The sequence below is a fragment of the Columba livia genome, chromosome 2 (assembly GCF_036013475.1).
Source record: "Columba livia isolate bColLiv1 breed racing homer chromosome 2, bColLiv1.pat.W.v2, whole genome shotgun sequence".
NCBI lineage: Eukaryota > Metazoa > Chordata > Aves > Columbiformes > Columbidae > Columba > Columba livia.
Window position 1 is genome coordinate 83,965,950 of NC_088603.1, and position 63,074 is coordinate 84,029,023.

Below are 63,074 nucleotides of genomic sequence, written 5' to 3' on the forward strand. Positions count from 1 at the left end.
TATTTAGTTGACCCTAACCTAAGTTCTTTTTGAGGATTTCTGAGCTATGTATATAATGTAGTTCACATACATACCTAAAAGGAAAGAGAGAGAGGAGGTTAAAATATCTGATTTAAGATGGCCTAAAGGAAGGCCGTTGTGCTACCTATAGATGAGTTGATACAATGCCTGTATAAATATATAAATATTTAGTGTTTTACTCTGTGACCCCAAGGCTCAGACCCTTATCGACAGACTCTTTATCAACTTCCTTCAGCAAGCAGGTTTTGCTTTAGTTTACTCAAAATCTGAAAACAGCATCAGGGGTTAGAGAAATCTGAAATTCATCATCTACAGCTCCTCAAGTGTGAATTTAATATCAGGGTAAAGCTGACAGTATTATTGCTGCCAGGGTGCATGGCTCCAAAACCATTCAGCAGGGCCAGAATGAATTAGGTTTCTATCTGAAAAGGACATCTATTGACAAAAATGCTTCAGCCTATTTCTCAAGGGAAAATCAAAGCCATTCTTTTCCAGGATTCACACACAGAGCTTTGGAAAGCATTTATTTTACAAACAAAACCAGACATATTGCTTCCTCTTTGTGCTGCACTCATCATCTCAATATTCTAATAGATTTAACAAGAGGTACTAATAAAAACCATGGTTTGAGCTGGGAAAATGGGTTATAATGAATAACTTACAAACTAGATTAATTTAATCTCATCCCGCTTAAATCAACTACTTTTTGTATGGTGGTCTTTCTCCATACTTTGTAAGCAGTTTCATTGCTAACAACAAAAACTCTACTTTTCAGGGTGTCTGAGTGACCAGCTCCATCAGGGCTGCATTCAGATGGAGTTATTCATCACACTGCTTCCTGCTTCTTCCTATTGCTGTTGGAGTACTTAAAGTACTTGAGATTTTATTATCTGAACTATGGGATCACTTATAATTCATCTGAAATGGTTTGTTTCCTGGCAGGATGATGCCACGTCTGGGGATGTGGGTAAACTGATTGTGATGACTGTGTTTCTCCCTTTGGATGAAGAAAAGTTGGAAGAAAAGCTGAGGAAGCCACATATGCTTTTATTTTCTCAGTAAATTGTGGCAATTTAAAGCCAGATAGCAGAGAAATGTACAGAACTTAAACTAATAATATTGATTTTCATTTCTGGAACACAGAGCCCCTCTCCAAAGCTTTGTTCTGAGAAAAATATTAGGCATCTCTCCCTATAGCTGGACTTAGCAGAAGGATGTGTGTTCCTCCCAGACTGAATTAAGCAGGGTAACATATAGCAAATACATAGCAATAATTGTATGGTTTACTAATTTTCACCATCACTACGGCTATTCTTGTAATCTTACAAATACTGAAATTGCAGAGATTTAGCAGAGGCCCTAATATTGTCTTTTAAGCTTTTAGAAACTACTCCTGCTTGTCTCAGAGAGCACTTTTACATAGTTATATGTATGAGTTCCTGTCCATATTTTTGTAACTACAAGTCTTTGTATGCATTTTAAAGAAACTGGATGGAAAAAAAAAAAAGAGCATAGTAAAAAAGAATACAATTTCTTTCTCCATTTGGGGGAACATGGTCAGGATTTACTGAGTTGTAATACAGGGAAGGATAACTATTGATCGAAGCAGCTGAAAAATTGCGTGAAAGCCAGGGATCACAGTTTCAAGGACTCTGATATTCCCCTGGATAAGCTGAGGAGTACCCAGGAGAGCATACTCTCAGACTGTACCCTCAGCAGTTTTGCTGATTACACAAACTGGGGGGAGCAGCTGACACACCAGAGGGTCACACTGCCATCCAGAGGGAAATGGGCAGGCTGGAGAAATGGGCAGATAGATAGCAACATCATGAGGTTCAACGAGGAGAACTGCAAAGTCTTGCACCTGGGAGGAACAACCCCATGCACCAGTATATGCTGGGGGCCACCCAGCTAGAAAGCAGCTTTGCAGAAAAAGGACTTGGAGGTGCTGGTGGGCATCAGGTTGAGCACCAGCCAGCAATGTGACCTTGCCAAAAAAGCAGCTAATAGTATCCCGGGCTACATTAGGCAAAGCATTGCCAGCAGGTCAAGGGAACTGATCCTTCCCCTCTACTCAGCACTGGTGAGGTGGTACCTGGAGCGCTGCGTCCATCTCTGCATTACTCAGTACAAGGGGTACGTAGACATACTGGAGGGAATCCAATGAAGGGCCATGAAAATGATGAAGGGACTGTGCCATCACTCCTGTACAGAGAAGTTGAGAGAGCTGGGACTGTTCAGTCTGGAAAAGAGAAGGCTCAGGGAGGGATTCGGGCTGAGGCTGATTGTACAAGCTTTAACAAAGCCAAGTGCTGGGCCCTGCACTTGTGTCACAACAACCCCAGGCAGTGCTACAGGCTTGGGGAAGAGTGGCTGGAAAGCTGCCTGGCAGAGAGGGCTGAACATGAGCCAGCAGTGTGCCCAGATGGCCAAAAAGGCCAACAGCATCCTGGCTTGTATCAGGAATAGTGTGGCCAGCAGGACTAGAGAAGTGATTGTGCCACTGTACTCGCAGCTGGTGAGGCCCCACCTTGAATACTGTGTTCAGTTTTGGGCCCCTCATCATAAGAAGGACGTTGAGGTACTAGAGAGAGTGCAGAGGAGGCGACAAAGCTGGTGAGGGGCCTGGAGGACAAGTCTGATGAGGACTGGCTGAGGGAACTGGGGCTGTTTAGCCTGGAGAAAAGGAGGCTGAGGGGAGACCTTATTGCTCTCCGCAACTACCTGAAAGGAGGTTGTAGCATGGAGGGTGTTGGTCTCTTCTCCCAAGTAGCAAGTGATAGGACAAGAGGATACGGCCTCAAGTTGCGCCAGGGGAGGTTTAGATTGGGTATTAAGAAAAAATTCTTCACAGAGAGGGTGGTGAAGCAGTGGAACAGGCTGCCCAGGGAAGTGGCAGAGTCACCATCTGGAGGTGTTTAAAAGGCGTTTAGACGAGGTTCTTAGGGACATGGTTTAGTGCTAGAGTTAGATTATGGTTGGACTCGATGATCCTGATGGCCTCTTCCAACCAAAATGATTCTATGATTCCATGATGATTTTATTAATGTATATAAGTACTTGAAGGGAGGGTGCAAAGAGGATGGAACCAGGCTCTCTCTTCAGTGGTGCCCAGTGACAGGCCCAGAGGCAACAGGAACATGATGAAACATGGGAGGTCCCTTCTGAACGTCAGGAAATGCTTTGTTACCGTGAGGGCGCCTGAGTGCTGGCACAGGCTGCCCAGAGAAGTCGTGGCATCTCCATCCTTGGGGATATTAAAAAGCTGTCTGGATACAATCTTGGGCAGCTGGCTGTAGGTGGCCCTGCTTGAGCAGGAGGAAATGGACCAAATGACCTCCAGAGGTCATTTCACCCCTCAGCCATTCTGTGGTTCTTTGAGGATCACAGGCCAGACTGACCTATTTAGCCCCTTGGCTACCGTCTCATTTGAGCAGCTTACTTCTGCTTGAGGGACCATGGATGGAGGCAGAATGGGAGGGAGGAGGAGATCTAGCACTGCATGAATGTCTGTGTGTTTGAGACACTAAGTGGTCTGGCTCTAGGAGTGAGAATGAAAGAGAAGGATTCTGGAAGAGATCATGATAACTGCCGGTAGCTACAAAGAGCAGATACAAAGAACTGGGTAGATCCTGCCCACCAAGCCTATTGCTAAACCATATTCTTTCATGCGGGTGGTTCAATGAGACCAGACACCACTTCTCTGTACCTTCCCAAACAGCACTATCTTGATGCTTGAGTGATCTCCTGCAGCTCGCTGCCTTTATACTTGCCATTTCCTCACTATTTTAATTATGGGAGTGTAATAAAAGGAGCAGCAAGTGCCAGAGAAAGGAAAGACTTGTGGGTCATGCTATGGAAGCATTACTTGAAGGAGAAGGTGACAGCAGCTTGTAGACCTTGAAGACAGGATGAGGGAGATATAAGATTTTCTTTTCATTAAAAAAAAAAAACAGTGTTGTGCTAGTTGTACTGAGGATAAAAAAGAAAACCAGTCTCAGAAGCCTTCAAGGCAGCTGTTTCATGCTGAGCTGAAAACATACTTAACAATACTAGATTTCAAAGGGTCAATGATATAAAGGTTTCATTAAAAGGTTTTACAAAGATGTGAGAAGACCTGTTTCAATGATGTGATTAAGAGAAGTAAAAGGAGAGGAAAAAATGAATTTTTAAAAATTTTGTTAGGAATATAAAAAGAAATTTTGCTGCAGACTTTCACTACTTTGCACCTTATTCTGCTCAGTTTAGGCCTAGATGTTTGGTAAAAGCATTTGATTTTCCATACTGATTTCCAGTATGGCTGGAACTTGGTGAAAGAGTTATGAGTACAGGGTGCAGACCAAGTTTACCTTAGTTATTACTGCCTGTGTAAAACTCTCTGGTCAGAATGGCAGCTTTAAATCCAATTCTCTTTATATAAACGTGCCAAATGGGAAGAACCCATCCTTGAACTTTAGTATACCAAGATCTGTATTTCAATTAGGATGTAATTTCACAGTACATTCTTCTAGCATTAATAAATGTTGTACCTTTGGTGTAACGTGAGATGATACTGCTAGTCACAACATGAAGTTTCTGAAAGTCTTTCACTAACTGGCAGAACAGAAAACATGCCAGTGAAGGTTTTGCAGCCCATGAATTTTGGAGAGAAGTGAATTGGAGAGGGCCCATGAGATGCCTTTAGCAATTATAAGATTAAATGAAGACACATGTCTTAGTTCTATATAGATTTTATCAGTGTACAGAATAGTCCAGCGGATTGTATTTTCCACATTTTCACCAATCTTACACATCTTTTTGCAATTAACACATGGTTCAAAGACTGGAATAAAAAATTACTGATACTTTATGTCAGCTGGCGTTTATCCATCATTTCTCACTGAATTATTCCATGTTGTCTGTGAACAGCTTTTGACAACAGTGGTCTTCAAAAGGTTAGTGCTGCAGGAGCTGCATAAAGCAGGTTCTGCAAACTCTTACATGGGTAGTCCTGGTTTAGTCAGATCATAATTAACAAGAAGGGCTGATCCAAAACAATTAATGTAATGTCTTTTCAATGATTTCAAGCCACTAGGCTGAAATACATGATGTTGTGAAACTCAGTGGTGTAATGCCCAAGAACTGGGTGTTTATCCAACAAAGCAGGATCCACAGCACTCCAAGCAGCCATGTAATGTGTGCAGGAAAAACACTGCTGCCTATAAGGGACCTTCCACAAAACCACAGTGCCTAAGGGTGTGGGAAAAATGCAAACTTCAGTTTTTCTTAATGTCAGTCACATTCAGATTTTCAGTGTATGCGAGAATTAGAGAAATTCTATCTTGATACAAAATCTTGATTTTTTTTTTTTTTTTTCTAATGAGCTTGGGTTTCTTATTGATTATAGCAGTCCAGGTTCTGATATTCCTATGCCTGTTGAGTCATTTTTTTTCTGTCAGTATTACCATACAAAAATATGGAAATGAAACCAAAGAGGACCATTGTTATAGAAGGAGCTACTCAATGAAATAGTGGCAAAATTTGGCTCCTTAAAAAGAAATAAAGATTATTTATGTATTATTAAATGTTGTTATGATTATTATAACATATTCTTGCAAACAAGAAGGAGTTTCTGGAACATAGAAGTTTGATATTACAATGTTGGTTTGTTAGTACTTTAGCTAAAAGCTATAACAAATATAAACGGGGTCACATATAGCCCTAATTCAAAGTTTATGGAAGTGCACTGATTGATTTCAGCCTCTGGCAGAGCATTACTGATGTGAATAGCTACCTCACACAGATTAGGCACAGGAGCAAAACACTGGGCTAAGGCTTGTCTCAAAGTCCATTGTACAACTCTGCTGAAATCACTTTGCAAGAAATTATAATATACAGTAGGATATTCTATCTTTTGTACACCAGCTTTACACTGCAGTACAATATATTCCCAGGGGATGTACAGAAGTGTTTGTGCAATTGCACAATACATTGATTATGTTTAATCTAGACATACAATGAAGCCAAGATAGAATAAATGTAAAGAGAAATATTAACATGCTCATAGGCGTGGCAAGGCTATTTGTGGCAAGTAAAAAACTATGGATCCATCTACACTGTGTATTGGGTTTGCCTGGCAAGGTTCTGGCAGTTGGAGGGCTACAGGGGTGACCTCCACGAGAAGCTGCCAGAAGCTTCCCCCATGTCTCACAGAGCCAATGTCAGCGGCTCCAAAACAGACCCACCACTGGTCAAGGCTGAGCCCATCAGTGATGGTCCCAGCAACTCTGGGATAACATATTTAAGAAGTGGTGAAAGAAACCAACCAACCGGAAAAAAAAACTGAAAATGCAGCCAGAGAAAGAAGTGAGAATAAGTGAGAGAAACTGCTCTGCAGACACCAAGGCCAGTGAAGAAGGAGGGGCAGGAGATGTTTCAGGCACCAGAGAAGAGGTTCCCCTGCAGCCTGTGGTGCAGACCATGGATAGGCCGGCTGTTGCCAGCAGCCCATGGAGGTCCATGCTGGAGCAGATCTACACCTGCAGCCCAGGGAGGACCTCACACTGGAGTAGGTGGATGCCTGAAGAAGGAGGCCGTGACCCTGTGAGAAGCCCACGTTGGAGCAAGTTTCCTGGCAGGACCTGTGACCCTGTTGGGACTCAGTCTGGAGCAGTCTGTTCCTGAAGGGCTGCACCCCATGGAAGGGACCCATGCTGGAGTAGTTCATGAAGAACTGCAGCCTGTGGGAAGGACCCATGTTGGAGAAGTTTGTGAAGGACTGTTTCCCATGGGAGACTCCCCCACACCGGAGCAGGGGAAGACTGTGAGGAGTCACCCCCTGAGGAGGAAGGAGCAGCAGAGACAGTGTGTGATGAACTGACTGCAACTCCCATTCCCCATCCCCCTGTGCTGCTGCGGGGAGGAGGTAGAGAAAAGTGGGAGTGAAGTGGAGCCTAGGAAGAAGAGAGGGGAAGGTGGTTGTTTCTGTGCCTGTGGGACTAAATGCACTCCACAGCATGCCTCACGGTCTTGGTCTAGTGCTCATTCAGATTGAGGTTTTTGCTGGTCTGTGCTGCATCTGCCTTCCTGCTTGCATTCTTGGGTCTTTGCAAAGGAAAGGTACGACCCATGGCTCATCCTGATACAGAATCAGGTTGTTCCTGAGGAGTTCACCTGGTGTATCCTTCCCACATTGTCAGCACCAGTCTGTGAAGTTTTTGACTGACAGCATGCAGGTACACAAAGGATGTTCTCTCCTTGCCAGTATGGGTAAGTAGCGGTAAAGCCAGCACTTCTGCCTGAGGTAAGTCACACCTGTATTACTCACTGCGCATGATAAGGTTTAAATTACTGCAGTGGAAGGAGCAGGCAACAGGCTTAAAATTAAACAAAAAGAAATACTTTTTCACACATGACTAACCTGCAATAATTCTGCATGCTGTCAGTCAAAAACTGCAAGCAGGTTGATTAGACACTTGGAAAATCCATTAATGCATTAGGAGCTATTAGCTCTAGATGTAACCTCCAGTCTGAAAAACCCTTAAACAGGCCTTAAACAACTAACAGAAACTGGGAAACTGCAAAAAAAGGCATGTACAGAGACTGTACGTTAGTTTATATTTGTCTTGTTTCTCATGGTTAGAGTCAGAGCATTAAGCTAAATGAACCTTTAAGAGGGTCTGAGATGTGTTTGCCCAGGTCCCTGAGTACCAGAACAACCAGTTAAAATGGTGATATTTAGCTTCTTACTTGTGTGTTTTGTTTTTTTTTTCCAACATACTTATTTTCTAGTTTGCTACTTAAAAACTCTGTAATGACAGTGCCACTGTCTTGAGAGGCGTTTACTATCTTTATCCTTACCAGGAAAGATTTCCCAAGGAAATAATCCATGGTATCTTGCTGCAGAATATCACTTGAATATCACTGGACCATTACGGAACCCATGCAAAACAAACTTTCACATTGATTGTGCCCTTCAGTAGCCTCTTTGTCTTTGAAAATGGCTTTTCCAATGTGGGTTGTGTCTGTTTTCTTGCAGACTCATCTACATGTTTTCTAATTTGCTAAGGAGAAAGTAATGAACAACAGCATCAAAAGCCTTTCTGAAGTCAAGAAATATGATTGCAATTGCTTTTCCTTTGTCTGCATCATCTGTTAACCATCATAGAAGGAAAGTGGATTATTCTGATAAAATCTATTCTCACAACAAAGTGACATTATTTTTTTACTCTCTCCTTGTTATCCTCCAAGAAGTCCATCTAGCTACTTGTTCCAGTACTTCTGTTTCCAGAAACAGAAGCTTTGCTGACTGTCCGCATTTACTTTTTCTTTTTAAAGCTTGCAACATTTACTCTTTTTGTTACCTGAAATGCCACCCATTCTCCATAAATTGTAAAAGGTGATTTTTAACAGTGCTGAAACTTTATCAGCCAGTTGGGTATGTGTCCTAGAACACAAAGGTGCCGTACTTCCCTTGGCACTGACCACTCAGCTAGTGAAGCTAATTAGCAGCTGTCTGATGGTGGTGTAGGTCTGTGGAGCTACAATGAGGTTCATTTACTCACAGACTGGCGCACATCAAACATGCTGGTAACAGCTGCCATTGAGAGAACAGGTTTTTCAAAGTCCGCTGGGAACATGACAGGACATTTACACCCGCTTGAATGGGACTGAGAATAAACTGCTGAGACCTTGTAGGGGCAGGTTCATCAGTGTTCATATAAGACTCACTGGTAAAGAGAATATCACCAAGATGGTGAAGAGATGAGGCATGTATGTGCTTGAATGAACTGTGACGCTTTCCATCTTGTTGTAACAGGATGTAGGTTTTGTCACTATTTTGTAGGATAAAAGTTATGAAATAAAACATATTGTGTTTCTATTTTCTATCAGAGATTTCAAAGTCTTATTGTAATACTGTATGACTCACAGAAAATTTAATTACATTCTTGGTAGCTGCACAGTGATACTAGAGCATGTATTTTAAAGGTTAAATATGGTGATGTTTCCAAAGTACCTGGTATGTAAATGTTACAAACACCATTTTTCTGTGTGTGGCCATCTGTGCTCTGTGCAACATCTGTAAAGTTATAAGTGACTCTTACCATATGGTGAAAGCTCTGGAAATCGACAGAGTAATTTGTACAACCAGAAGTACTATTATAGATAATATTGCACTAGGATCTGAGGGGCAGGGGGAATTTGCAATGCCATATGTGTTCGTTCCTCTGCCAGGTAGAATGATTTTAATTAATAATCCACTGCAATTGTATGTGCTTAGCCCAGGAAAATTATACTCTTGATATCTTATTCTTTCTGCTGCATTTCTGAACTTCTCAGACATGGAGAATGCTAATCTCTACTTGAGAAATTTCTCATATGTTAGTCTCTATCCTTGCTTACTTGCTTGCATAGCATGCTACATAGCCAGCTCTTGTAGAATTTGCTCTTTTCCAATATTTGCCAAAGAGGATAATGCCAATTTAATAAGTTTTGGGAAATTTTTGGTATAATTGTTGGGGGAAAGCATTCATAGTTTTGTGTGCCTTTAATAATTTCTGGAAGGAAAGGAAAAGAATAAGGCAGACAAATCAGCTGGCTGCAAACTGTAATGAGTTGTGCTTTTTACATAACAAAATGCAACCTGTAAAACATACCAAAACCAGAAGACAAGGAAAATCAGTGATGCTCTGCCCCTCTTATTTTCAGTTCATATTTATTTCTCCTGCTGTGGAGTGGGAGTGTAGGGGTGTCAAACTAATTTTCAGTGGGGGCCACATCAGCCTTGTGGTTGCCTTCAAAGGGCCCAATATAATTTTAAGACTGGATAAATGTAGGAGTAGTTGGTGTAGTGGGTAAGCTCTGTGTCTGCCCACCAGCTGCTAGTGGAGTTGTCTCTCCTACAGCCTCTGGCCAGGCTACACAGGTGGTAGCTGAGCAGGGCTGTCGGGAAGCAAAGACCTGCAAAATTTGTCAGTCTCAGCTATAGACTTGCAGAAAGGCTTGTAGTAAAAAGACTCGCGCACTTGCACAGGGATCATCATCAAAGCTGACATCCAGAATTGTAGGGCATATAAGTGTCAGTCAGGACTCATTTAGGACCATTGTTAGGAGGTATGAAGAATATCCCACACCCTTTCCATAGCAAACATAGCTTCCATTCTTCTTTTTTTTTTTTTTTTTTTTTTACATTCTTATCTAATTCCTTTTTAATTCAGTGCCATTATCTGGCACTTTTCCAACAATTCTGTTTTCAGCTCAGTAACTTTCTCTGGATGCACCACTAGGTAGAATGGCTGACATTCTGGGCTGCAAGATGGCTGCATAAACAAATAAATGGTGGCAGTTCTTCCTCAGAAGACAGTAAAATATGCAAACCAAAAATCCTATAACTCTTCTAGCTAAAAACAAACAAAACCAAACAGAAAGAAAAATCAAAAACCAAAGCACCTTAAAGAGTAACTCTAATGGGAGTAGTTTTAATTTGAAATTTCCAGTCAGTTTCTTGCACTTTCCTACATCCATTTCTCACATATGACATGTAAATGCAAGAGACATTTAGAAGCTTTATCATCTCTATTCGTGTGGCCATGCTGTACAGTTTGTACAACAAAGACCCCATTTGTTTGTACGATAATGAATCATAAAGGCACAAGCAAAGGACTGTGAGCACTAATTTAACTAAGCAAGAAAGGCATGTTAGATATAGGAGGATAATTCTTTTAATCCATGAAGTTCTCACTGTAAGCCCTCTCCTGATAGCTGAGCAGATATATACAGATATTTGGCTATTAGGTTTGACAAGAGTAGAAATGCAGAGTAACTATGCTGTACTCTACATGTTCTGAGTATAGCATAAATTTGGACACTGTCAGTGCCTCTGTTAAAAGTTTGAAAGTATTATTGAAGTCAAAGTGGGAGTTGTGATTTATTTTCCTTTGAATAGACAGACAGATGAAGACATCTTCACAAAGTCTGTTTTTACAGTGAGTGTAAAAGTATCTAAAATAAAGACTCTTGAGATGGCTGAGACCACCTGTATTTCCCTGGTTTGGACACTTTTCTCTCCAGCTGGGCACCTTCAAGAATTCCTCAGCTTGAAATAATTATTTGACCAACATGCCATTTCCAGGCCTGTTTTGTTTTTCAATGTAGGTGGAAATACAATCAACTCAAGTAGAGTGAAATGAATTGGCACTTGATATTAATGTCAACATCTGTGTGCAAATACTCACCATCGCTGGATACCACTATTAGCTCTGTCTCAGTTATTTAGATAGCAGTGTTTAGTACTGCAGATTTCTCTACATTGCAGCTGCAGGCTATTAACCTAGAACATGACCTCTTTGAGTTATTGGTTAAGACAGTAATAGTAGTGATACAAGTTACAATGAAGAAGCCCTGAGAAAAAGAACAGTAATTAAACTCTCTGTCACTAAAATTTTTTCTGTCCTATAATGAAGCTAGTGTATTAATGGAAAATAAATAAATAAATAGAGGGAAACCATGTGGAAACACTTAGCTAAAGGAATCTCATTTTCTGGATCGACTTTTCTCCTGAGTATCAAAGATTAGATTAAAGGAATGTGGGAGAGAGCAATAAGAAGAGCAAACTCATATTAGAATGACTTAGGAAAGCAAACCTAGTGCTTTAGGGCACAAGCAGATCACCTATATGACTAGCATTTGAACATACTTTTTTAACCAGATAGGCTTGACCCAGTGTGGAAATATGCCACGCAAACTTTCTTTGAAAGATAATTAAAGACCATTGCCAGAGGCAGGACATTTCAGCATTTCAACTCTTGATCTTTTCTGGTTTGTTGAAACCTACGTTCCTATGAATATTTTAAGTTACTGTAGGCTTCTGTTCACGTACTTGCCCTGGAATCCCCTAGGGTTTTTTATGCTGCAGTTTCATGTTTATTCAGAATGCAGTATCAAATTTGATAAAAAGTCAAAGATGGTGTGCAATTGGATAAGAAAGAACTCACAGTGTTTTTTGTTTGATATCTAAGTTACTAGTGAATGTATATGGGCATGTGAAGATAAGGTCCATAAATAGGCAGAAAGATCAGTTAATTGTCTACTGAACTTTGTTACCAGGATCTACAATAATTAAGGTGAGCTGGTACCTTTTCCTATCTGTATCAGCTGTTGCAACTGCCAATCGTTGCAAATTGGGTATACTTCCCAAGGGGCTGTTTTTTATTAAAGAAGTAAAAACTTATTTCCCCTGTGATTCAGGTGAACATGACCCACACATAAAAAGACAAAAATCACTGGGTATTATGATTTGCTCTGGACCAAATAATCCAACTTTCTCCACTCTATGAATGATTCGTTGCAATATTATCAAGAGAGAGCTGGGAATGCTTATTACAAATGAACGGTAACAGACCAATTTCGAAAGAGACGATGCTGTCAGGAAAAGCATCTGTGAGAAGGAAATAGATACAGGGCTGAAATTTAAAGCAACATACTCAAACATTTTTCTTCAGGTTTTAATTAATCACCTAGGCTTACCTTTCAAGTAGTGCTGTGCTTCAAACACTTGGCTGAAAAGATACAGGAGGCTCTGGGACATGCGGAATTTGAAAAGCTCACAGCTGGTCCTGTAAGCTTTAAAAAGGCTGCCCTGTTTCACCTGAAGACAGACACAGCCATCCATGAATATTCATGCATTCTAATTCAATAAGGGCTAGAAACTAGTTCGTTGCATGCACAGTTTCAGGATGCTTCCCTTCCTCTCATGAGTGCACAAGGTTCTTCAGTTAAACAAATGCCACATATCCATCCTTATTGTAAATGATTAAAAAAGCCTTTTAGTTAATCCTAAGGCATCCTACAGATTGATTGCTTTGTAAGTATTCTTCATATAGGTAAAAAACTAAACAGAAATATATGGTGTAATACTTCCGTACTATGTCATGCCTCCATACATATATAATGCAGATAGAGCAGGCTATGGCTGCCTTTCAAACTAGCAAGAAAGGGTACCAGTCTGCTTTGTGTATGTTGGCCAAAAGCCACTTTCTTTCTTGCAATGGGAAAAGTTGGAAAAATAACACTTTTCTAGTTAATTCTGCACCTTTCTCATCACAACATGATTTGCCACTTTCCAAGCAGTTAGGATGGCCCCCTCAGAGGAGCTGCCCTGCAGGGTCCTTTTACCCTTGGCAGCACACATCTCAAAGACGCTGTGCTGCTATTTGTGGCTTGCTACCACAGCTGCACATCAAATATACAAAGCAGAAGCCAGGCACGCTTTGGCAGTAGAAATGAAATTACGAGGACTGGAAGAGAAATTTCTTGGACTTTTTTTGTTGTTCTGGTAAGAAATTAGTAGTCAAATGTACAGAAGAAGGTAATTGCTTGCTGTTGGAAGCAATTATTCCAGAGAGAAGTGTTTTTTACCAGGAGAACAATGATCAAGTTCACTAATTGTACATTCATGATTAGCAATAGGCTTAATCTAGGAACAATTTAAAGTTGTACCCAGGATCTATTAATCCAGTTTAGCATTACCCATGTATCTCTTTCTCGACCATCACCACCCCAAATGACAGAGAGGAAAGAAACTGTGCCAAAGCAGAAGTGGGAGTGGTTGCTTCAGTTGACAAGAAATCTAGAGAAATTCTGAGATGCACTTGAGTGCAGTCTGACTTTGCCCCACTCCTGTTTCACTAGAGGTGACTGATTCAGGTTTTAATTAGCTGCAGGCATATAGGTATTGATATTTGGTGCCATTTTGAATGCTGTTAAGTATCCTGTGTGATCTCCATGCTGCCAGATGTTGTCCCAGAAGGGCATGGATTTCTTATGGGTCCTATGGCGTGTCTGCAAGCTCTGTGTGAATGTCGTGGAAGAATGCAATGACAGCTTGTGTTCAGAGGACACAGATTTCAGATGAGCACACTTAAAGTTTGTGCTGAAGTGTCTGCCACTGGATCTGAAGCCACTCCTGTCCCAGTGTCTCCACAATGTCCAGTATCGCTCAGGCATGTTTCATTTTGCAGTTTCGGCAGTCAGAGAATGTTCCAACTGTTTGCAGGATGAACCTGCAGTCTATCCTTTTCCTGCAGCTGTGGCTCAAAAGGGTCATACATGTGGTTAACACATGTCTTCATCACTGCAGATTTTATTCTATTCAGTGTTCAGGTTCAGTTTGGACAATGCACAGTTCACCAGAGAGAGACAGTTAATGAACCACTGGTTCTGCAGCTCTTTAGCATATTTTGGACAATTTATCCTTGTGGCAACCTCAGTAGCCTTGCAGACTCTGAGTATGAAGCTATATCTGCTAGTGAGAACACTTGTCCCTAGCATACCTTCCTGTAGGGAAAGCAAAAAGCATGAAGTGAAGGAAACAGGCATCCAACAGATTTGTGCTCTACCCTTTGTATACTTCGTGTGTTGGGAGTATATGCATGAAAAAAGTTCAGTGAAGGATGGTAACTCTTGCCACACACCAGCTCCAGGTGTTACTGGTAGGTAGGTATGTCCATGGTTCCCTTTTCTGTCCTTGCCCTGTCCTACCTTGCTTGCAACATATTACAAAGCTATAAATAAAGAAACCTTCCTAAAAACAACCCTTCACTTCTCTGCACAAACCTCTGCTCAACACTCAACTCTAGGGCCGATCACCAATGCACAGGAAATCCTGCATTTCCCTTACTATAGATTTCAGGCCACAGACCTTGATTAAACGCTCATAAGCTTCCACCAAAACCAACCATTTCCTTTTTCTTTCCCACACTGGATGGCATGCTCCTGCATGTTTTTTCTGCAAGTGTCTTCAGGGAAAAAAAATGAAGACAAAAACCCCAAAATAACAGATTTAGCTAACATCTCAGTTTGATAAGGTAGTCATCTGGCAGGAATGTGGGATCTGTGAGAATGGAGCATTTACTGTTTCCCCTTTAAGAAGCATAAAAGTTGTCACTTATTTTGGTTTATATAACTGTCTTTCTGAAACAAGATTATTTAACTGGCAAATACAGTAGATTTTTTAAGAACCAGAAGACCCTCTTCAGTGATGTAACACCTCCATAATCTAATCCAGCGTGGCCTAGTGTGACTATTATATATTTTCTTACAAATTTATCAGAAGAAGCAGAATTTTGGCTCCTGATACACAGGGGTAATCTTGTGACACAGTGCTGTGGGTTGTTTTGTTTGTGGTTTTGTTGTTGTTTTTTGAGAAGGCCGGTTGGTAGCAAGAAAAAGAGAACAAGAAATTATTTCACAGAAAAGTACACTCAGGCTTCAACCTTGAGATTATAAATGCTGTCTCCAGCTCTTCTATCAGCTGACATTAATGTTTTGGCACCCCTTAGGAGGCAAAGTTTCACATCTGCAGGAGCTGGTCTCTTTTTTTAGCAGATGTGTAACAGATAACTGATAGAGCTGCAAAACAATCAGTCCAGCCAGGGGCAAACCTGGCAGTTTTTGGTTTTGCCATACAGTTTCTCAGAAAACACTTACTAGGTTGGGTAATTCTGTAAATTGCACTGATACATCATAGTCATGACACCTTCTTTGGCTTAGACCACACAGAAATGTTTACAACCGCTTGTGCACCAAGGGTGGAAGACCTGGTCTTTAGTTCAAATAACAGGGACTCATATTTTTTCTTCCTGAATGAGAGTAAGTCCTAGGAGACAAAACAGCCAAGAACTGTCTATGATGTGAGAAACAATCAAACCAATGCTTCCTCAGCCAGGAGTGAACATCTTGAATCTGGATGCATGCCCTTTTCCTTTCACCACTTAAACAGCAGTAAAATATTTCACCAAAATACATATTTTGTTGCCTTTTGTGGTTTGGCTTATAAAGAAAAACATCCATTCTCATTTAATTGGTATCTGATGTGAGTTTTGACACCATGATGTAAGCATGACAAGCTCCAGCTCCCACCCTCGCAAACTTGTTGTGTTTCCTTCTCGCCTGCAACTGCTCAGGAGTTCTCTCTCCTGCCTTGTGTGTGCTGAAGTGCTGACCACACTGGGGTCCAGATCATGGTAGAACCCCCTAGAAGGCGTTTCAGTAGTAGAAATCATGTTTCACTGCCTTGCTAAAAACACTGGACAGCTTGCAGCTTTTTAAGTTGTCAGACATACATTGGAGGTGTACAGAATGGACTAAAAGCTGGTGCATAAGGATTTGAGATGATTCGTTATTCTATATGTCTCATCACTGCTTTTCAAGGTTTGAGGTTGCCTGAACTGCATATTACAGTCATTCTGGTGTTTATGAACATGGAAATCCAAGGAAAAAGCTTTTTTTTTTTAAAGGTTCATTTTTCTTTTATTCATAAACAAATAAAAAGGCATCCGTACAGCTGATACTAAAATAAATTCACTTTGGCCTTGCACAGTGGTTTTCATTCATATAACATGTAATGGAAAAGCTAATTGACATTCTGTCATTTCTGTTTCAATAAACTGCACTCAGTGATGCCGCCCTCTAGAATCCATGACAGCTGATCTATTTCTAAAATAAACTAAGGAGCTAAATTTATTTGCAAACAAGGATTACCTCATTCTGGAAGCCATGCTAAGCCTTTCCCCCCCCCTCAACAACTGGTACCTGTAAAAAAAATACTTCCAAACAGTTAAAGATCCAAAGGGGGACTATATTTCACAGGAAGCATTATTTCATGGTGGAGAAAAATTAATCATAGGTAGTTTCAGATGTTTTAAAAATAAATTAGCAGGCCTGAAGAAAAACAGCATACTGGAAAACAAAATGGGAATTCAGTAGGTAAAACACTGTAATTATGAATCATATGGTAATATTCCAAGATGAAAAAATACATTAAAATTAAAAAAAACCCCATTTTTATATCATCATCCATGTAAGCATCTGAAAGCACATGAAAATAATTAGTGGATGAATGTTTTTGTAAGTCACCTTTAAAAGGAAAAGGATGCCAATCACCATTTCTTGGACAATATATAAGAAAAGGAACTACAGGGAACTGTCAGGGCACCGTGGCTTCCTGTGCCAGGGGTGCCGTGGGCTCCCCAGGTGAGTGATGCCCAGGCCCGGCAGCCAGGGCCTGTCCTACTCCACAGCCAGGAGCAGGGCAGCCAGGGGCACCAGGGCAGCCCCAGCCCCAGGCATTGGGTGGGGAAGGAAGGGGAAAAAAAGCCAGCCTGGGTGGGAAGGGAAGGGAAGGGAAGGGAAGGGAAGGGAAGGGAAGGGAAGGGAAGGGAAGGGAAGGGAAGGGAAGGGAAGGGAAGGGAAGGGAAGGGAAGGGAAGGGAAGGGAAGGGGAAAGGGAAGGGGAAAGGGAAGGGGAAGGGGAAAGAGAAGGGGAAGGGGAAGGGGAAGGGGAAGGGGAAGGGGAAGGGGAAGGGGAAAGAAACAGCCTTCAGCTGCCCTGTCCCTGAGCCACTCCTGAGCCCTGGGAGCCAACCATCCAGGTAGAGGTCCCAATGTGGACGGGAAATCCCTGTAAAGGTTTGATGTACAAATGCCAATAGCTGCTAAGACTCAATGCTTTTGCAATGCAGAGATCTATCAGTGTTGGACAGTGCTGGGTTGGATAGGAACCTGGGTACGCGTTTCCAAAGAAAGCAAGAGAGCAATGTGAAAATGAAGATTTTTGTTAGACAATAGGTTTCTGTCTGCCTGGACTTTTAATTGGTTGACATAACTGTAAAAGTTTCGACTGCAGGATGAGTGTGTGCTCATAGCAAAAATCAGGCATGTTCAGTGGACTGGCAAATAATACACAGTCACTAGCATGGCTATTAACCATCTGCGCAGATCTTTCAGTGTGATAAAGTTGAACACGGAAATTTAACTGATGAGGATATTACTCAGAAGCACATTTTATATTGCATTAAACATGTAATGTGTATTTCAAATTAAACTGAAGCAGTTGCTTACAGCGAAAATGCCTTATTTTTGTTCACAGGTGATCTCCATCAGTTTTGTTCTGAAAGAGTCATATATATGCTATTCAGTAAATACAATAATAAAGTTCCTGTGTTATTATTTAAGTAGATTTCACTTTCTACCATCTCATTAGTGTTTTGGTTTGAATGTAATATACTGGCAATTACTCTCCTTACTTCTTTATTAATATTTTAAACCTGTATCATCTTGTTTTCCTCAGAGATGCAGGAAGCAGCAAAATGGAATGAAGATATCACTGAGCTGTTCTGTTACTGTATTTATGGTACAGGCTGTACATTACGGAAACTTTTGAGAGAATACCAGGAGTTGGTTTCTTAAATGTGCAGTAACATAATACTTCCATTCTTATAGTATCCTCTCAAGTAGTTTGTTACCTGCATATGTTATTCCTGTGCAATATCTTCTGCACATAAAACTTTACTTAGCGTGGTTTATCTTAATAACTAATAGTTTTTTAAAAAGCCTGTTCTGTCCATTCCTCAAACATTTCCCTTCAAATGCTTTCTTCTGGTTTTTTCTTCCTGGTTGTTCTACCAACAGCTGATAGTCCTCAGGTAAAAAACTTGGGCTTAAGTTTCCATTAGTTTATTTGAAGGAAAGAATTACACAGTGCTGAGCAGGCATAGTGGGAAAAAGAATGTACCTGGAGCAGAACTGAGAAGAAAACAGAGGAAACACAACTTCCATTCCTTCAGAGGTTTTACTTCTTCTGCCTCTTCTATTTCCTGCTGAAAATGCAAATAATTTCACTGTCCCGCGGTCTAATTACCTTGGTGTCATTTTTATCTGTATCACTGTTCCTTATTATTTGTTTTGTAATAATGCCTAGATAGCTCAGCCAAGATCAAGACTGTACAAATATGGCCTGAATCTGCCAGTAAAATACCATAAATTCTAACAGAAGAAGCAGGAATAAGAACAGAGAAAGCAAACACAGTTACAGTTTCACGTAGAGAACAAGACAGAGACAGACTAAGGGAAGTGTGCCTACATCTGGGAGTCCAGTGTCAGTTTGGATGTCCCACTGTTGCCAAAAGAGATGGCAGATGTGACAACCACAGTCCTGGGGAGGCTGCTGGTTGCCCGGCTGGGAGAACGTCTGGCTGCCTGCGTTTGGGTAACCAGATGTCCATGTTCAGCCCGCTCGAAGTCACTTGCTCAAGGTTGTTCCAGAAGTGTGACGCAAAGCTGTGTTTGAACATAAAGCCCATGAGGTCCAGTTCACTGTCTTAACAATAAATTAATTCTTCCCCTTTTCAGTTTCTTTTATTTCTCTCAGCCACTTACACTTCTGCTGTTATGAAGCAGAATATCCTTTCCTGCATTATTTTTTTTTCTTTTTTTTCTGTTTCAATCTTTAGTTTTGGCTCCTGTCCTCCTCTTTCACCCAGCAGGAGTCTGAACACTGCTTCTATTGGGGACCTTGTGATATAATGTTCTCCACCCCTTCTGGTCTTTTGCTGGCATCTCCTTCCCATCTCCAGCATGCCAAACAACACCGATGTGCTCCAAAACACAGAGATCAATTGCATTTGCAGTTTTATCTTAGCTAATGTGCCAGTAGCTGCTGATAGACATGCAGGCAGGTGATGTGTTAAAAAATTCATCTTTATTAAATACCCACTTGCAATCAGCTCTCCAAATTACTGATATATGTGTGAAAGAAACATTCTTCTAATTCATATTAGACATGTTCCCTTTTAAGAGTCATGTTACATAAATATTTTGGGCAAGATTAAGTAGAAAAGAATGACCTTCTTAACACACTCTATTATTCTCTATAGTCACATCTTTCTTTTCTTGACATTAAGAAGTCATTACATTACTGTGTTGACATTTTTATCTTCTCTTTATATCCTTTCCAAAAGCCATGTTACTTATTGAATTTTTGCTGACAAACAAAAGGATGAGGAAGAAAAATGGCATAAAACCCCACATACAGCAAATGGCAGGGGCGTGCTGTATCCCTCTGATGCAGATGAGTAACTTTTTAGCATTCATTTATCATTTGGCTACTTCATTTCCACTGTCTTTTCCTTCTGGTCCTACTTTAGTGCTCTTCTACCCAGTATTTCAGACTCATCTGTTTGTTCTCAAATTTCCTGTTTTTTCATTGTCTGCAATTGCCCCTTCTTTCCTTAGAATTAGTCTGATTAATTCTGTCTCCCGTTCTGTTTAGTCTCTCTGGCAATCCCTTCAGGTATTACTTTGCTATGAGAAAAGTATATGTAGAATTTCTTAACTCCACAGCATCTGTAGTTCATTAAAATATCACTATCAATGTGACATTTTTTGGTTTGCATTACCAAATCTGGATGAATCCACATTACTTACCTACTTAACAACCACCTTGTGAACAAAAGTAATTTTAGAGTAGGAGCATCTTGTCCTAGCTCCAAGCTAAATGGCCAGCGCTGGCTTAGCTACTGCAGAGCTGTCAGAATAAAGATTTTTCATGAGAATGGGCACTAGTGGATGATGATAAAAGGTATAATGATACATACCTCTTATTCCACTGTAGGAAGACAAGCTCTGAATATGTACCTTTTTCAGAGCAATGCTGTAAACTGCAGTGTTGTCCATTGTCTTTAATGTATCTATCGCATGGACTCCATAATAGATGCAGGCGGTAGGACCGAAAGGGCTTTATCTGCAGCTTGCCCTAATCAGTTTGGTTGACACTCTCCTGCAACAGGGGACTGCTGCTTTTCTGCAGATAGCACGTTGCCTGAGCTGGGCTCCAGCCAGGCCGAAAGGTCAGAGCAGGTGTCTGGTGTACACTCAGCGAACCTCTCTGGAGAGCCATTTGGTCACAGGCCAAGGAGCCCTGTTTTGTTTCTGTGTACCTCTTTGGTCTTCTAAGAAAACGTCCACACCAAGAAAGCCACTGCTGTCAACACACGTCGGGTGAAGGCAGCGGCTGAGCTCATCCAGGTACACCCTGATCTTGAGACTACATATGAAGCAGTCAGGGAAGAAGACGGGTGATTTCATCACACTTGGAATCTAAATGTGGCTATGGAAGAGCATATGGCTTCACAATCGTTTCTTGAAGATTTTTTTTTTCTTTCTCTTTCCCCGCGCAGACAGTTGCTGTCATTTTCACGAGATGAAATGTGCACTGGTGTTATACTTGATGCTGAAATTCACACATATTTTCCTCTAGCAGCCTCAGCCAAACTTTAAAGAGTTTCTAACCACCGTGGGTTGTTTTTTTTGTGTGTGTGTTTTTTTTTTTTTGGAACATCTTTGATCATGATGCTTTTAGCAGATTTAATTTTGAAAATGAGGTGATGTAATGAATTAAAAAAAAAAAACAAACAACAAAACCAAAAACCAAAAACCAAACCAAAGCCACAAGAGACTAGGAGGACTACTGTTTCACACCTAAAGAACAACTGTTGAATATTGGTTCTATTCAGCTTTTAGAAGTGCAATGTTTTGCACCAGAAAGCCCGATGAAGTAAAAAGATCTGTAAACGTCCCTTTTTAAAAGGTCCGGCACTGGGGCGCCAGGGTCGAGGAACTCCGTGAGCGTGTTTGTGCAGGGCAAGGGCACCACAACCCGCCGTGGTGGCCGAGAAGGGAGGGGCAGCGCGCAGGGTTCAGCCGTCCCGCCGGGGGCGGCGGTGGCCGCGGCGGCGGGCCCGGAGCCGCAGCCTGCCGGGTGTGTCGGGAGGCGCTGCTGAGGGGCGGGACGCCGGGCAGCGGGCGGGCGGGCAGGTGCGACTCTGGCGTCCGGGGGCGGGGAAGCGCTTTCTCCCGGCCGGGCAGGCGGCGGTGTGCGGGCGCGGTGGCGGTTTCCCCGGGGCGGGGCGGACCGCGGCGGTGCGGGGCGGGCCGGGAAGGCGCCCGGGCGGCCGCGGGCCCGCGGCGGTTGCGGTGACGGACTCGCGCGGCCCCGCCTGCCCCCGCCGCCGCCTCTGCCGTGTAACGGCCCTTTCCTCGCGCGGCCCCGGGCGTTCGGGGGCGGCTGTTGGCGGCTGGACCCGACCCGGCAGTGCCGGACCTGCCCCCGCTCCGCCCCGCCGGGCGCACACACGCACACACACACACACACACACACACACACGCACACGGGCAGCCGCACACGCACTCACCCACACACGCTCACTCACACGCACACGCCGCCGGGGCGGCTCCGGACCCGGCTGGCGGAGCGCGGCGGAGGGAGGGAGGCGGCCACGCCGGGTCACCTTCCCGGCCGCTGGCAGCGAGAAGGGCGCCCTCGCCGCTCTCTTCCCCCGCCGCCATCCGCCCCTCCGGGCCGTCCCCGCCCCGGGTGAGGGGGTGCCCCGGGCCGGCTCGGGCATGAGCTGCGCCGGGGGCAGCGTCGTTCTCCCTCCCGCGGAGCAGCAGCGAGACCCCGCCGCCCCCCTGGAGCTGCCGGCCGGAGCGGGGGAGAAGAGCGGGGACACCCCGGAGGAAGGAGAGAGTGGCGGCCCCAGCTCCGGCGAGGGCCGGAGGGGCGGCTCGGAGAGCGGCCGTGCCGAGGCGGGGGCCACCGGCGGCGACAAACCCGAGACCCGCTCGGTGTGCAGCAGCGAGAGCGGCAGCGGCAGCCACCCCGGCGGGGCCGGCCCCATCTGCAAGATCTGCTTCCAGGGCCCCGAGCAGGTGAGGAGAGCGGGGCGGGCGGGCAGCTCTCCGCGCTCAGCGCCGACGAAGCAGCCCCTCACATACACACACACACCCCCACACCCCGTTCCCGGCGGCAGAGGCGGCGGGGCCGGGCGGGCCGGCGGCGGGGAGCGATCAGCACCAGGGACAGAGCTCTTCACCGCCGGCCCGGCTCCCGCCGCCGTGCCACCGGACCCGGGGCGGGAAAGCGGCCCGAGTGCCGCTGCCCGCTGCCGGGGAGGCCCCGCGGCGCCTCGCACGCAGGAACAGCTTTCCTCTGTAACGGCGGCGACGTGGCTACAGCGAGCCTCAGCTGCGGTACGAGAAACGTTGTGGTTTCTCACGGTTGTGAGAAACGCTTGGGGCAATTCTGAGTCGGCGCAGAGCTTTGGGAAAATTCGGAGGTTTGCCACGGCTGGCTTGCATGCCGTAGGTCTTCGTGCCATCAGGCTCGCTGTCTCTTCCCTTAGGGACTCTGAACAGTACGAATTTCTCAGGTTTCTATTAGACTTTAAAATGAGAGTGTTAGCTTACAGGTAATGTTGAGAAGACCTCCAAGGATCTGTCAATACATTGCTGGGCACAATACCAGCAATGGATTCATAAGTAGCGTTTTATAGCATGTCTTGTATTTTAGCTTAAAAAAAAAAAATCTTCTCAAGGAAAGAAGAAAACGGCTGATTTATATAATATAGAAATATGTGAACTACTGGAAACTACTGTTTGGTTGCATTATTTGAGGACCTGCCTGACAGCTGCCTAGCTGGGCAGTGCAGAGCCCTGCTCCAAGAGCACTGTGCTCTGCAACGTCACCCGTTTCTTTCCTAGTGATGACGACAAATGGCTGTTGGAGAAATGCATCCAACCACTTTTGGTGCTACTTGAGGTATTTTAAAGGGCTAATGCCATTGTTGTTGGACACATAGTAACTGTTCACTTATTTTGCACATGTATATACGCATGCATAGACAGTTACAGTTATCTGTCTTTGACTCATTAGAAGCACTTAGATGTTTTAAAGGTAGTTTATTTTTTGAGAATTTTTATAGCAAAAAATACATGCTTTTTCACGTATTGAAATTGAAACCAGTTCATTGTTACAAACCTGTAAATATTTTGGTATTGAGTATACGTGCACATCAAAGATACCTTTAAAATTAATGTTTCTGTGCTGCCTTTTCAGGGTGAATTGTTAAATCCTTGCCGCTGTGATGGGTCAGTACGGTACACACATCAGCTTTGCCTGTTAAAGTGGATAAGTGAAAGAGGGTCATGGACCTGTGAACTCTGCTGTTACAGATACAATGTTATAGCAATTAAAATGAAGAAGCCCTGCCAGGTAATTTATTTGTTAAAAAAATATGCCTTTACATTTTGAAAACAAAATGGTACTTATGTTTATGTCAATGGTTTTGGAAAATATGGTGGAAGAGCCTATATGCTTTACCAGTTAGCACTTGCACCCACTTGAAATTAGTTTTTAAGATCAGTTACATATTAAAACATGTAGTCATTTGATTCTGTTATGTTCTTCTATCTTTTGCCTTGCCATAGGGATGGTCTTTGGAGATTGTTAAATTCTGTAATTAGATAATTAATACATGACAGAACTTTTATCTCCCTGACTCACTTTCTAAACCTCAAACATGTCTTTATAGTTTGTTAAAGACTCAGTCAAAGGTTGATTTCATTCATTCTTCAAGCTTGGGGTTCAGCAGAGAGAGGCAAATAAAGCTTCTGTTGCCTGTGTATTCACCTACTGTGAAAAAGTAAAAGGAGGTGACTTTTAAGTTGTGGCACAATCCAGAGTAGCATAACACTTGTCTTGTCCACCCATAACTGTTTCAGAAGCTGAAATGTGCAGTAATATTTTTCACAGCTGCCTTTTATCAGCATCACAACACACAGCTGGGAGTTAGAATATTATAATGGTAGTATGTTCAGGGAGATGGGAGGGGACACTCAAAGCTTTAGCAGATCTATTAGGGAAGCCTTAATACCACTTTGCATATCAGAACTCTTTAGAGACTTAAAATTCCATCCTAGAAATTTTATTTCATACATCAGAGGAACTCATTTAGTAAGATAATTGTCTCTTTTTTTAGTTTTGATCTTATGAGCTCAGAGATGATGGAGCTCTCAAAGGCCAGAGCACTCAGGTCATTTTTCTCTGCCTGAGTTTGATTGGAGTTCTGTAGAAAAGACATGCTTGGATGGTAATGGCAGTTGTGTGAGCATGATAAGCATTCCTTGGATAGAGGATATCTGGAGTATTTGCTTGCAGCTGTTCAGATTAGGTGCAAGTACTTTCAGAGCCAGTTGTGACTTCAAGCTTTTTTCTTCATGAATCCACAAAGGAAACTTTTTTATAAGCTTTCCTGGGTACAACCTTTGTGATGTAAAAAAAAGTCATGGCTTTGTAAAACACTCCAGAAAATGAAGGTGGTAGGTTCTATTTCTGCACAGACTTTACTTGGTGGTTTGGAATGGGATTCTGTTTGATTCTTTTGGCTTTATTAACCTTTTACAAATCTTTATATCCCGTATATCTGCAGCAATCTGATCCTTTTCCTAGCAAAGGTTATATCATGATCAACTGTTTGCAATGATAATATCTGAAAATGGTTGCTTGACAGCAAGGACTTGACACAGTTGCCTGCAAAGAGACATCTGGTACCATTTGAGATGTCCCAAGGTAGCCAAAATATCTACACAGGTTAGCAGATAAATTATGAGAGACTTTGGAACTACAGCTGTAAGCCAAGTGGAATATGGAAGGACATCTGAAATGTCATTAGACATTTCTGTGGACAACAGAATCAAGCCCCAGTTTGAAGAACAAATATTCGATTTTTGTGGAAAACAGGAGCAAAGAATAAAGTGTCAGTAGATGACAGAGTAGACGACATTGGCCAAGCTACAATGAAGCAGAAAAAGTTAAGAAGTTAAATGCCATTCTCTTAATGAGTTATGGTACATTTTTTGGAGGGAAGGGGAGCTAGATTCATGTTTCTCCTTTGATAGCTTAAAATATACTTGATTTATTCTCAACATTGTCTTTCATTTTTTATGTAAATTATTTAAGTCTGTGCTTTTTTTACTGTTGGCAAAGTATCATAGAAAAAGATTTCATTGAGTTGTATACTCAAATAATAAGTTACACATATATTCCTAGGGTCAAGCTCCTGACACCCAAAAGGCCACATATTTCTTTGAAGGAATACAGCATTACCTTTCTCTTTCTTCTACATTGAATCTTCCTCTTGCAGTTACAGAATCTAAAAGGAACTCCCAAAGCTACAGTTGTCCGTGTATTTTTATAAGGGTGATCCGTCTTAAAATGCTCTTCCTCCACTTCCATATTCTTGACTATACTAGTATTGGCCATTTTTAACAGGTGTCTTGATTTAAGCTTTTGGACATGTTCTGAGTTATTTTCTGGACTACACAAAAGCCTTTTAAAGGTAATTTTTCAGACAGGTTTGGGAAAAAGCTAAGGGCTGGACTGTTTCAATATAGAAGAATACATTGAGGTAGCTAATGTACTTAAACATTCCCAAGCAAGATTTCTTGCATTACATGAAATACAGTATTTGGATGGGAGTAGTTCACCATCTCTACAACTAGTAGTCTGCCTCAATCCATGTTCTCAGAATTGTCTCTACTGATCTTTTGCTTTTTAGATCTGTCTGGGCAGTGTCATAAGAGAAAAAGGATACTGCTTACCAGAATAACTTTTTCTCAAGTGAATTGTGCAGATTTACACAAGCTCCTCAGGTTTACTTTTACCTCGTGTATTTATGGAATGTCACAATGCTCAGGGAATTAAGAAGCAGGAGATTTTTCTATGTTTTCGTCCAGAACACTGGAATAGATGTGAATATTCCACTTAATATCTAACATTTTCTATGGTTTCTGTTGCTTCATGGCAGGGAAAGTAATCCCAAAGGGGGGCCTCTTTGGAGGCAGTACATTCAAGGAACAAAATTTACTATGGTAAGTGACTATTCCAATAGAAATTTTTCCAGTGTCACTTTGTATATTTCAGCAACTACTACTTAATTCACTTTTAAGAGCCCAATTCTGGAAACACATAGGCCTTTAAAACAGGAATAGATCTTAAGACGTAAAAAATAACAAATTAACCAATGGATGAACAGTGGAAGTTGAACACACAAACAAATTGATGATGTTTGAGCAATAGGACGAGAAGAAGTGGCTTAAAGTTGCTTCAGAGGAGGTTCAGATTGGGTATTAGGAAAAATTTCTTCACAGAAAGGGTTGTCAGACACTGGAACAGGCTGCCTAGGGAAGTGGTGGAGTCACCATCCTTGGAGTTGTTTAAAAATGCATAGATGAGGTACTTAGTGACATAGTTTAGTGCCAGTGTTGGGTTAATGATTGGACTTGATGATCTTGAGGGTCTCTTTCAACCAAAATGATTCAATGATTCTATAATTCTATGATATGACATTTCACAGAGAAATGCAAATTTGGAGTTTTTTTTCAGTATCTTTCTCAGGATCATATCAGGAAGACATATTTAACCTTACAGTAGTCCATTAATGAAAGCATATGTTCATGTTGCTGGATTTGCTCCTTATGAAAGGGTAGAATGTGATCAAATAATAGGCAAGGTTATATTAATAACTAGAAGAAACCTCAAACTATAACGAGGGGCGATGGAACAAATATTGGTTTGGGCAGGGAGTTTTGGAAGGCTTTTGAAACAAAAAGGAGGAAGAAACTTTGAATGTCTGGCTTGGAAACTAAACCCACTTAGAATTACATTTTAGGTGAATAAAGAGAAAAGAAGTGAAAGCAGAAATATTTTTCATATTGGTTTGCTAAGCTTTATAATTTGTATGTATTTCCTTCCTAAAGGAAATACAAACAGTTATCTTTTGTGCTGTTTAATTACTAAGCTGTTAGCAAATTAGTTCCCTAGACTTGCAGTTAAACAGGAATACACATTAAAAAATGTCAATTCTCTTGTAAGATTCAGAAATCATGTTTGAAAGTGGAATATAGCTCGCAAAGGTTGAGAAAATATACTTTGGTGCTAAAAAAACATCATTTCTATAGAAACAAGCAATACATGTATTTAGAGAATAGCCTTTTATAGACTGTTACTGTAGTCTGTCATAAAATAGTATTATGTTAGATGTTTAATATACTGTGTTTCTGTTCATTAAAATGTTATATTCTGGTACTTTAGGTGAACTGGACCTATTCCAAAAGTGATAGAGTAGGTTGGTGTGCTAATTTAAAAGCTAATTGCAAGGCAATTCAACACCTTTTCTGACATGAGGAAAATCACAAAACAGCTATTTAAAAAACCAAATTCTTAATTGTTGGGTCTGATTTCTTTATATAGATGCAAAAACTGAGATTGTAGTTAATATTATTTAAGCAAGTGTGTAGTTACCGGAGATGGAATGTGTCTCATGAGATCAGTGGTTTTCAGTGGCCTGAATTTTGATTATTAACATTTGAGATACTCAACATAAAACTTGCTATGTCAAACAGTTTTTGTGAATTAGCTTTGATTTTTCAAGTCATGTTAATGTGAGTAGTCCTCACGCATTCACTAGCATCAATTAGATAAGCATGAGCAAGACTTTGTAGAAGATTGCATGTATGTATGTGCATGTTAAATTAAAAAGTGGAAAAGTGACATTCTTCAGATGCTTCAAATGGAGTCCATTGTCCAGAAAAAATTTGTAGTGGATGTTTAGTATTTAGTAAAAGTTATTGCTAATGACTATGCTCATCTGGATGAAAACATTTACTTGCTCTAGGTATAACTAGGGAGGAGAAAGAGAAAAGGCTCAAATCTCCAGTTGTGCTTTTTAAACTACACTGCCTACTAACAACAATCTACATTACAAGCTGCTGTTACATTGCCAGTAATGAAGATCCAGGAGGATACTTTGTGCTATTCACTGTGCCAATGCACATAAAGAACAAAAAGGATTGTTCCAATCTTCTTGGACAACTTAAAAAAAGTTTAAATGAGAGATAAGGGACAAGTCTATGGGGATACATAGAACCAGTGGTCTCTGTACACTAACTGGTTTTAATTATCATTGAGTATTTGAGTAGTTTCAGTGACATGCACTAGGCAGATGCTGGTGATTACGATCAGTTTTAAGTAGCGTGTGTGATGCATTTGGAAACAAAAGGATAGCAGATAGCAGGGCTGTTGGAGAGGCCAGTGCTGTCAAAGTTGTGTTTTTTTTCTGTGGTGGGAAAGGCAAAGTCTGTTTTCTTGTGTGCTTTCTCAGAAAGATCTGAAGATAAATGAGAGACTGAAAAAGGGAACTGGGGTAAGCGAGTGGATCAGGAGGAAGGATGAAATGATGTTACTGATGCAAAGTAGAGACATTATAGAAGAAGAGAAGACAGTAAAAATTTTGCCACTGATGGGAAGGACAGAAGTGCAAAAATAGAAGCCATCAGAGAGAAAATGCTAGGGGTATAATGGATTTTATGTTGTATATGTTTTCTTTGTTTTCTTGTAATTAATGCATGACTCAGATAAAAGGAAAAGAGCTGGAAAATAAAGGCAGCAAAAAGGTGTGGAGACTAAAGTCAGTTACGCTTGAGAAATACATTTGGTTAGCCATTTATATGAGAGAACAAATCTGTCATGGAGCAGGTGAGCAGGCCACTGGTGTACTACTAGCATCCTAGGTGCAAATTATGTGTCTGTTAACATACAGAGCTGAAGAGCAAAATGGACATTACAGTGGGAAGGAGGAACAAAGCTATAGAACAGTAGAACTGTAGAAGGGTGGAGAGAATTGATAATTAATGATGGGTAAGAGGCAACAGGGGATGGAAGAATCATCAGTACCAATGATGTGAAAGTCATGAAGTAACGAAGAATAAAGGCTGAACAAATGAACTGATTCTATCATGATGATGTCACAGTGGTAGCTGCGCGGGGATAAAGAAGAACTAACAACGAAAGACTAGATATAGACCTAAGTGAAAAGCTAATTAAAGCCATGAATGGCCATTTTGTTGACTACAAACACTAAACCATATTTTTAAGTCTAGTGAGGAGAGATTATATTCACATATTATAAGAGGTCAGAGTGGTCATCTGCATGGGAACTGAAGCCATCAGGAAGGAACATGGAAGATTATAGAGTCAGGAAGATATAGAGTCAGGAACTGTGATTAGGAGGATCAGGTAGAAAGGAGTTAAGTTCACAGCAAATGGAGGCTTGAAAGAGAGGAAGGACATTGATTTTGTTTTAGAGAGTCCCGTGAAAGAACTGAGAGTGAGGAAGGGGGGGTAGTTGTAGGTCAGAACTGCCAAAAATTGGAGACCACATGTTGAAACCTGTGATTCAGTCCAGAAGCTTGGCTACTCCTAGTCTAGTCAGGATTTTAATGTTGTATGGCAAAAATTATGCTTTCTTGCTGGTTGGAATTGATGATGATTGAAGCAGTGATCTAGAAGGTGTAGGTAATATTTGGGATTTTTCTACAATGGAGTGTCACAGCAGACACCTGAGGTCTGCTTTCCTGATTCTCTGTGTGCTCATACTTTGCTAGATGGCACATTTGGTCCAAGTTGGCATCTCAACTGATAGAACTCAGGGAATCTGTTATTCTCATCAGAGCATCAGCTACAGCATGCAGGGAGCTAGACAAGCCACTCTGGTGCTCACATCTGTCTATTTAAGATAGATTAGGCAAAGAAATGGTGATTATAGCATAGAGAACAATTTTGTACTAACACATGATTAGTGGTTTTAAACTAGTTCACATGCATTCACTTAGGCAGTTCTGTTGGACTTCTAAAGTGTATACTAAGGTAATCAAGTAACTACACAAAATAAAAAGAACAACATGTTTTAAAAAAAAGAATAGCATTAAAGGTACATAGGTGTGTGCACTTCATATGTTACTCTTTTATTTCCTGTAGCTCATTAAAAAAGCATTTATTTTCTTGTTTATTTTGTGAAATGTGCAAGTTGTCCTCAGGGCAGTTTGATTGCTCGAGTTGTGTGAGCCAACCACACAATGTAAACTGTGAACTCTACTTGGAAAGTAAGTTTTAATTATAGTGTCATCCTGATCCAGTGGTAAGAGATATAGATATAGATTTAAAGACTATCATTATCTTGGTGTATTAAATAGTGGATTAGCTACTTCAAGGAAAAAAAGTAGATTCCTTTGAGCCTAAGATTTTAATGGGGTGAAAGACTAGCATAAGACATGGTGCCAGGTTATTTTTCAGAGGAAATATTACTGGAATTATGAGTATAAATTATACGTTTATAACAAATCCCATTAGAAAAACACATCCAGAAGTTACAGGCAGTGTGAATGGGAATCAAGGTTGCTGCATATATGTAGTTACTACTGTTTTAAATACTTAGGCTATCTAAGTAAAGAATGCAAGGCTTAAGATATGGCGTGGGGCTTGCATTTGGGAACCTTTACTGTTCTTCGCCATTTTTTTGTCTGTTTAATTGGATATTTTCCAACAGCCTGATCTTGTAGCCTAAAATTGATTTAATTTATATAGTGCTGAAAGATCAGTGAGTTTTACAAATACAAATTTTTGTCTTTTTGTGTTATATCCAAAATCCTGACTATTCAGGTCTTTAATTATTGTCAAGAAATTAGTGAAAAACACTGAAACTAAGTACTGCTTGTTTAAGCATGCTTCTTCTATTTCTTAATATGAAAACTTGTTAATAAATGATAGTGTACTGCTTTTATACCACTTGTCTATGATTTCTTAGCTTATGCTTATTTGGCAATCTAAATAGCCTGCCCTGGGCACCAAATACCGTCAGAACCTCCTGACTTATTTGTTTATTATATTAGTTTTGAAATTTTGTTTAAATGTTTCTTGGTTTTGAATGTTGGTCAGTTTGCACTGAAGTCTTCAGTAGTTCATCCAGATGATTGCCAGTCCTGCTAATTTACCTCTTTCTTAAATTGGTAAACTGGGGAGACAGCTTTTCAGTATGCACATTTTTTTGAATTTTTGTCCCTTATGTAGATTCATGTGTGTATGTATACATTGCAGTGAAGTTGATGGAGAATAAGTATTCCAGTTTTAGCCACGTGCTGTTTCCTTTATCCTTCCCCCCTGCCCCCCACCTCTGTTTTTGCATATTTTTCTGGTAGTGTTTTCCCTCCACACCAGTACTAAACTTTGCCTTATCTGTGACAAAAATATTCCCAGTATAGGAATACTCTGTATTGATACCCACAAAAACTGTATTATTGGATGAATGCTAAGGCTCTTTTTTTTTTTTTTTCCTGGTCTTTTATGCCAAAACAACAGCAATAATTTTAAAAAAATACTTCTTTAGTAGTTTCAGGAAGTCATGAACCTTACTATCAAGATTAAATACTTACTAGCTTCATGTGTATTTAGCTACCCAGCTAACACTGGAAGAGAAATATTCCAAGCACTACGAGGATCTTGAAAAAGGCAGATTCCATAAAACTGGCATCCAGGAAACTATCTGGAGAAGATGCGGGTAAACTTCAGTATGCCTTTCATGCTAAGGAAGATCCCTCTGCTCCCTGGGCCGGAACAGACAGAGAATGTACTTCTTAATGGAATACTTTATGTATGTCTCATTGCTGTTATCTAAGCAATCTGCAATTTACAATCTACTATAACTTGTGGTTAATTCCAGCACATTGTGTTCCTCCTTGGATGACTAAATTCTGCATCTCAGTTTCAAGGCTGCTGTTTCATAGAAGGAAAGCAATATGACATATTTTAGTTGAAGGAATCGGCGTAACAGCTGGTGTGAGCTTGCTGCAGAATAACAAAAATAGAATGTAGGAGTCTTACACTTGCAACCTTTTCCTGCACATGCAACACTGTCCTCCACATAAGCTGCTACTTTAGTGGCTGCAAGCATCATCAGAAGCTCCAGTCATTCAATATCACCTTCCAGAAAGGACACTTTGCTTGTATTTAAATGTACAATCCTGACTTAAAATCCTCCTGAGACTTAATAAAGAGAGTCACTTCTTCAAGCAGCATTTACAGAGTATTGCATATCATCTAATTGTTTTCTGGATGCTTGCACCTAATAGTAGTTTAATTAATTACCTATGCCTTCTGATATTTTTTGAACTTAAAGGAAAGATCTTTGTATCATCCACTACTCAGTAGAAGGAGAGGAACATCTTGCAGTGCATCTTGCAGATTTCAAAATCCTCTGCTGAAGCCTGTTTTTTCCTTTCTGTAGCTTTGGGTAAAAGACACAGAAAATACAAGAAATTGTTTTTTATTCTAGGGAAATGTGTCTAGTTCAGAACTTCTCCACTGAGAGTTGATATGGTTACCACGTACTTAAACATGTTTAGAAATTTGTGGAAAATCTGCTGTACATTCACTTGGAAGAGTTTATGGCTGTGGGGATTTTAGAAGCTTATCTTTCCTTTGGACCTTTCCCTAATTCTTTTGTCCATGTCACCAATATAATTGCTAGAACCTAGACAAAGTAATTAGGACCTACGAGATCTAAGGACTTCAGTCTTCTAGACTAGACTCTTTCAGAAGACAAAGCAGTTTCAGTAGTTCAAAGCTACTTTCAGATATCTTGGTGTTTATTATGTGGCACAAGTGAATCTTTGTCTTCATTGTACAGCTCTCATGCACCAGGTCCTTGTGATAACGTCCAGAAGGTTCCTTTCTTCCTTGTTTGACTTCAGAGGTACAGGCTTCGAGTCTGTTTACTTTAAAATTGCCCAGCATTTCCACAGTGCTATTTCCTCTGACCCTGCATTAGCATATCTGAAGTGTGAATAAGAAGCCATGCCTTTGTTGTGATGTCACTCTCTCCTTCTTTTTCATCTTCCCCTAACTTTGCTGATTAATTGGCTAAGTTATTTAAATACTGAACCATTGTTACCTCTGACATATGAATCCCTAAGGATATGACCTTTGGTTATGATATTAAATTTGTGACTATTTGTCTACTCTCCTCAGTAACTATGCTGACTACTCATTTTCCAGTATTTTTAGAGAAGTCAGGAAGATTCTTGGGATGGATACCTGCTTCAGCAGGAATTACGCTGTCCTTTTTTTTTTTTTTTAATTCTGGTAATCATGACTAATTCCATTCACTTTAGGGGAATCATAGAATGGTTTGGGTTGGAAGGGGGCTTAAAGATCATGTAGTTCCAACCCTCCTTCCATGGGCAGGGACACTTCCCACTAGACCAGGTTGCTCAAAGCCCCATGCACCCTGGCCTTGAACACTGCCAGGAATGATGCATCCACAGCTTCTCTGGGCAACTTGTTCCACCTGAGGTGGAGAAACCTCCCCTGCTTTCTTCATTAGGCATCCTCCTTGTAAGGTTGAGTTGCTCACAAACTTTGGATATCAAGAATTTTTTGTCTTACTAAAAATGGCAGAAACAGGGCCATTTGAAGATCAACTTGCCTGTTCCTGTCCTTTCCAGAGGGGTCAAAAAGAGTCTACATGCAAAAAAATTTCCAAGTGGATAACAAATTCTTTCAGGACATATCCTATGGGACCACTAGGGTGTTTTTCCAAGAATGCCCTGAACTAGCTTGATCAGAGCTCACATGTTATTGTTAATATCATTAAGGAATCCAGAAATAGTGCTGACTGTAGGAAAGAGTGATCTGAGAGCTGCTGTTCTGAAAAGAAACCAGTACCTCTGTCGTACGTAACTAGTGAATGTAAAGAGGAGACTATTATGTAGAGACAACAAAATGTCATTGCGTTTACAGACATAAAATTGAAAAGTGACTATTTACAGAAAAGTAAGAGGTTCTTTGATAAGAGTGTTTTCCATATGGACAACATGTACTTACCTTTCATTCTCTTAGGTGCTTCTTATATTTGAGAGAAACTGAGAATATTTTTATTTTTATATCCATATTTGTACTGCAAGAGATGGCACATGGGTTATGTGTCATATAAGCACCAGTAAGCCAAGAACAATTTATAGTTTAGAGACTTTCAAACCCGATGATATGAATGGATATTACAGTTTTTGATGTTATAACCATTGCTTCTTGCAGTACTATGAATGCTGATGCAAAGCATAACAAGTCAGAAAACCGGGTATTTTCAGTGTTCAAAAACATCAGTTATATTGTTCAATTGAATTCATTATCTGGTTAGAGAGATATACAGAGTTTCTGGTGTAGTGTATACTATAAAGACAACTCATTTTTTTACAGATAGAGTTATCTTATTTGATGACACTTAGTATCTAAATTGCTACTCTCTGTAATTAAGCACTACATCTTATATATTTTCAGACCTTAAAAATGGAGTCTTATAAGTAACTGGGTCATCAAAACCATGGCTACCCCAAATTATTAGAAAAAATGTGATTACTGATGCAAACAACAGTACCTAGCAGTTTGTAGTTGTGATTATGTAGCAGTACCTGAAAAAAACTAAGGCAACTGACTTTAAATTTTGCTGTTCATTAGATTTTTAATCGAAAACTTAATAATTAAAATTATTATTATTAACAGTTGTAGTACACATACATTAGTGCCTATAATTATAAGTGCATTGTGCATATTTTATATGAAGTTTTAATTATCACATGTGATATGTAATATATAAAACAAATACAATAAATAAATAAGTTAATTCTTCCATTAGACCAGATTTGCAAGCAGTGTGTTATTTACCAAATTCATTTGCACAGTCTAGAATTTTATAATTATGACTAAATTATCTTCAAGTGAAGAGTTATTGCTAATTTGATTGATTGCAGAATCAATGCAATTGATTTGCTAATCTAATAAATTACATTCTAATTGACTTTTAGAGTAGAGTCTGTCAAATTTTGTACAAGCCAGAACCCAGGATTGTCTTCCTCGTGATTACATGCCAGTAGATAATACCTTGGTATACTTATCATCCTGCATTTTAACCCTCACCCAAGATACATGTAATCTTGTTTAGAGATAAGACAACAGCCTTACCTCTGAATTCAGGATAAGTTTCTTTAGTCTTCTTGCCCTCAAAATCTGAAGTTTTCTTTGTTTTATATCTTACAAAGAAGCACATGAAATCAGCATTGTCTTTTTCCTCATGTTGTGTGTCTTCCATGTTTTCACATGAAAATTCCAATCCCATTCTGCAAATTAGTTTTTGTTCAGGGCCAGAAGGGCCACAGGCCAGTATTTGTACTCAGTTGTTTTCTGGTGAGGTTGTACCCTTCACCGCTGAAACACATAATTGCCATTAGCAACAGAAAGAATACTGGACAGCGAAGGTGCTTCTTTGTGCCTAACCAAGGGGACAGAGTGGTTTTGTGCCAGAACTATTGTGAAGTCCCTAATTCTCAGCTATGAATAAAGTTGCTGCAAGATGCAGGGAAATCCAGTTGCAACAGATGGTGATGCAGTAATTGATTTCATGTCTTTGGATTTACAGGCTGCCTAGAAGCACATAGTAGAAAGCTGTAAGTACTGTGTACTTTAAACAAAATGCTGATAATTGTTGCTTCTCAACTTCTTAACTGTCACTATCCAATTGAATTTGTTTGTACATTTGCATTCCTTGGCTCTGTCATCTAACCATCATTTTGCGTTGTGCCTGGACTGGAAAAACACACTAATACGTAGCATTTTCCACCCCTTTTACCGTATTTAAATGCTTTAGAAGAGTCCTCTTTCAGTAAACCAGGAACTTTGAATTCTAAAATTCCAATTATATGGCACTTCTTCCACCTTCACATAATTTATATGGTTCCTTTCCAGGAAAGACCTTTTCATGGCCTCTTTTTCAGTGTGCAGAACCCACTGAAATAGGCCAGTGTCAGAAATAGGTCCTGATGCTTTGTACCATGTTAAAATCATCTCCATACTCAGGAGGTGATGTGAATAGAGGAATCAATCTCATTTGCTTTCTATTTGGTTCAGTGAACATCTCTGTATTGTATGGGAATTGGAAGTGTTCCAATAAATTACCTTCAAAGAGTTCTACTATTGAATATCCTGAATACCAAGCAAATCTCAGTTATTAAAATAGTATCATTAGAGGTGGAAGTCTGAAACTTTGCTTTAATTCAAGTGAACAATGGATTTGAGTTGAGGTGTCTCACAAGGGACTGCACCAACCATTAAGGTGCAGAATACGCTCAGGTAAATCCTTTATGTTCCGAAAGGGCATAGAGTCAAAAAAAATGGAGAAAGAGTAGCCAGCACTTCCAGAAAGTCCAGCTATCAGATGAAGCATGAGTTTCAGTAGACTAGGGTCATTACTCATTGCTCAGAATGGTGGGAGAGAACAAACCTCTTCCGCAAAAGTGCCCTGGCCACCAATCAGTATACAGAGGAATCATATGTTCTTGATGTCTTCTCATCTATCTTATCGAAAGTGTTCAAGTGTTAATTGCAGTTCATTTACTGAGCCATTTTTTACACATCTTTGGTGAGTGCATTAATATCATAATAAGCTGCACAATCTTAACCTCATGCTCAGCATTTTTTCAGCTAAAAGTATTCAATAGATGTAGCTACCATTTAAAAACAATTCCTTTCCTAGGAGAGAAGGAAAAAGCAACTCCGGAAACCTTTTTGATATTGTCTGTTTGTGTCCAAAGAGAAGTACAGAGTTGTATAGGCAAAACATGGTTAATGCTCTTAAACGAGTGGACAGCATGAAAATTGTTAATACCTCCTTCACACAACTGGTGTATCATCTTGCTGAGACTTACCTCCTCTCAGTAATTGGAATAAATGTTAGAATTAGAGTAAGTGTTTTATTTTATTGTTTTATTTCTTACCTATGCATAACCTGACGGTCTATGCTTGCCCTGTTTTCAGTTTAATTTTGCAGAGCATCTTTACATTACAGAGAATGCAACAACCATGGCAGGCTTTCATTTCCTCCCTTCATTCATATTTAATTTTCAGATAATGCTATAAAGAGTACAGCTAGATTGCAATGAAATGCATTATTTCCAATAAAGCTGCAACAGAAATTGAACAGTTCCTACTTTACAGTAGGAAGAGTATTTATTCACATAGGGTGGTAATTTGCATTCACTGGTTTTCACCAAATACACACATGTTCATGGAACATTCAAAATTCTGCTGAACTAAGCCACTAAGCTAAACTTAATTAGTTAAGAGTTTCATATGAGTTAAAAGCTGACTTGAGAATATTTCACTTTAACCTCACATATTTCTCACAAATACATCTCTACAACATACCATGACTTTTAAGTATTCTGTGTATTTATTTTGGGCAGAATTTGATCCTGGTGTATTGACAGGCAATTCTTAATGAAAAGTGGAAATCAAGAATTAGAAAAAATATTACTAGGTACAAATCAGACATTTAGCAGGCTTCACATGCTTTTAGGTGTTAATAATATTAGTTACTGTGGAATGATTCCTGGTTCGAGTATGCTCCTTATTAAAGGGCCAGCCTTTCTTTTGAGACTGTATAAAATTACAATCCTTATTTTGATGGACAGAAGGAGTAACAGACAGGATGAGTATCCTTATTTTAATTAACAGGAGTTGATGTTTCCAGAAGCTCTGAGTGCCTCAAAGTGGAGAGGGAGTTCACCTCCATGTACTGCTAAAAACTAACTACCCACTTTCTGCTTCTAAGAGAGTGAAAATATTCACAAAATCCTGCAGTCTTGCCTCATTCCTCGTATTTTTTGGTCAACAGCAAAAGATAACAAAAAATTTTTCAGAGAAAAATCTATGTAAGACTAATACAGTTTTTATCACAGCTCTGTTTATGGTCTCAGATTTTGATTCTGACATAACAAAAAAAAGAATCATAAGACAAAATGTTAAACTATTCTGCTTAACGGTGAACATGCAACAAATAGTAAGACTTTGAAAGACAGACATAACAGAATTTGAAGATTTTGTACATTGCTCAGGATGTTCAGGTTTCTGTATCTAATGTACATGTAGATGTTCTGCTCAGTCGTGTACGTGCAGTAAGCCAGCACTTCCAGGAACTATCAGCTGAATTGCCTATGTGGTGCGTGGGTGGATGGTATCTCCACAGGAAAAGTTGTGCTTTCAGAATGTCCTAAGTAAAATATTGGTACAGTCTTCCAAGCAGACTGAGAATTTACATACAAGCCAAACTATCTGTATTCATGTGCTCTCTGATACACGAAAAGAGAATGGGCATTGTGACTACAGGCTCTCTATATGTTAGTAATTTATCACAATAGGTAAGCATTAATGGGGAGCTGCAATTTTTCTGGCTTTTTTTTTAAAAAAAAAGAAAAAAGACATAAAAATAGAAGCTTATAGTGAACAGTAACATTTCAAATGTTTGTGTGTGTACTCAAAACTATGCATTTTCTATCCAGACTGGTCATTAAGTTAACAATATCACTGCATATAAAATAATGTAGTCATTGTATTCTTACTGCAAAAGATGTTAGAAAACTTTACTGTCTCATCATCTAGACTACTAACAAGGAAAAGGAACAGACGTTTCAAAAATGGTTGGTTAGACCTAAGTCATCGTGTTCTTTTGCTTCTGTAACAGTTTTATTATTTTTGCACAGATTGCAAATCCTGTTATACTTAATGAATTACAGCAGGAAAGAACTTTTTCTTGTCAGAGCTGTCTGATTCTAGCAATCAGAACAATTAGAGCAATCTAAGAAAAACATTTTGAAGTCATATAATCAATACGTCTTCAGGTTAGTCAAGTTGTGTTATAATAGATCACTGCCAGTGATTTTTAGTTATTTTTATGTAAAATAAGTGAATGAGAGGCTTCAGTCATCAGTGTCCATAATAAACTGTGTTTTGGAGAGAACAGAGTGGAGGAACCCCCAACAGCTCTTTGGTTTGATGAATTTTGGTGGATACAAACTGGGACAGTTGAGGCAGGTACATGTCCGGGGAGCCATAAGGAAGTTTCATATGTTCTTTATTAAGAATGTAGGAAAATCTGTATCTTCATTGTAGACATTTTTCATGTAATGCATTTGAAGTACAAGCACAGTCTCAGTCAGTAGTTTTTAAATCACTTCTCTGCCATGTATTTTACAATAATCAATGGGCTTTTACAAGGCAGCTCATTAAAAAAGAAAGCCAAGTTTATATCACTTTATCTCAATGATGACAGATCTTTGAATACTATATCCATCCTTATGTTAGTAAGGACATGCATATAACTGTATTAACTTTATTCTTCCACCAAAGCAATATGTTTCTTTCAACTTCTGGAAGTCTCAGCCTCAAAAAAATAAGAAATTATTCAGTATTACTGTTTGACAGAGCCCTTAGAAGAAAAGAGAGGCAGTGTTTCTGGGGTCAGCATTGGAACTGTAGTGCACCATGAAGGTACTAGACTCCCAAATGATTTGTGAAAGGAAGACCAGTGGTAAATAAAAAAGAGCCAAACATAATGAAGTGTCAGTAGAAATGAAAGTGTAGGAAGTTTTCAAGGGGCAGACGGTATTACATTAAAATCAGAAGCATGAATTATGTTTTGTTTCTGAAAGCATCATTTTCAAAGGAAGATTTTATAATTGTATATTGAAATAAAATGTATTCTTTTCATGGGCAAAGGAGACATCATGGTACATCATAACACTACAGATATGATGGGAAGGAATATAAAACAGGATCCTATTTCACAGATATTTAAATGAGAATTTTTAAATCAATCTGTCATTGAAAAATTACAATATTATTACAGTTATGTATGTACAAAATAATTAACATTTTCTTTCAGTTTATGTTTTTAAGCAAAACCAGTAATCTTTCAGGGTCATGTGCTTCCCAGAAGCTGACACTAAAAGGCTATATAGATCCTTTCTAACTTGGCAAGATATTTAGCTAAAAGAACTGTTACTGATTATAGAATGTATAGTCAGCAAATGACAAAATCAAATTAGGAAGTCGTACTATAATTTATAATCATGAGCAATTAAGAGTTGTGAGACAGGTTACATGAAGAAAATGAGAAACACTTCTATGGAAATAATTGATTTAAATTATGACACACTCATAATGAGATCATTCAATTTGGAATGTTAAATAATTTAGTCTGTTAAATTCTCAGTGCAATTTCTCAGCATCAACTATTGCTGAATGATTTTTACTGCATTATTTTTGTGACCTATTTAACATAGGCTGTTAATTTGACATTAAAAGGTGAAACAATTATAACAACATGCAACAGGGCATACAATAAGGTAAATGATGGTGAGAAATCAAATAAATTTTAACTGGCTTTTGATACTATAAAAATAATCTTACTATTAGAAAGGGAGTCTTCTGTTCATGGCTGTCTGTCAGAGTGTATACTCACATACATTAGCTATGCTGTGACACTTCAGGTAGAAGAAAAGTGTGACCACAACTCCAGTTCCTCTTCACAGGCCTTGTTATGAAATGCAATGCCATCAAACAATTTAGTCCTATGTAGTTCCTCTCATTGCCTAATGGCTCACACTCTCTGTGGCTAAGTAAAAGACCAAACCTTCCAAACTTATTTACATGTGAATTATGTCATAAATACAGAAAACCTTCATTATGTGAAAAGTATGCCTGTCTCAGTAGCATCTGTTTGCTTTTTATCATTTGTACATCCACTGTCTTCTTGCCATTAGCACAGAAACCAAGGTCCCCAAACTGATCCCATGTTAGAGTTTAATACCAAACCATCCCACTCTGTCACTCTGGCGGTGTTGGGTTCTCATGGCAGACCGCCTAGCACTAGGAGGCAAGTCAGCAGTTTCACATAGAACTTTCTGGGCCTCTTGAATGCTTTCCATCTTACACATACAGTCCTTCCTCCTCTATCTACTGTGGGGTCTCATCAGTTAGCTTAACTTACAGATCACACTAATAGGGAGGTAACTTTCCTAAAGTGTTTAAATTACTTGGTTATTCCTGAGCTTTGTACTGAGGAAGGTGGAGGACTACAGTTTCTTTTGTAGAAGAAAGGCAGTGAACACCACAAAGTAGATTAGTAACAGAAGAAAACATCCAAACCTGTTTTAGGGTTCTTGGTTGTTTTGTTTTGTTATTTTTTGTTTTGCTGTGTAGCCGTTCTTTCATTTTTGAAGGCGAAGGAGTTAGGAACTACAACCTGTGGAACTCTTGGGCATTTTCTCAGAAATTGAGGTGGCTCCCCTTCCTGGTTGGTAGCATACTAATATGCTGAATCTTTGGAATTACTGAATTTATTGCGGTTAAGAGATTCAATTGCTTGCATTCTGGACAGACAATGAATCTGATCAAAGGAATAGCAAAGTGATTAGAATACATTATTGAGAAGATAGTGAGAAGAGGATCATATCAGTTTCTAAGGACTTTTCAAGGTCAAACTTTTCTACAAAGAAAAGGTTTGAGTAAGACAACAAAAGCTCTCATGAGATTGAAAAAGACGGTAGGTGTGTTTGATTCAGGTTGTGAGTGAGAGATACGAATAGAAGTTTGTCCGTTAGACAACACCAGAATAAGGGATGGGCTTTATATCTAGACTGCAATCTACATTGCTTATTCCTAATGTTTGGACTGCTTTTCCTATCTATCCGAAGTGCTCTCTTTGCAGAATAATTATGAGTGATCTTAAGTTAAAACCCATGAAAACAAAAATAAACTGAAGTGACTTTAGGAACCTCTGCATTGCTGAAATTGGACTGTGAAAGATCTGCTGTTTACTTCAGTGATGTAACACTTTTTTCATTTTATTGCCAGCTTCTTCCACAAATTTGACAGTTTAATATTTTGTGATTGTTAAAGCTTTACTTCATGTAAATGTACTTCGATTTCAGGCATTCCAAACAAATTTGTTACAGGTCTGTCTCACAGTGATAATGAAAGAGGATAAAAAAAGATACATAACCAATAGCATTTTTGACAGTTTTCTGCCAAGTCACACTATGTGGCTTCAGCTGAGAAATGAAAAATTATTTTATTGAACCTACCCCTATAGTGTCTAAATAGAGTTCTATGAATTTCAGTCCTGACATTTAAATTCTGTATACAAGTAATATCTGAGTCATGAGAAGCTCACATCATTCTGTCATGCATCACTTGTTAATGACCTTCGTTCACCTTATACATTTTTTTTTCTAACAAATGAATTGAGTATCCGTAGTTGCTTTACCATAGAAAAGGTAGTATTTCATATGAATAGCCCCATTCCAAACCCTGAATTTCAATGAAATAGCTCATATGAGTTTAATAAGTTCATTGTAAAAGGATATTTCAAGATGGGCAATTTACAAATTGTTATACAGCTTTCGTACTGTTACATTCATAAAGCTGCAACAAGAGAAGGCATGCAGCTCCAGCAGTGCAAATTAGTCAACAGTAGAAAAGCTAATGAAAAAAGCAGAAAGAGAAGAAAGGGACAGAGGACCTCATTGCTCACCCAAGCTCTTCACAGTATACTTGGTGGGAGGAAAAGAGCCTAAGTTGGAACAAAAGAGGATCAGCCTGGATAAAGGAAAAAATGGGTTATAAGAAAAACATTTTTCAGCTGCAAGACAGTCGGAAGTGGAACAGGTTGCCCAGAAAGTCTGAACAGTCTTAATGCTTGGAGGTTTTCAAGGTGTTACTAGTGAGTAAAGTCCTGAGCAATCTGGTCTGACTGCATCACTGACCTTGCTCTGAGCAGGAAGTTGAGCTGCAGACCTCCCACAGCCCATTGCCACGTAAATTATTCTAGCATCCTACAGCATTGGGTACCCAATTGCTGATTAAAAGAGAAAGCTTTCATAAAATAGCAGTAAAAATGAAAAATATTGCCAGATGGGAAAAGAGCTAATACAGTCCTTACTTCAGTAGCTCTTTCTCCACTTATCCCAACCATGTAAGGGGGCAGGTATGTTCCAAGTTAAAAACAGGAAAGACGGCAGTCTCCAGTGACTGCATACTAGCTCTGGAGTAGGTGATGGGGCTAAAGTGGGGAGTCTGCCAAGCTAATTTAGACTATTACAGGCAAGAAAGACCATACATGTCAAGGGTAGTCTAGAATGGTTTTTCCTTTATGCAATGTTTTGCTTCTGTGACTCTTTGCTTTAACAAAATTTTATTTCTGTTCTTACCTTGACAGAATTCAGTAAGCATACTCTTTTATATTTACATCTTGTCACACCATAAATCTGAATCACCTCTCATATAGAGGATGCAGCCCTTCCTGGAAAGGCAGATGTAATTGGGATGCACTGAAAAGAAAGGTTCATGCTCCTTATATTCAGGGATCCTACTGAGCCTTCAGGTTGCTTCCATACTAGACTGCAGATGTGTCTCTGTAACATTAACACTGGTTAACCCAGCTGCCTTGGTATGTCTGGAGAGAGCCTGGAACTTCTTTGATGAGCAGCAGGAAAGTGGAAAATGGCTTCAGACTTGAGGTGGGTGGGATGGAAAGGAAAATTGTCGCTTTCAACTTGTCACATGAACATAAAATATACTTAAGATTGTCTTCCCAACAAATATGAAAGGCTGTATTCCATTCCTAAGACCAAACATTTTTTTGCCTATGTATTCAAAACAGAAATAAAACTATTAAGTGTTCTGAAGTTCACAGCTAGATGGTGATTATAGTGATGCTGGAGGAGACGGGGAAGCAACTATTAGTTTACCTAAAAGTGAAATAGGTTAAAAAATATACAAAATGTCAGTATTGAGGATATTAGTGAAGATCTGTATAGTGAAGATATGTATAAATATTAAAATAATTTCTTATTTCAGGAAAAAGTGGAGTTGAATGTACAATCGCAGAAAATAACATTTTTATCTTATACAACTTTGTTTCTCTTTTAGTGGCAAAGCATTACTATAACACTGGTTGAGAAAGTGCAGATGGTTGCTGTAATCCTAGGATCTCTGTTCTTAGTAGCAAGTGTGACTTGGCTTCTATGGTCAGCCTTCAGCCCTTATGCAGTATGGCAAAGAAAGGACATCCTTTTTCAAATCTGCTATGGAATGTATGGTTTTATGGATCTAGTATGCATAGGTAAGCTCAAAATCTTTAAACAGCACAGACTGTGGTTTAAGACTGTGACTATATCTATTTTTTCTAATTGGTCAGTCTAATTGATCACTTCAGTTCTTTGCAGATTTATTCTCACTTGGTACCTTTGGCAAATACTGATTTATACAGTGTTACAAGTACTGAAAAAAGAAAAGAACCAAAGAAACTTTAAGATTCATCACGGTGTCTCCCCAAGGTCTTAGTGACGAGAAGAGGAGCAGATGGCTAGCAAAGTTCAGGAAGTTAAATAGATGAAAATAACAAAGACATTATTAAAATAATTAGCAAAATTGTGTGTTGCCAAGTCTACTGCTGCCACTTTGCATTAGATTGTACCATTGTGAAGCACAGAAGCAGCCCTTGAGGATGTTGTCAAACTACGTATCCAAAATTAAGTTGCACAGATTTATATAGGTCACTGTGCTAGTAGCAGAAAAGAACAAAGAAGACAGGCTTGTGTTCTTTGTATATCATAAACAGTTATGAAACACTTTAACAGTGCTAACTATAATAAATTACTATACTATTAAAAAGTCTCAAGTTATTTAACTCTATCTGAAATCTTATAAAAGAAAATGCTGAATAAAAGAAAATACTGACTGGTTTTAAAATTTCTGAAAATATAATGGACACAGAAATAATAAATTGAAAACCCTTTATTATTTGATAAAAGAACCTGGAATTGATGGGTAGAATAGCTACAATTATTTGCAAAGAAAATTTAATAATTGCAGTAAACATTACATCATATTCTTAGAATTGCAATTCGAAGAAAATCCAGAAGTCAAATGCTATCTGATGTTTGCTTTGAGATTGATGAGTGATAAATGTTGATGTTATCCAGTCTCATATATGGGAATTCAGGACAGTGCTGAATTCTGCTCAATAAGGTGCAAAGAAACAGAGTGATTCCTAATATCAAGGCTTTTGCTCCAAACATCAGGCCATATCATCTTTTAATGAAACCATCTCATTATTGTAAGAGTATTTATATTTCAGCTGGATCAGCAGTTCTGTTTATTTTGTAATTTTTCTAAGAGAAGCCCACTCTGAAATGTTTTAGAACACAGACTTTCTTCTGTGAATCCGAATCTTCTCAGACAGAAGAATGGACAGAATCTTGGTCTCTAATGCTCTGGAGAAGTGCTCAGCTTTTAAATGAAAAAAAGGACTCAGCTACATGTCCTCTTACGTGCTCATTCCTGAATACCACTTTTCTGGCTTAACACTCAATATTGGGGATTTTGCTTTTGTGTTTTTCAAAAAAGTGAAAACAAAATGTGCTTCAGGCATTCTAAACTTTTTATTTGTATTGAATTCTGTTTTTTTCACAAAGATTACAATTGTAAAAACTTTACTTTGGTAACATCAACTTCGGTATGCATCAACTAGTTGAAATAACCAATTATTTCAAACTATTTCCATTTCTTTCCATTTGCTTGACTGTTAAAACATCTAAACCAAGTTAATCTCAAAATCAATCAAGAACATCTCTGGATGATCAGAAATATTACTTTTATTTAGCTGTAAAAGTAAACTACTGTAAGATGAGCCTTCCCTAGGTTGGTACATGCAGTTATGTAGCTGCCTTAGGAGCCAGCCAGGCTGAAGCCACCTCTGACTGGAACCTACTGAACTAACATGTGCCTCACATGGCTCAGGAGCTTCTAGCCTAATGGGCACCATGCAGGAGCAAAGAGCAGGTGCAGACAAACTGGCTTGCCTGTAACTACATAAATGCATGTTTTGTAGTCTGATCATAAGTAATACATGGACATTTTTATGTACAACAAACTATAATTAAACATATTTGGACACTGTTTTGTAATTATGAAGTTCAGTGCAGATATGATTTAACTATATCTGAACATTCAGAAAGCTGTATAAAGGAGCTTTGGTAACTGTAGAATTCTGATGATCCAGATTCATTCAGCCCACTTATTTTGCATATAATTTCAAGTAATCTGCGTTCTGTAAGTTTGTAAAACCAGGAGTTCCTGTAACTCTTGAAAAGATTTATTAATATATTTGATTTTTTTCAATTTTATCTTTTTCTTTCATCACAGGGTGAAGTATTTTAAATTTGTTCTCTAATATATTGATGTAATTATTACTCATGAACGATTAAAAGAAAACCAACACTGTCCATTATGCTGATGACTTCCCAAAGGCATTGACCTATGATTTTACCATTGGATAATATATATAATCTCTTATGACAAAAGCTTGTAATGCTTACAGCCAGCCACCGTTCTCATTTAGTATCTCCTCTCATTTGTGTTTAGTCATCCATGGCATTCTCTTAGTTTTCAACAGGATTTATAGTGAGTGAATGCCTATACTCCCACTGAAATCTCTCTTTATTTCAAAGAGAAATCTATGCAGACATGAGTTTTCCTGTGCACCATATATTTCAAGACAAGTGCTTGAGTTACTGGTGGAATGACCAAGACTCATTCCAACTGCCTTCAGTCATGCCTACCTATAGTTTTGCATAAACAATATGAATTTTTTTTTGTCATTTGTGAATTGTAAATATCTGTACTTTTTGAAATGTTTTGTTGTCATCATTTTTAAAAGCAGCTTTCCCAAAGGTAATGACATCTTTATATGACATCTTTGAAAACTCGCACATATGATCATAATTTGTTTTCCCAATGACTGATTTGTATACTGGAGGCAGCACACCACCCACTTTCTTATCAAGTAAATTACATGTAACTTGTATTTTAATTCTTGATTTTGATTATGTTTTCACTGAAAGAAACATCTGAAAGATTATGGGTCACCAATATAATATCTTCTATTCATTCCAGTGTACGTATTTTATTGGTATCCGTTTTTTTCTTCTTCCACTTTAAATTTTTCTAGAATTCTAATTCCTTCCTAACAGGATCATCTTTTTTACTTATCAGTGTTAATTTCGATCCTACAAGTCACTAGTTTGCACATTTCTGCATCTAAGCTGGGCATAAACCTGTTGTCTCTGAAACTTGCTGATAGTGGAAGTTTTCCCAAGGCAAATCTTGAACACTTTAATCAAAGAGAGCTACTGCCTGGGAGACCCAGTGCTACTGCAGTGACAGTGCTCAGATTGGACTGTGTATGTGGGAATTACCAAAGAGAATGAGTTCATGTGATGATATGAAAGGAAAGAATTAATAAAACCCTTATTTAGCTGTTGAAGGACAGTACACAAAGTCTTTGGCATTGTAGACCTAGCAATTATTTCTCGTAACAGTGACATCATATGATGTTATACATTTTCATTGGAATATAACAGTAACTACTAGCCATAAATGGCTCTACCATGAACAAAACCTCTCACAAATAATAACAGCTCACTTGCCATCCCAGAACTGTGCAGCTCCTTTAGAGCATGAAAGCGACTAGAAACATGAGTGGTGCCAGTGCTGTAGCAAGGCAGTAAGCAATGGGAGCCAACGTGAGGTGTGAGTAGCCCTATGAAAGACTCTTTCTTCCCCACCAAGGAACTGGATGCCCAGCAACATTCATGTAACTCCCCTAGTTTTCAAAATGTACAGGCTGAAGTTATGTGTAATGAATGCATCTAGCTGCACTTATCATTTCTTTACTCAGAAAGCCAGTCTTTCACTAATTCTAAATATTTCAGAGAGAGTTTTATTGCTATTTTTAGAGTGGACGTGTTTCACTTCAACGCTTTAAGCACTTTATTGTTTTGTTGTGGGTTTTTTTTTTGTATCTGTGAACCTCTGAATAAAGAGATGGTATTTTGTCCAGTTGTAAAGTCTGTTTCTGAAAAGGGTCTTTTATTCCCTGGTAAAAGTCTGTGGTGTTCCTGGGAGGACCATTCCTAAATTATTATAAGCAAGATTAGTGTGATAAATAAGACAACATTGGAATCTAATACCACATCAGAACTAAGCAGAGTTGCCTTCTTGTAATGACATTCAGTATGAAAAATTTCAAGTGTTCTTGTGACTCAGGGTGAGAAAACCTTTGGATAGAGTGAAACTATCTCATACTACTCAGCAATAAAAGAAAATAAAATTATGATCTCCCCATAATCCTGTTGTCGGGATTCCACTATGATTGCTACATCTTAAAATAAATCTTGAAGGTAAAGTCTTCTTAGAACCCTTAGGGCATTTTGCCAGGTCCATCATCCCAAAACTCTGCTCTTTGTAGGTATTAACTGGACAGAATGACAGAATAGATAACAGTAGTGAATTCTAACATTTCCTCTTGTGATCATCTGGATCAAACAATTTTATTTTTTCCTTAAGACTATGTCCTCTGTGCTGTTGAAAGCACAGTATTTGGAACAAGTCAATATTCATAGATTTATCCCCATTTTCTCTCTTACATCCTCATTAACTGCTGTGGAATTTTAAGTAAAAGAAGAATCTTTGTCGTTTTCTTACAGCTTCACTTTAGTAACTAAACACTTATTTTTTGAGTGTCAGAACTCCTTTGAAACTGGAAAATCTCCAGCATTTTAACCTTACCCAGATTTTCCCTTGTTTGTGGTCTTGGAACTGTTATGTGCTGAGAACTTTTATTCTTCCAGACCCTAGAAAACATCTTTTAAGAGACAAAAGACCTATTGGAATTCGTTTGCTTCTTCTACATAGGTCTTTTTCAATGTGTCATTTTATCAGATGGGAACTAAATCTTTTTATGGGAGGAGTTATGAAAGTAGTGCTTTTCTTCTTCAGCATTGCCAAATGTGGCAACTTTATTTCAAGCCTTGTGATATTTGATCCTTTGTTCCTTAGCTCTTTTAGAGCATTTGTGAGTAACAGCTTTCATTTTAAGGAAAATTTCTCTTCCTTGCCATTGTTGAGAAAACTTTGAAAACATAATTTCAGTAAATCCTGAAAGCTCAAAAAGAGTAAAAAAGAGCGCCTTAAAATAAGAAGTCCTATGATGACTTCTGTCATAATTTTGAGAGGATACTTTTGATTGTTTAAATGTGCTTCATGGTCCTTCCTCAACTGCCTCCTTCTCTATTCTAAAATACTTTGTTCAGGTTTCAGTGGAGAGCAGGCAGGTATCAAAAATCTTTACGCTGCAGTAAATAGGTTCTCTCAACTTTTGTTTCATCACAGTCTTGAGGGAAGTTAAGCCAAAGAATACTATGATCCAGTGACAGGTAGAGGGAAAATTATGCTCATCTCCCTTATCATTGTAGGGGAAAGCCGGCAGACAAAAAAACCCCACAAGGGTGCATGATCTTTGTCACAGCAATAAAACCATGACTTATGTGGCTTGTAGATTTTGTATGTGATCAAAAATATTTATCCTTTTTTAAGACAGTATAGCCAGTCTTGAAGGTGCGTTTATGTACTAATGTGGCTGCTAAATTTTTAGGATAGGTTGATATATATATATATCTGAGAAAATGAAGATAGACATCTTGCAATCAAGAAAACATTCCACTAAAATGCAGTGTCGATACAAAATACATTTAGAATTTTTAACAAATAATTAAGTTTCTGTTGTATTAGTTTTGCTGTATCGGATGCTTCAATGAATTCTAGGCAACTTTGGAACTAGATGATTTTAAGGTCCCTTCCAACCCAAACCATTCTGTGATTCTGTGAAAGCCTTACAGAGATGCTACATTTGCTATCCTGTCCTTCTGAGAGCAATATTTGTGTTTCTCCATCTTTCAGTGTAATGATCTTAAAAAATGTGTTAGAGTAGGCATTGCTATCCGCAAATCATTGCACTTGAATCTGAGGTTTCCTGTTAATATAAATATTGTTATCAACCTTTCTGCTTGTGTCATCTTTCTTTGAATATCTCCTTTCATGTATCAGTTAAACTCACTGAGAGACCTCAGACACTTAAATCACAATTTTGTTGTGTAGAAGCAGCTGATATACAACCTCTTGGCATAAAGGACTATAGCCTGTGACATTGCAGATCATGTTATAGATGTGCCCACATACAGTAAAATTTTAGGCAAGAAACACACAGGACAAAAAATGTAGAAATGTGTTTGGCTAGGCAGATTGCTCTCCTCCCAAAGCAGAAAATAAGAGTTAAACATCTGACATTGCTCAGCACCATACAAGTTAGGAGGCTGGCTGAGGAACAAAGGAGAAACCTGAAAAGAAGGCTGAAGCTCCACGTGCCTGCCCAGTAAATCCATATTTGAAATACTTACACATAAACAGCGTGTGTATAAATACATATACATATACATACATACAAAAAATGTGAGTAATTATTAAGTAAATAAATTGTTTGCATGCATACAATAATCATAAATATTAGCTATATGGAAACTCATAAGCAGATTGGTCTGTTGAGGACTCCAGACTCTTTAAGGAAATCTTTTATAAGATTTCCCGGGTCTCAACAAAAGAGATGTTTCTCAACTTCTATCTACTGAATTATGAAGAGAAAGAAGAAAGCCTATCATCCTTGCCATGCTCATCATAGTTAATATTAACATTTAATTTATTCTTGCTCTACTGAAGCAAGACAGGAAAGTCATTATACTTACAGCTGTTTCAGCTTCTCATAAATCTTCTGTGCTCCCAAGTTGAACTAAGAATGTGAAAACACTTAAATTTGTATCTGTATTGAATTCTACAAAACACTCTCAAACAAATCTGAGACCATCCTGTTCATTTCAGAAGGTCTAACTTACTGAAAGGTTGACTTAAACCAGTACAAATCTCAATAAATATTAGTTACTATGAGCAAGGGTTACACTAGCATAAACAGTCAATTTATAAATTAGCCAGTAGGGTTCTTCTATATTGGTTTACTTAAACCTAAATACTTGAGTTAGGCATGCTCAGCTTATTCCAGAATTGGTTATGTTGAGCTTTCATTCAGAACAATTTTATTTCCTCTACATGTTCCCACCTCTCAAACACATGAATAACCAGTTATATTGCATATGTACAATTGATTTGAATTATCAGAGTTACAAATAATTTAAGAGCCTGTGGCAATTGCCAGATTCATTATAATGTATTACACCTGTATTTACTCTCAAAATGGTATCCAGTGACATTTTGAATAGACTAATTTCTTTTTTCTTAATTTCAGGACTGATAGTACATGAAGGTGCATCTGTTTATCGAGTGTTTAAGCGCTGGAGGGCGGTGAATCTACACTGGGATGTGTTAAATTACGATAAAGCCACAGACATAGAAGAGAGCAATCGAGGAGAACCCTCAGCAGGAAGGACATTGTGGTTACCGCTGACTGCATTTAGAAACAGAAGTTTAGTTCATCCGACACAGTTAACCTCACCAAGATTTCAGTGTGGCTATGTATTGTTGCATCTGTTCAACCGCATGAGACCTCAAGAAGATCCGTCAGAAGACAACGGCTCTGGGGAGGTAGTGATGAGAGTCACCTCAGTGTAAACATTATGCTCACTGTGCTACACAGATAAGGAGAATGTGCCCTGATGTTACAGGACTTTGGAATGTAGTTACAACTAGTGGTGAAACCATTAACACTTGAAAAAATATATACACTTTTTTTAAAAAAAATAATGCTTTTTATATGATCAGCTAAAACACAAATACATTTTTTCTGGGAAAAAAAGTCTCTTCCTTTTTATATAGTCTGGTTTATTAGAACTTTTGACAATTTGTACCTGAGGTGTACACAAAATAGTTTACCTCTTAGGTCTTTGAATGATAAGGAAACTCATTTTTAAGTAAAAAAATATATTTAAATGTATTTTCTTAAACTCCGGCTTTCATCCACTACTGTTATTTTTCCCACTTTCATGAGGATTAAACTGAACAACCTTCTTCCAAAAAGAAAAAGAATTTTTATACAATTCAAGTATTCTTCTTTTTCTGTCTTTATTCTATTGTTGTTTGCAGCACAGTTCAGGTATATGAAAGTAAGGGCTATATTGTCACTTGTCTTTGATCAGAGGTCCAATGGGTGTTTTACAAAACATGAGGGAAGATGCCAGCTCTTCTTTTAGCTTTCCCACATGAGTGCGTAAGATGTCAGAGACAAGAATGACACAGGCACGGGAAGGGTCTTGCAGTTCCTCTCAAGTCTCTAGGACCTGCAGAGTACTGGTGCTGTGCCCATGCCCAGAAATGACATTAAAATGACATTACCTTCTGAGCTGCAGCACTGAACTTAGCAGCCTGTGAATTTCTAGTACCATTCTAACTGTAGGACATTGACATCCCTTTAATTTTTTTTTTAAAGAAAAAATGCACGTTACAGCTTATGGAAAAATAATAAGTCCTGATGGAAACTGAAGTAGAAATAATGCAGAGCCTTAATTTTGCCAGGTAATGAATCACCACATTAAAAATGAGGCAGCGTTCATCTTTATCATGGTAGCTAATCAATGCTGTGAAGTTTGCTTCTCTGCTTTTGACTCATTGCAAAAATTCTAATATCATTTAATCAAATGAAAATGTAAATTATTTCCAAGTTAATAATTAAGTCTGTTAAAGATCAAGATGAAAAAGTAGAGCTGAAAGGACTCTGGGAATGGTAGCTTACTTAAAACAGTTTGGGGTGGGTTGACCTTGGCTGGCTGTCAGATCCCCATCTAGTTGCTCTCTTCCCCTTCTCAGTAGGACAGGGTTAGAAAATAAGATGAAAAATCTCATGGGTCAAGACGAAGACAAGGATGTCGCTTACCAATTACCATCACGGGCAAGGCAGACACGACTTGGGGAAAAATCATTTATTGTGAGTTAAAATAGAGTTGGATGGTAAGAAGCAAAGACAATACCTAAAACACCTTCTCCTACCCATTGTCCTTCTTCCCAGGCTTGGCTTTACTCCTTCACTCCCAATTCCTCTACTTCTTCCCCCTGAGAGGTGCACAGAGAGAGGGAATGGGGGCTCCAGTCAGCCCATTACAGCTCCTCTCTGCCACTCCTGCCTCCTCACGCTTAGAATCATAGAATCATGGAATGTCCTGAGTTGGAAGGGACCCACAAGGATCATCAAGTCCAACTCCTGTCCCTGCACAGGACAACCCCACAGTTCACACCGTGTGTCTGAGGATGTTGTCCAATCACTTCTGGAAGCGATTTTCCTGCTCCAGTGTGGGGCTGTCCCAGGCGCTGCAGTTCCTTCAGGGCACGTCCACCTGCTGCGGCGTGGGGTCCTCCCTAGGGCTCCAGTGTGGTGTCTCCATGGCTGCAGGCAGTACCTGCTCCAGCAGGACCTCTTCAGGGGTAACAGGGGAATCTCTGCTTGGGAACAGCTGTCCCCAGCATGGGGTGGCTTCAGCTTCTCCTCACAGGCTGCCCCTGCAGCCAAGCCTCTGCTCCGCTGCCAGCACCTGGGCACTGCACACACTACACAGTTAAACATTCTTCTCTTTCAAAGTTGTAATCAATAGCTAAAAAAATTTAGTTATTTTGTGCAGCGGCTGGATGAATTACTGCAGCTTGAAAATTCCCTTTCAGGCTTAACAGGATGGCACTGGAATTGGTGTGTGCCTTCCCTTTAGAAGAAGCTCCCATGCCAAGACCAGACACAGGAGGCTTCTGTAACTACACATGGAAGGGAGATAGAAATAATTTAAGCATTGGAGCTAAGAGCTCCTTATATTTTCATAAACATTTAGCCAATGAACTCTACACAGGGCCCAGCATTCTGCCTTGCAGTCTCACAAGCTCAAATTTGCATGTACTAAATCTACAGATGACTTACTGCTCTTCAAACAACCAATGTGAAAAGAAGTACATAAGCCATGAACAACAAAATGTTATCTGAAAAAAAGCCAATTTATCTCCTGTGTGGCAAATTACCAACGTACAAGAAGCGATCTCATTGAGAAACTGTGAGAATTCACTTATAGATTATCTTTAAACAATTTCCCAAAGGAGGCGTTTGTGGAGAAACAGAAGATGAGAGAAACTATGACTGGGGAAACCTGCTGTATCCCTGGGAATTACTCGTTCTTAATTACTGCTTAAATAAAGCCTCCTTTCCCAGAAGGACCACAATTCGACCTGACCAAATTGTAATCAGAGTTAATATCTCAAAAAGCACTTGTAATACAAGGAGAATAAGGCAATGTGTGGTCAATATATTAAAGGGTTATGCCTCACACCTTTTAGGTACTTGTGATCTCTGGGATTGAAAGAATATTTCAGTGGTCTTTTTACAGTATCCTAAAAAAAATTCAGAACTATATGAAAACATTTTGTTGTAAAGAAATCTTTTTCATTCACATCCAAATAATTAGGGTGCTGGGCTAAAATGACTCCCCGGAAAAGATGAGTAGATGCAATTTAAAAGAGGACGAGATTTCTGTGTACAAATATTTGAAAGACACCTGGGTCTAGAACACTTAGCAGTTTTTGAGGGAAAAAAAAATGCTCCAATTAAAGGTAATGAAAATTAGTAATGAGAGAAATGTTCAGGGAAAATATCAGAAAAGCCTTTTTAATTGTAGGATTAGTCATCATTAATAATTTCTATGGCATGACAATTTGCATATGTCTGCACTTATGTATTTCTATATGTAGGAAGCAAGCTCAGGAGACAACAAACAGTGACAGGATGAGTATAGGCAAGGTGCAGTTGTGAAGAAATAATGAAATCTATGGCTATGTTGTCCTGCAGAATGCTTTGCAGTAGCAGGAGTGCCTAGTGCAGGATCTGAATATTTCTTCATTGACCTTGTATTTGGATTTGTACAGCACTGCAGTGCTGTGATCACTTACATGCAAGATAGATGAATTCAAATTAGAACAGATGCAGAGAGGGGATATTAAGATGATAAAGGAACAGGCACTCTATTTCACATGAGGAAATTACAAAAGCATCGCTTGTTCTGCTTAACAAAAGTTGAGAGCGAATGTTATTGTTGTCTGCTAATACATTGCAGAATAAAATTTATTTTAGGCAAAGAACAAGCCTTAGAAGCAAAAGAACTCAAGGACACGAATAGATCAGAAATAAATTTGGCTGGAAGTTCAAGGTAGTTTTAAAATATTAATATAATGAATCACAGACAACAATTCAAGTTGGAAGGGCCCATGGAGGACACGCAGTCCGAGCTCCAGGTTCAGCTCTGAGGTCAGACCTGGTTGCTCAGGGCTTTAAGCAGCCAGGTCTTAAAATTCTCCAAGGATGGAAATTAAATGACCTTTCTGGGCAACCAGCTCCAGTTCTTGACTGTCCCCAGAATGAAAAAGTGTTTCCTTCTATCCTACCTCTTCTCTTGTTCCAACTTATGCCTGCTGTCTCTCATCTTCCTATGATGCCCCACTGTGAAGTGGTTGGTGCAGTCAGGTTGCTGTCAGGCCTCCCCTGAAGCCGTCTCTTCTCCAGACTGAGCAAGACTTGATCCCTCAGCCTGCCCTCACATGGCAAGTGTTCTGGCCTTCAGCCAGCTTGGGGGTCTCCTAATGAACTTGCTCCAGTTACTCCACGTCTTTCCTGCACTGGGTTGCCCAGGGCACTGCTGGCCGTCCCTGCACCCAGGGCACACCACTGGCTTGGGCTCAGTTTGTGTCTGCAAAAGTTCACAGGTCCTTTCCTGCAGACCTGCTCCCAGATGGGCTGGGACCATCCTGTGCCCTTGCATTTGTGCTTCCTGCTCAGAGGCAACGCTTGACTTGAGTCCCTGATTAATTTAATGAGGTTGCTGCTGGTCTGTTCCTCTTGCCTGCCTAGGTCACTCTGGATGGCAGCCCTGACTTGACTGTATGTGCCTGCAATCTGGAATCATCTGCAAACTTGAGACCAGAACTATTTGTCACCTCCACCAGATCACTGACAAAGATATCAAATGAGACAGGGCCCAGCATGGACCCTTATATTACTCCACTTGTTACTGGTCTACAGGCAGTGTAGGTCCCATTAACCACCACTTTCTTGACATGACTATCCAACCAGCTTTTTTGCAGTCAAGCCATTCAGACCTCTGTGTCCTGACTTTGAAAGAAGACTATTGTGGCAGACAGTATGGAAAGTCTTGCTGGGATCAAGGCAGATGAATTCTGCCCCTAGCCACAAATGCGGCCCTTCGAACACAAAAGGCAATCAGGTGGGCTGGGTATAGAATCATAGAAGCACAGAATCATAGAATAATTTGGGTCAGAAGGGACCTTCAAAGCTCATCTAGTCCGAGCCTCCTGCAATGAGCAGGGACATCATCAACTAGATCAGGTTGCTCAGAGCCCCATCTAGCCAGGTATGATTCACCTTTAGTAAAGTCAGGCTCAGTATTCCCAGGAACCTTCCATGTGCCCAAAAAAGGCCTCCAGGGTCCCTTGCTGCATAATTTCCCCAGGGACCAAAGTGAAGCCAACCAGCTTGTAGAAGCCTACGTTGTCCTTTGGGCCTTTATTGAAGATAGGTGTGACATTTGCTGCTCTCTGCAATCACCAGACTCAGTCTTTACCTACTGATCATTGTTGATGTCCTCCTTGAGCCCTTTCACTAAGCACCGAAGTCTGCGAGAACTTGGTGGTGAAGATGGAGACAAAGAAGGCATTACAGACAGTGGCCCTCTCTGTCTCCAGTGTCACAAAATCACTCACCCCACCAAGCAGTGGGCCCAGATTTCCTTGTTTGGCCTTCTACTGCTCATGTAGATGCTGAAGCTGTTCATCTTGCCCTTGATGTCTCTGCCACTTCAAGCCAAGCTTTGGTTTTCCTAACCCTGTTCCTACATGCCTGGTAATTAATGCCTCCTTTGTAGCCTGGCCCTGCTTCCACCTCCTGTATATGCCAATTTTGCAGTGGAGCTGTGCCACAAGTTCCCAGTTTAGTTGAGTTGGGCTGCTGATACACCTGCTTGTTTTCCCAGGTATTGAGATGGACCATTCTTGTACCTGAAGGACGCAGTCCATTCAGGCCAGGCAGTTCCCCTCATCTCCTTCACCCTGGAGAGCTGCTCTCATATGATCCCATCTGCCCGCTCCCTAGACAAGCCACAGGCTGCTGGCCTGGTGTCCCAAGTCTGGGCTCTGTGATGCTGCACCCTCCCCTTGGGATCTTCATCTCCACTCTCTCACACTCACCATGGCCAATACTGCCATAGTTCACCACCTCCTCCACTGGTACCTCCTTGGCAGAGACAGCAGATCCATCAGTGTGATCCCCTGGGCTGGCCCAACCAGGCCCTGCACACACCCTCCAGAAATCTGTCAGACACATACTGACCTTCCTCCTGGATTTAAGGAGAGATATTTATAATGCACTGCAGAGTGCAATCACAGTCTGAATTAAAGGTGATGCATACTTTAAAACCAATTGCATAGCAAAAAATAAAAAGGAAACACAAGGAGATGAACCCCTCAGAAGCATGAACACCCTTCAAAGATCACCCACAGACAGCAGAAAAGTAGCTATCAATCAGTAGCATAATTTTCTCCTGCTGTGGCAAGTCAAATAACCTGCAAGCATGTAGAAACCCATGATCATCCCCCTGCTTAACAAGTTCTTTCCTGAGAGATTGAAACTATCCTTCCCCCTGGAGGTGGGCTTGAGGGGATTATATCCCCTGGAGGATAAAAGACATATCAACTGGTTGAAAATTTGTAAAAGCCTCATAAAATGACATTTTCAGCATGAAGCAGCTGGCTAAAGCCAACCACAGAACTTGTTTTAACACCAGTCCAAGCAATCTGTTGAATCAGGTCCATGCCGGTGAGTCCATCTGAGTGCTGGAATTTAGGAACAGCCATGGGCAATGACCAAAAATGCCACCAAGGTCACTGCAAGAGCAAGAGTTAAGGTAAATGAAAGGGGCTCAGACAGCAGTGGCTTGGTTACCTGGAGAACTTTCTTCAGTTTCCAGAGTTCCTTCCTGGCCCAAAACCTCACTTTGTCCTACACATGAGGCTGGAAGAGGAACTGCTAAATTTGTGAAAAATGATGTTGAATAGTTAGTCCACAGTTCTCATTTTCCTAGGCCTGACCACCACTTATTCTTGAGGAAAAAGTATTTCTCCCCTCCCTTATTTTCAACATTTGCCCCACCTGTTTTGAAAAAGGGGCGGGAGAAGGGAATGCAGCCAAAACCAAGGAACTTGTTTTTAATAAGGGATCATATAAAAGTCTCCACATTCTTCGCACCCCAATTTTGCTAGAGTTCAAAATACTGACCTGGAGAGGCTAAACCTGTAAAGAGAGGAAAACTGAACTCTGCTGTAGGAGACCAGGTGAACATGAGCGATGTTTCTCTGTCCCCATGACCCTGCAGTAAGTCTTCACCTAACACTGCTCTGATTACCAGCTGCCTGGGGACCGACCCGCTCTGTCACCTCCGGGCTGGCTTTGGCTCTGCCCTCTGCTGCAGGCAGGGACCCCTGGCAAGTCCTTGTCTGCAGCCGGTCTCAGCCCCAGGGTGCTGCCCTCAGGGCTTGAGGAGCTTGCAGTTGTCCTCCCTCCTGCCCACCTCAACCTATACACCACACCCTAACCTCAATAAGCAAAACAGTTTTACCATCGGCCACAAACATATGAACTCTTCCTGTATAGTTGCAGCCTGTCAAAATAAATAGTAGCTAGAGTCTGCTGTAGGGACAGGAATTCAGTGCCACCTGCATTTCTCCTGTCAGGGAGCATCCCTGAACACTTTTATCTCTCTTATAAAGCAAGCAATTAAATCCAGAAAGGGCACAAACAATTTTTCTAGAATTTGTTTTGTCCCCTCAGATATAGCTTCCCATACTGTGCAGTAGGTCCCTGACCTACTGATCTAAAAAGAAAATCTATCATTCAGGTACAAACTGGCTCTGTCTGGGTAGCATTTCTTGTTTCATTTTTCTGTTTCTTGGCCTGTGCAGCTTCAGCTGGTATTAATGAACTTCAGAAAAGAATCTATATAGGCTTTAATACTTTTAAATGGAAAATTTTCTGTACATGGGCAGATATTACCAAGACATTTCAAACTAGTGCCTCACATTCAGTGTACACTGGGGTGGGACATTTGTTCATTCCCACTAAACACATCTGGGCTATCACTCACTCCTGGATGTTAAGGTAATTTATTCACATCCCAGTTTGCCACTAATGACAATTTGGCATTTGTCCATGAAACAAGAGTTTCTAAGAGACCTGTTCAATATTTATCCTCACATCAAGTATTTATCACCTTCATAGGACATTAATTTGGATTTTATATATTAAATAAAACACCCATTTACTCCAATGGAGAAAAGCGTGCTTTGTGTTGTTTGATAATCCAAACACTTTTTAAAAAAAGCAAACACAATCTCGTGGTAAGCGACAACCCCTGATGACCAATCCACTATTTCCAGTCATTCATGAGGTTAAATTAGTTTTCCTGTCCTCTCTCCAGATTCTTATGTATTTTGGGATAGTTTTTAACCCATGACTCAAGAAAAGCTCCAGACACATCATGCCTCACACACTGAAAGGTGTACGTTTTGCATGATAGGACAGCTTTAAACTCACCATTTAGGTCAAACTAGCACTCAGCTCTTGAGCCTTCACCCTGTTGGTGGAAAGGGCAGAGATCAGTCTCTTCCCAGGCATCATCCAGATGCACTAAATTCTGTAGTTAAGGAGCTGCATGTCAAGATTTGCCCGTTTCCCCAGCTGACATGGACCCTGCTAATGCCACAGGAGCCTCAAGAGCTGAGACACGTTGTGCCCTATGAAAACTATCGGAGGTCAGCAGCTGTCCTTCTGTGTGCACAGAAAACATTAGCACCCATTGCATAATTCAGCTGAACAGTCCTTGTTCTTTTGCTACGTCTCCCCATTCTGCCTTTCCCTTCTCATCAATACACTTTGTTCATCATGCCCCCTGAGTGGAAAAATGTAGTAGCTCCACAAGAAGGAAAAAGGAAAGTTACCTGTAACCAGATTTCTTCAAGATAGAAGTTGTTTCCTTCTCTGCCCAGGCCCTTCATCATGTACTGCCCTTCGGTTCAGCAGCAGCAAGCAGGAGCTGTGATGGCTGCAATGCTGCATCCTTTTGCTGCTGCACTCTGTGAACTTGAAAAACAGGCTGTGAGGATGATGCTCCTCAGGACAGGGACTGCATGTAAATCCCAGCCCTCAGGACACTGCTGGATCTGATTGCACCACCACCACCAGCTGGAGCCAGGCATGCCCTGCCAGGAAGGACAAACTGAGCTCCCTGGCAGTGGACAGACTGCTTTCTTACCTCATTAGCAACTCCAAGCCCAAGGATGCCCAAATATTCCCTCCCTTCACGTGCAGGCCAGCTCTTCTGCTGCTGGCCATCCCCATGTTGCCTGGGACCCCTCTCACACCTCGTTGTCTTGCTCTGGGTCACAGTGACCAGCAGAGCCTGCCTCTTCAGCTGGTTTTGTCCAACAGGAGGGGAAAGAACTTCATCTCCTATTCTGTTGCAGCTTTTCAGAAATCACAGGTGGCACTTACCAAACTCTCACCTGTAAACAAGTCTATATGCAGAGAAAGCGTATCTGGGAAGGCACAGGCAGGGGAACAGCAGGAGGGACACAAAGTCATTCTAGCAGAAACTACTTCAGACAAGGCTGCGGTAGGTTGGGATTAGTCCTGAGCAGAAACAGGTGGCATAATAGTATTAACTAGCCGTTCTCCTCTAATCTGTTTGCAAAGGGTCACAACCATCTCCTGAGTACCTTGGATTTGTGGGTCTCAGATGCTGGCTGCCCTTTCCTTTACTTCTGGGTGGAGAAAGCAATGACCAGCGTTCACTATAGGAGCTACCATATGTTGAGTATAATGTGGAAATATAAATCTGGCATCACGTCTAATCTATAGCTCACTGCTGGCACAGTGTCTGTGCCCAAGACTGTCCTGCTAACCCTTGTTACATTTTCTTTCTCCCCTGCAATGCCTCATTGGCATGCCAGCTTTGAGGCCTCAAAAATGCTGAAGCCTGTGGAGCTGCCAGTCGTCAGGCTGAGATGCCCCTGGGTATTCAGCACAGCCATGCCACTAGGATCTTTTTCTGTTCACCAACCAGCTCCCTCTTCAAGTTCTATGGAAATTTTATCCTTTGGAGATAACCCTGGCAAGAGCAAAAGGCATTGCTGAGCTCAGGGTGTTGCTCTCAAATACAGAATTGCTTCCTGTAAAAGACATCCTCCAGCTGTCCAAAATGGAAAACTTGATTTATCTTCCACTCCTTTATTGAAAGGAAAACGTGTAAGAAGGCAGGAACAAGCCTCTGCCAGTGACCTGTGGGAGGACACAAATTCTCCTATTGTTTGAAGCCTCTTGATTGCCAGGAAAAGGGCTGAATGAGGTGGACCCTGATGAGCCTAGCAGACAGCCCTGCTTGACACCCAGCCTCCTACCCCTGGGCTCAGCTCCCTCCCTACCCGCACTGAGTCAGGAGAGGCTCTCCTGAGAAGCTTCGTGCCACTACCCTTGTGGCACATGAGTTTATGGTGCTCCCATCCTCCTCTGGCGTCAGAGTGCAAGAAATTCATTCTCCTGACGCTCATGGTAGTTCTTCTCTTAACTGAGGGAAAGCTCCAGCAGCTTCTCCTGCCCCTGGTGACAATGTTTGCAAGGACATATGACATTTTGGCACTATCAGCCAGATTCTTATGTCTGAGCTCTGACACTGTTTTATATTGACAGTGCAAACCTTTTAGAATGAAAAAACTCTTACCTGATACAGTTCAAATCAAATTTAAACCATTTTTTTATTGAGACAAAAATACAATATAAAAAAGAGAAAAAACTCTGCCCAGGCAGATGTGAGAGGTGTGGAGAGGCAAGATGGGAGCAGGGCACAAGGAGACCTCCTAGATGAGAGATGACTTGAAGAAGGTGGACCCAGGCGATAGTAGCAGGCAGCTGTTGCTCGATGCTGCAAAGGATGACGAGGAACCTGCCTTGTCTCAGACAACGTGACCTGGGGAAATTCCCTTCCTGACCCTAAAAGCAGCTATTTGCTTTACACCAAATACAAGAGTGGAAGTGGCACAGTCCAGTCCATGGGGCCTTCCAGGGTTGGTCCATGTATGTGGCCATTACAGTTGCTTCCTGATGTCCTGGATCATCTGAATCACCACCATGAGGAGGATTGAAAAAGTCAGGTTCAAGACAGACAATTCCTGGCCATTCATTGTCCTTGGTATACATAGCAGCCATCACTGTAAGAGGGTCTATCTGAGCAGACCATAGTAAATGATCCCTGCCCATGTGAGAACTGGTTGTGATCTGAGGCTGCAGTTTTGATTCTAAGAACCTGATTTGATTGTCTAGTTACATACATTGTGTTATATATATCATGTTATTTTTTATAACTGTTTCTTTCTCTAGCATTTTGTTCTTACATATCTCTTCTTCTAACTTCGCCACTACTGTTCACAAGCAACTTCCAAACAGGTAGCACAACCTGTGTTTCCCTTCCCTCTCTTCCACTTACTAGAACCTTTACATTTTACAGATTCATCACCTGCCTGTCCCAGGGGACAGCACATCCCCACAGATAGTCTGTCTGTTGCGGTGTGCACGTTTGTAGGAGAGTCTCTGGTCCCAGTACTAAATCTTCAGCCTCATCCATGGTGAAGGTAACCCAATTTGCTCATAATGAGCTTTGAGAAAGTGCACTCATTATCTCAGGTACATAGAT

At 40.2% G+C, this 63,074-nt stretch overlaps 1 protein-coding gene across 1 annotated transcript; it reads left to right on the top strand.

Moving 5' to 3' along the window:
• Positions 1-21,518: 21,518 nt before the first annotated feature.
• Positions 21,519-53,611, top strand: MARCHF11 (membrane associated ring-CH-type finger 11). The gene is made up of 4 exons (XM_065052625.1): positions 21,519-22,544; positions 23,731-23,886; positions 44,326-44,518; positions 51,590-53,611. The coding sequence occupies exons 1-4, from the start codon at positions 22,239-22,241 to the stop codon at positions 51,910-51,912; spliced, it is 978 nt and encodes a 325-aa protein (XP_064908697.1). The 5' UTR covers positions 21,519-22,238; the 3' UTR covers positions 51,913-53,611.
• Positions 53,612-63,074: the final 9,463 nt, after the last annotated feature.

Excerpts from the sequence above, each read along its gene's own strand:
- MARCHF11 (XM_065052625.1), top strand. The coding sequence starts at position 22,239 with ATGAGCTGCGCCGGGGGCAGCGTCGTTCTCCCTCCCGCGGAGCAGCAG. Across the intron at positions 23,887-44,325 it reads AAATGAAGAAGCCCTGCCAG|TGGCAAAGCATTACTATAAC; the intron begins GTAATTTATTTG and ends TTTCTCTTTTAG. Across the intron at positions 44,519-51,589 it reads TATGGATCTAGTATGCATAG|GACTGATAGTACATGAAGGT; the intron begins GTAAGCTCAAAA and ends TCTTAATTTCAG.